We start from the raw sequence: 72,089 nt of genomic DNA, 5'->3' as shown, positions 1-72,089 counted from the left end.
ACATTCTCCTTCCCCTTCCTTCCCCACAACAAACACTCTGTGAGGTGAGTGGGGCTGAGAGACTTCAGAGAAGTGTGACTGACCCAAGGTCACCCAGCAGCTGTATGTGGAAGAGCGGGGAAGCGAACCCAGTTCACCAGAGTCCACCGCTCTTAACCACTACACCACACTGGCTCTTGGTAGGGCTGGGGAGAGAATCCAGCCTGAAACCCTGGAGAGCCTCTGCCAGTCAGTGCAGGTAATACTGAGATAGATGGACTCATTGAACAACATGTAGCAGACACAAAGCACCAATTGGATTAAGCCTGGACCCAAACTTTAATTGCCAGTGAATCCACCAGGTGCTCTGCCTCCCCCATGGCATATCTAGCTAAACTCAAAGTCCCTAAGCTCTGGAGGCCTTTTACCCCGGCATGATGTCACACCCTCCCCTCGGCTGTTATTGTAGGTCGATACAGGAAGATTGCTTACTCAGAGAGACAATGCCCCTGTGACTCTGGTCAAATGGCAACAATAGAGCATGTGCTTCTCCAGTGCCTATACTATGGAGACATTCATATTAACCTCATCTCCCCACTACTCCATAAGTACCCAGGGCGCACAGGACAACTTTATTTTCTACCTCCCTGCTGCTGTCAGATACCAATCCTGCTACAACGTACAATGCTGCCAGATTCTGCACAGCAGCATTCAAAATTTGTCAGATGATGACCTGTGCGACAAAATAGATTGAATGAACACTCACATCAGAGTGCTCTCTGCACTGATAGTTGTAGTCTTTTATATACTAACCTTTTATGCTCTTTCATATCCGTTTAATGTGACAAGAGCTGCAGGGTGACCTCGGGCTAGTCACACTTTTCTGAAGTCTCTCAGCCCCACTCACCTCACAGAGTGTTTGTTGTGGGGGAGGAAGGGAAAGGAGAATGTTAGCCGCTTTGAGACTCCTTCGGGTAGTGATAAAGCGGGATATCAAATCCAAACTCTTCTTCTTCTTTCTAACCCTTCTTTTAGATTCTTTTAGTTTCTTTTAGATTCTTCCTATAGTCTTTTAGATATAGATATAGGTAAGGTAAAGGGACCCCTGACCAGTCCAGTCGTGGCCGACCCTGGGGTTGCGGCACTCATCTCGCTTTATTGGCCGAGGGAGCCGGCGTACAGCTTCTGGGTCATGTGGCCAGCATGACTAAGCCGCTTCTGGCAAACCAGAACAGCGTGCGGAAACACCGTTTACCTTCCCGCCGGAGCGGTACCTATTTATCTACTTGCACTTTGACATGCTTTTGAACTGCTAGGTTGGCAGGAGCAGGGACCGAACAATGGGAGCTCACCTGGTCGTGGGGTTTCGAACCGCCGGCCTTCTGATTGGCAAGTCCTAGGCTCTGTGGTTTAACCCACAGCGCCACCCACATCCCCTTTTAGATATATCTTCTGTTTTAATACTTTTTTAGCTTTCCAAAACATTTTACACATGATTGTACCCCACCCTACTTATGCTGTTCTATGACCGTAATAAATATTTAATTGATTGACTTAGATGGACCAATGGCCAGACATGGTGCAAGATGGGCTCCTTGTGTTCTTACAGGTGTTTGAATGGCCCATGCCAGAATGCACCTGTCGAAGCAACCTGAAAAGGACATGTAGGAAAGGTGAAGTCACAACCTGCCTTATCAGCAGTGGCAAGAGAACAGAAAACAACAAAGAGCCTAGCGGAGTTTTCTAACTGACTTCTGATGGAAAGATACGATCCATAAAAATCTGTCGGTTGACAACCGCTAGGTTAAGAGCTGATAACGTCAAAGCCTTGGGGTTGGAAGCTGATCCAACTGGGTTGTCCTGCTCCAGGCAAGTTGCTGTGGCTCTTTCGTTCCTCCCTTGCTGTTTGCAGTCTCCTTCCTTCACTCCTTCGTCAGCAATGCTGCTTGCTGCGAGCGTCACCTTTCTGCGCGCTCTCGTCACCCGGGAGTCCAGCGTTAGCATGTATCTAAGCTGGCAAGTAGGGATGGGTGACCCAATCAGATCAGCTTCCAACCCCAAGGCTTTGACGTTATCAGCTCTAAATTACGGTTTCTCATTTTTCCAATCTTAAGTTCAGTTCTCTGCATTTCCACATCAGTTTGCAATTTACGTGTGTGTGTGTTTTCTGTTTTACAATTTAGAATATTCAATTAAGCAATCTTAAAACATCAGTGACTTCCCTTCTTCTCTTTCCATGGTTCATTTTACATATCATAAATTCCTGCATATTTTACATAAACTAAAGCATTCAGTATTCCATTATTACAACCACCAAAACTTATTTACACTGTTGAATTTATCTTAATGCTGCCAGCATTTTCAAGTGTACACGATTCCCCCCCATATATTCAGCAAACATTTTCCAGTCTTCTTTAAATGCATGTTTTTCTTGTTCTCTTATTCTATAAGATAGATCTGCAAGCTGTGCATATTCCATCAGTTTAAGTTGCCATTCTTCTTTAGTTGGGACCTCACTCGTTTTCCATTTTGGGGCTAACGAAACACCAGCCACAGTAGTGGCATATACAAATAACCTTTTTTGACACCTGGGAATTTCGATCTGAATTATCCCCAACCCAATGGACTCTGTTTTTTGGGGGGAAAGTACTTTTAAACATTTTTTTCAATTCATTATGGATTTACCCCCAATGCTCTTTTACCCTTTTACAGGTCCACCACATATGAAAGAATGTTCCCTTGTGTTGCTGTTTTTTAATGCTTTCTGAAAATTCACCAGCACTTTATTGTGAATAACACCTAACATACACATTTTTTGTAGGCCATCTTCCCTAATAAGCACAATTATGCTGGGAAGTCTGGAGAACGGGGAGTGTGATTTCTCAGACCGTTATCATTCATGAAGCTTGGTCCTCAGGCCGTGTTATGTCTCATTGAATTAGCTGAGTCTCATTAAATAAAATGCATAAGGAACCATGTACAATACCTTCAGCTCCTTGGAGGAAAAAGTAGGATATAAACACAATGAAAAGTATTCTTTCTGCAGGAAAACTCCTTGCTGAGGATGTCAGTGATGGGGCATCGTTTTGCCATGGAGAAAAATCAAAATCGTACATTTAATTTTGGGGGGTTTGCCAAAGGCTGGCAGTCGAGAATGTAATGCTACAAGCTGTAAGAGTGATATGCTCTTGAAACCTTTCTTGGCATTGCCTGAAGCGAATGGAAACCTGCAACATTTGCTCTCCCTGAACTGATGTGCCATTGTATTCAAACCACCAAACAACACCCCATTCTCCTGAAACTGAAATTGATACCAGAGTGACCTCCTTCACTTGCCTTATCAGAGGACAGAGGTGGGTGGAAATGGTCATATCTCCCTTGCACTGTTGCTACTTTTTATACTCTACTTTTTATATCATTTTTACACAGTGGGAAGAACTCTGGGTGTTGTTATCATTTATAAGCATGGTTGTTGTTTTTTTAAATAGAAATCACATTTCTAAGTTTTGTTTAAAGACCACACATTGCAAACAATATGAAGCATATCATTAATTGTTAATTGTAGTTTCCAGGTCACCTTCAAAGGTAGCCCCATGTAGAGCGCAATGCAGTAGTCCAAGCAGGAGATAACCAGAGCATGCACCACTCTGGCGAGACAGTCCATGGGCAGGTAGGATCTCAGCCTGTGTACCAGATGGAGCTGGTAGACAGGTGCAGCTCACTCCTGGGTGTGAGGTGCCCTGCCATACCCTCCAAGTGTCCAGATTTCCAGGGACAGTCCCGGAATTATGAAAGCCACCTCAGCTTCTGATTTTATCCCCCGCCAGTGCCACTGCTGCCGAGCTTGGGGGAGGATGAGCCAGCACTTGTCCCAAGTGATGGCGGTGGTGGCAGTGTTAACTGTGAACAAACATCCCGATGCCTCTCCATGGCTGCTGCCAGCCTGCTTCCTTGGGCAGCTTGTAGTGGCTGCTCGAGAGCAGCAGAGGCAGAGGAGAGGCTGTGGTTGCCAGGAGTTTGGCCTACACTTGAGTAGGACCCTGGCAGAGACACATGCCCGACTGGCATGTTCTCTCCCTCCTGGTCAATCGTTTGGGAGCTTCAAAAGCTTTCTTCAGCCCGAACAGCACAGCAAACAATGCCAACTGACACCGGCACACTTAGGGATCCGCCGAGTATGCACATCAGTAACTCAGCATTTTGGCTAATCTACTTTATTTACATATAAACACACACGGAGCACTGCAACATGGCTCTCTCTCTCTGCAGCATCAGACAGCAAAGAGAAAAGAACAAAGGACAATAGTCCCACTTCATGGAACACAGTAACATAAACATCCTGTCTCTGTCACTTCCCACTCTGTGGAGTCAAAACACATACTGTCATGTGATAGACAAAAATCCCATGACTGCAGTCATAGAGCCGGAATTCTAACAGTGGTAACTGAGACCCAGCCCCATGTAATAGACCAGCTCTGAGGGGCAGGCAGAGGGCAGGAAGAAAGGGGGAGTGGAGTGGAGCTCAAGGAGTCTTGATTTTTTGAAAAAGCGCTTTGTGCCTCCGTGTCTAACCTTTCTAAAAAAAAAAATTATTGCCCCTTTCTACAGAAAATATTTATTGGTGTATGCTTTTCTTTTTGCAAATCTACCGAAGAATAAAATATTTTTTAAAATAGGATTAATGGGTTTTCTCAGGATGGTGGAGGGCCTGTGTTCTTTGTCCCATTGGTGTTGCGGTGGTGACACTTACCCTTCTTCGGATAGGAAATGCTCTGTAAGGGGCGGGGAGGAGAGAAAAATGGGGGGAAGGTCGAGAAGTGTCAGTTGGGGAGACTGAGAAATGTCCCTATTTTCATCTGAGGAATGTTGGAGGGTATGCAATGAAACGTGTGCAACTGGGTGAGAAAAACCTTGGAAAGGAGATTATTCCACATATCAGGGGCCACCACAGAGAATATCTTTTTATGACCTGCTGCCCCACAAACTTGCTTTCAATTCGTGGAAAGGCTGACACGTGTCCATTCAAGAATAAAGGTGTGTGGGTGTGGGTGTATGGGTGTGTGTGTGAGAGAGAGAGAGAGAGAGATTATGTTTATATCCAGGGATACAACTTGATCAGTGCCAGATTTACGTATAAACTAAACATTCTATATCTTAGGGCCCCACTCTCTTGGGGCCCCCCAAAAAATTTAAAGGGGGAAAAAATGGATGCACATTTCCAAAATATAAGATAAAAAACAAATAAAACAAAACCTACATACAGCAACAGTGTTTTGTGTTGTGTAGGCTCCTCCTTGCTATGTGCAAATGGCTTTAGATAGCTATTAGGTACATAAATTACCATATAGCATATATTCAGCACAAAAAACAGTGACAATTTGTTGTTGACAAAGGACAGCTGGACATATAAAGGGCCCCATTACCTTCAGTAGCTGAGGTCATGGATCCGGGCCAATCCCCTTCTAAATCCGGCCCATGGACGTTCCGGGAATCAGTGTGTTTTTACATGAGTAGAATGTGTCCTTTTATTTAAAACGCATCTCTGGGTTATTGTGGGGCCTGCCTGGTGTTTTGACATGAGTAGAATGTGTGCTTTTATTTAAAATGCATCTCTGGGTTATTTGTGGGGCATAGGAATTTGTTCATATTCCCCCCCTCAAATATATATATATATATATATATATGCTTTCGTAGATTTTCACGGGTACAGGAATGCAGGTTTTGGTGTCCTCGGGTGTCTTCCCGTGTAAAAGTTGGGGTGTCTATGCGACGTTTCGACGAGGTCTCACTCGTCATCTTCAGGCAGGTGCTTTCGGCTTCTTGTTACTGGAACAGAGCAGGATCTCAGTGTTTGAGTTCCTATAAATACTGTTGAGGGGGTGTGGTGTATAGCCTCCAATGTTCTGGGCAGAGAGGAAGTTCCCAGGCTAGTGTGCCTTTTCTTCTTTTGTTCCTTAATTACTTGAGGGATATCTTGAGTGATTTCTTGAGTGATATCCTGAGTACCACTTAGGTGGGTCATTAGGTGTGGATTAGTTGCTAAAGTCTTTGTGTCTTGACCTCTTGAACTTTGTGAAGAGTTTTTCTGAGAAGATGGCTGTACTGCACTTAGTTGTGCTCTGGCTTGGCTTCGTGTATAGGGGCGAGCTGTGGTTTTGTGGCCTGTGTCAGCCAGATCTGTGTAGGGATTGCAGGGGGGTGCAGCATCCGGAGGTGCCACCATGGTTTGGTTACTGGATGGTGTCTGTAATTTATCTGTGGAGAGGGTCTGGGTTTGGGTCTGGTGTGGTTGATTGGTGATGGCGTTCTGTGTGCCTCTGGATCTGGTGTCAGTTTTTGTGGGGAGGGCTAATTTCCAGATGTCTGGCAAGCGGGATGTGTCGTCACGCTTGTTCATGTTGTGAGGGTGTTTCTCTATCTCGATGGCTTCCATGATTATTCTCTTGTGGTGATGTTCCATGTTAAAGAGCAATTTGGAATCTGCAAAATTAATTTCGTGTCCTGTTTCTTTCATGTGTTGGAAAAGAGAGGACACACTAGGACACACTATCTACCGGAAAAAAACACACACCAACCGCTACTTACATGCACAATCACACCACCACCCTGCACAAATAAACTCCGTAGCCAAGACTCTCATCTCCAGAACCAAACGCCTGGCTGACAAAGACCACTTGACAACTGAGTTACAGAATCTCTCAAATGTGTTAATTGCCAATGGATACCAGCAAAACAGGGTTACGAAGCTAATCCAAAAAGAAACACCCCCAAAAAACCAAGACACAGAAGAAAACAATGGCATGGCCCTCCTTCCTTATATCAAGGGCACTACAGATAAAATTAGCAAAATCCTCCATAAACACAATATCAAAACAGCCTTTTGCACCAACCAAAAAATAGCCAATATCCTCAGAAACCCCAAGGATAAAATCCAGTTGGAAAACCAAGGGGTCTATGAAATACCCTGCAAAGTCTGCCCAGCCACGTACATTGGACAAACAAACAGACGAATAAATGCACGTATCGCAGAACACAAGAATGCCGTCAAAAAAGAAGAAAAAACTTCCTCTCTTTTCCAACACATGAAAGAAACAGGACACGAAATTAATTTTGCAGATTCCAAATTGCTCTTTAACATGGAACATCACCACAAGAGAATAATCATGGAAGCCATCGAGATAGAGAAACACCCTCACAACATGAACAAGCGTGACGACACATCCCGCTTGCCAGACATCTGGAAATTAGCCCTCCCCACAAAAACTGACACCAGATCCAGAGGCACACAGAACGCCATCACCAATCAACCACACCAGACCCAAACCCAGACCCTCTCCACAGATAAATTACAGACACCATCCAGTAACCAAACCATGGTGGCACCTCCGGATGCTGCACCCCCCTGCAATCCCTACACAGATCTGGCTGACACAGGCCACAAAACCACAGCTCGCCCCTATACACGAAGCCAAGCCAGAGCACAACTAAGTGCAGTACAGCCATCTTCTCAGAAAAACTCTTCACAAAGTTCAAGAGGTCAAGACACAAAGACTTTAGCAACTAATCCACACCTAATGACCCACCTAAGTGGTACTCAGGATATCACTCAAGAAATCACTCAAGATATCCCTCAAGTAATTAAGGAACAAAAGAAGAAAAGGCACACTAGCCTGGGAACTTCCTCTCTGCCCAGAACATTGGAGGCTATACACCACACCCCCTCAACAGTATTTATAGGAACTAAAACACTGAGATCCTGCTCTGTTCCAGTAACAAGAAGCCGAAAGCACCTGCCTGAAGATGACGAGTGAGACCTCGTCGAAACGTCGCATAGACACCCCAACTTTTACACGGGAAGACACCCGAGGACACCAAAACCTGCATATATATATATATATATATATATATATATATATATATATATATATATATATAGAGTCCAGCCCCCCACAAGGTCTGGCCCCCTGCTGAAAATGTTTGCTGACCCCTGGCTTAGGGCCTCATCAAACCTAAATCCAGCCCTGAACTTGATAGTGGTTGATGACAGGGGAAAGTCCTGCACGCCAATCATCTGCAAAAGCCATGAACTGGGATGCCAAGGAAATGAAAAAGAAGCTATTCAAAATTTGAACAAAGAGAAGGGAGTGGCAAAGGCTATCCTCGCCCGGGGCACCATGTGGTCTAGAGACAGCCCTGGTTCTTTTCCTCTTCCTTACAAGTGAAGCAGTGAGCAACATGTTTTCCTTTAACCACACCTTGATTGGCATTTGCATTGTCCCATTCCTTGGTGATACAATGCTTTCAAATGAAAACAATGTCAAGATGTGTTTCAAAACACGGCGTACAGGAAAAACAAACCACTTGTCCCTTAGATCAGTGTTTTTCAACCCTTTTTGGGCAAAGGCACACTTGTTTCATGAAAAAAATCACGAGGCACACCACCATTAGAAAATGTTAAAAAAATTAACTCTGTGCCTATATTGACTATATATAAAGTAATTCTCTTGAATAGGAATCAAATAAACACAAAGAAAGTATTTTATAATTACTTTATTATGAAATAGTAAGTAAACAGAAATATGAAAAATTATAAAATACTTTATTTTAAAATTTTTCGAATTTTTCAATTTTTCCCACGGCACACCAGGCAACATCTCGCGGCACAGTGGTTGAAAAACACTGCCTTAGATGACTGTCCTTTCATGTTGCCCAGACTTCCATTCATTCTACCAGGATCTCCTTGTAACCATTTCAAATTTCAGCTGTTCTCTTTCAACCATTTCCAGCAGCATTTGTCTTTCCCTCAGACATTCCCTTAGGGATGGAGGACCCTGTGGCCTTCTGGATTTTATTGTAATCCAACTCCCGTCAACACTAGCCAACAATGGCTGACAACCGGGAAAGCCTCTTCACCTCCAAGAGGGAAAGTGTTATGAGCGGGAACCGTTCCTGCGTCGGCAGGGGGGGCGTGTTCGGCCCCCAGTGTCATTTCCTGGCTGCCGTGCCGCCCCCATCAGGCCAGCCACTAGGGTTGGCCTGGGGGCGGGGTTTAGCTGCATTCAAGCAGCTGCTGCAGCCCCCACACCACATTCTGCTTCACAGAGACATCGGAACACCCGCCTCCCTCCCTCTAGGCCATCTTTATTCTCTTGACCTTGCTATGGATTTTGGTTGGCTGCCCTGGCTGACCAGGGGGCCTGGTAGGAATTTTTATCCATTTGGCAAAGTGGCACCAGCCTCTTGGTTTTTCGCCTAAATGTAAAGGTACCCCTGCCCATACGGGCCAGGTGTCCGACTCTAGGGTTGTGCGCCCATCTCACTTAAGAGGCCGGGGGCCAGCGCTGTCTGGAGACACTTCTGGGTCACGTGGCCAACGTGACGAAGTTGCTCTGGCGAGCCAGCACCAGCGCAGCACACGGAAACGCCGTTTACCTTCCCGCTATACAGCGGTACCTATTTATCTACTTGCACTTAGGGGTGCTTTCAAACTACTAGGTGGGCAGGAGCTGGGACCGAAAGACGGGAGCTCACCCCGCCGCGGGGATTTGAACCACTGACCATGCGATTGGCAAGTCCTAGGCGCTGAGGTTTTACCCACAGCGCCACCCGGTTTTTCGCCTACCTCGTAGCAAATCGTCACAACTTTTCTGGCATTGGCGGTTAGGCATTGGAATATGTATCGTGTGTTGGTGGGCAGGGTGTGGTCATCACCTACCCCTCCCCTTGTTGGGTATTCCGTTAAAGGAATCTGGCGGTCGTGGATCCTGTCCGATGCCTTGCTGGTGGCTAGGGCCATGGCACGACCCCCGGTGACACCAGGGGAAGCTTCCAGTTGTATTTGCATCAACAAGCTCCTCCCACTGGTTGTTAACCTTCAAATGACCCCTGGGTGGGGTCATATATAGGTTGTTTGATCCAATGCCTAAGCCAATACCACTCACATGCTGTAATCAAAAAAGCTGTGGCCTTTTTTAGCCCATTAACATAAAATACATGTGTCCTTTTGTCTTATTTACCACTACGTGGGTTTTGGGTCCTCGACTCACAGAGATAGGGGTTGTAGGATGCTTCCGCAACATGCACAGCAAACATGCTTCTCCCCACCCCACAAATCAAGACTTTTTGCAATAAGGAAAGTGACAGGGAAAATGTGGGATAACACCTGCTTGACGCGGCATTATATAACTACCCTGTAAGGAAATCAGAGGGAATGCTTGATAAAATGGCTGACATTGTCTAACCACTCTGCAAGCCTGTGCAAACATATTGTGACTTCTTCTTCTTCTTCTTCTTCTTCTTCTTCTTCTTCTTCTTCTTCTTCTTCTTCTTCTTCTTCTTCTTCTTCCCCACCCATCTGGCTGGGTTTCCCCATAGGTTGTTAGGAAGAAAACAAAGCATCTGAAGATAGTGTTGCAAGTAATGGCGGTGAACCTGTGGCCCTCCAGACATTGTTGGACTCCAACTCCCATCATTACCAATGGCCTGGGATAATGGGAGTTGTAGTCTGACAAATATCTACATGGGCGTAGGTTCCCCTTCTGTGCCTTAGTTGATGACTGGAAATATTATTATTAATTAAATGTGTATACCACCCATCCTCCGAAGATCTCAGGGCAATTCACAACATAAAATTAAAAGATGATAAAAAGAACAAAACAACAGCAAACACAGACCAATAACCCTCACCCTCCACCCACTCCCATAAACACATTTAAAATAAGAGGAGCATTTTCGCCTGGCACCTAAAGGTGTATAATGAAGGCGCCAGCCAAACCTCCTTGAGGAGAGCATTCCACAAATGGGGAATCACTGCAGAAAAGCCTGTTCTCGTGTTGACACCCTCCAGACCTCTTGTGGAGGGGTCACATGTGAATGATGATTGCAGGGTCCAGGTCAGTTCACGTCAGGAGAGGCAGTTCTTGAGCTATTGCGGTCCTGAGCCATTTAAGGCTTTATAGGTCAAAACCAGCCCTTTGAATTGGACCCGGAAACTAATTGGCAGCCAGTGCAGTTGGGCCATGACTTTTAGCAGCCAACTGTGATCCTCACAGTGGGGTGGGAAATGGGAGAGAGGTTGTGTTTAGACTAGAGGAGAACCACTGGACCATGCAGGCAACTTCATGGTTTGGAAGACTGCCCACAAAGTTCTGATCCCAAAGACCGATAAGGTGAGAAATGGTGGAAAATAAGGCAAGGTGAGAGAGTCTATTACTTCAGTGGAAAAGATGTTATTTTGTTCCCATAGTGGGTGCAAACAAGGAAAGAAAGACTCTTTGCTTTCTTTCCAGTGGAAAAAAAGTATTTGCTTAACTCAATCTCTGCCACCCTACAGATGTTTTGGGTTACAATTCTGATCGGCCACAGCTGGATGGTGACCGATGCAAAACAGAGGCAGAGCAAGATCCCTGCCAGAGCTACATGAGTCCCAAATGGGATGAAAGAAGTCTGGTGCCCATAGAGACTCATGGGGTGGGGGGGGGGAGAGAGAGACAAAAACCCCAGGGTCCTGCTGGCCACATGACCCAGAAAGCTGTCTGTGAACAAACACCAGCTACCTCGGGCTGAAAGCGAGATGAGCTCCACGCCCCACAGTCGCCTTTGACTCGACTTAACCATCCAGGGGTCCTTTACATTTTTACCTTTTTTACTGCTTTTGGCAAATGCTGAGGACACATCTCTTTACTTTGACCTTTGATACCTGAGACGTGTGTGGGGGGGTTGGGGGGTGCACTTTTCCCTGTTACTGTAATTTGTTTTAACTGTTCTTAATCTTAAACTGTTGTGATTTGCCCTGGGACCTGGTGGTAAAGGGCAGATAATACATTTAAAATAAAATAAAATAAGTAACAAAAATATAAAGCAAAACAGCACTGTGCAACTTGCTACTTGAGAACGATTGCCCAGGAGTCAATTACATCTTGCCCCCAGGTGAACGGCAACTTAAAAACCTGCATTAGTAGTTCTAATGATGAGTATAAGTTAGATAACGGCTAACAATGTACACCGCAGTGCCCCAGTGGCAGTTGGGGGTTTTTTTACACCCAGTGACCAAGCCAGACGGTTTACATGCCATCCCCATAGAGACAGCTGCAGGCAATTCTGGAATGGCCTTCTGTGTTCCTTAGGAGGTTAAGAAAGAAAACGGGAGGAGGGAAGAGGTGAAAGGGAAGGGCAGCAAGGCCTGCTGTGAGTTGGAGGAAAACCAAGAGGTTAGAAGAAGATAAAATGAGCCTGCTGAATGGCCATCTCGTCCAGCATCTTGTTCTCACAGATGCTAACCAGATGCCTGTGGGAAACCAGCATGGAGGACTCAAGCACAAGGGCACCCTCGCCTCCTGGGGAAGACCAAGCATAGCCATCATGGGTCATGACCTTCATGAATCTGACTCATCCTCTTTTAAAGCCATCTAAGTTAGTGGTGGGGACGCGGGTGGCGCTGTGGGTTAAACCACAGAGCCTAGGACTTGCCGATCAGAAGGTCGGCGGTTCGAATCCCCGCGACGGGGTGAGCTCCCATCGCTCGGTCCCTGCTCCTGCCCACCTAGCAGTTCGAAAGCACGTCAAAGTGCAAGTAGATAAATAGGTACCACTCCAGCGGGAAGGTAAACGGCATTTCCGTGCACTGCTCTGGTTTGCCAGAAGCGGCTTAGTCATGCTGGCCACATGACCCGGAAGCTGTATGCTGGCTCCCTCGGCCAATACAGCGAGATGAGCGCTGCAACCCCAGGGTCGGCCACGACTGGACCTAATGGTCAGGGGTCCCTTTACCTTTAAGTTAGTGGTCATCACTGCCTCCTGTGGGGCAGAGTTCCACAGTTCAACTATGCACTGCAAGAAGAAGTACTTTCTCTGATCTGTCCTGAATCTTCGAACGTTCAGCTTCATTGCTGAGAGCAGCAAGAGGCAAGGTTTTAAAATGATGGAATAGGCACAGCTTGCGGACTTAACATATAGAATAAGAGAAGAACAACATATGTTTAGTGAAGATTGGAAAATGTTTATTGAATATGTGGGGGGGATTGTGTACACTTGAAAACGCTGGCAGCATTAAGATAAATTCAACAATGTGAATAAGTTTTTATGGACGTAATACAGTGGTACTTCGGGTTAAGTACTTGGAGGTTCGTTCCGGAGGTCCGTTCTTAACCTGAAACTGTTCTTAACCTGAAGCACCACTTTAGCTAATGGGGCCTCCTGCTGCTTCTGCACCGCCGGAGCACGATTTCTGTTCTCATCCTGAAGCAAAGTTCTTAACCCGAGGTACTATTTCTGGGTTAGCGGAGTCTGTAACCTGAAGCGTATGTAACCTGAGGTACCACTGTAATGGAATACTGAATGGTTTAGTTTATGTAAAATATGCAGGGATTTATGATATGTAAAATGAACTATGGAAAGAGAAGAAGTCATTGATATTTTGATGTTTAAATGAGTATTCTATATTGTAAAACAAAAAAAATTAATAAAAATTATATATAAAAAATAAAATAAAATGATGGCTTTTAATGGCAGGATCAAGTCCTAGGAGTTTAAAAGCTGCATTAGAAGAGAATTCCTCTGAGCATATGCAGAGTCTATTTCCCCATGCTACACTTAACGACTACAGCCAGCTTCCACCCATCTAGAATTAGAGAGTAATATATAATAAAGTGCTAGTTCTGCATTTTATATGCCACAAGAAAACTCCTGTGTAACAGCTAGAGTTTCAGACTAGGCCCGGGAGAAAGCAAAAATCCATATCTCCATACCCAGCCATAAAATAATTGGGGGATATTTGAACCAAACACTTCTCTTTAACCTAGCCTGCCTCACAGGGTCGTTGTGCTGATGACTGAGGTGGGGGAGGAGAAAAACCACGTACACCATCTTGAAAGGTCAGAGATGTAATAAGTAAATAGCTCTTAGTGTAGTGCAGGAGATGAAAGAATGAAATCAATGAAGGCCCCAAACACAGATTCACAGGGGAGGCTGCCCACTGCTTCTCTAAATGATTCCCTGCTCTGGCCTTGGTTATTTCACACCATACATTTAAAGTGGCGTCGTAGCGCTTTAAATGTATGCTGTCAATACACACGCACACAAACACACACACGTGTGCCCGAAGCAGCTCACGCTACACCGCACAAACGACAACCACAATTCAGAAACCATGTTAGGAACGATTACAAATAACCCATAATGTCAGTCTTTAAATATATCATTAAAAAATCAACCTGTGCAAGCAACTTTGTACTAATCAATAGACTGTTTTAACAGCTTGAAACTAAACAGGTGCGAGGATCAAGCTTAGCGCAGAAATAAAACAGCAGTATATAAGGCCAAAGGGGGGGGGGAATCTCCGTTTCAAAAAACCAGTCCGCATAGATTCACCACAGTTAACTTACATCCCTTGAACGTCAGCCTTCCCTCCCGACTCTCTCACCTGCTAAGTCCCTTCCCCATCGCTCACCTGGGGAGGTAAGTATTGTCACTCCTCCTACACTCACGGTCTTGATCCAACTCGCAAACTGAAACAGCGAGTCCACATGAGAACGCAGTGCAACAGGTACGGTTCCTAAGCAGAGTGCAAATGTAGATGAGATACATACAGTGGTCATCTTCTTAGCTGTGATGGCACTGCGGCTGCTTCCCCATACCAGCACAAACTCAGCCACTGTGTGTACCCCACAGATAACCCTGGCTTATCAACCTCTAGCTGCTCCCACCTTAGGGTGCTGTGATGCTAATCATGGAATCCATCCAGCCGTGATGCTGAATCTATTCATCTGTGATGCTGAGCACACAGAATGCACTCAGTTTCTTAAGGCGGCCTGACACATGTGCCTCGCCCCTTTGTTTGTGGCTGGTTATATGAGAGGGTGCCCTGATCTATTAAGCGAGCTCTGAAATGGGACCGGTTGCCAGAGTCCTTGAGTGTCTGAAGTGATGACTGACAGCCGCACGGTCACACCCACTTCTCCCCAGATGACATAAAATGAATGAACTTCCCCCAGCAGTTGGGACTGTAACTTGGCACTTCCCAGCTCACACACAGCTCCTCTTCCCCCTTCACCAAACAAGCAGGCAAATGACAAACTGATTGTGAGGACTATGATGGCAAGGAACACCGACATGCGCTGGCGCCTGCCGCTGGTTTGCCTCCTCTGGGAGCTTGCCATGATCATCCTTTTTGGCGTCTTCGTGCGCTTCAACGCAGAATCCGATATAGCTGGCTGGGAGAAGGCGAAGCAGGAGAAGAACATCACGAGCGACGCCGAGAATGACTTCTACTTCAGATACCCGTGTAAGTAATGTTGGCATTTGGCCATTAACGTTACGGGGGCCTTTCCAGATTGTCAGGATTTTTGAAGGAGGGGTTCTTACTGCATACCAGGAAATTTAGGTTTGGGTGACTGATGAGGATCAAAGCATTCTGTCACTCTGGTGCAACAAAGGCACTTTTTAAAGAAAAGAAACAGACTGTTTGCAGTTAGGAAAGTGGCGGGAGAGTTGACGGTGTTCGAAAGTGAGGGGTGCACGGATGGTTTAGCAGAAAGCTGCATAAAACCCCTGCAAGAAAATCAGGATGAATGCTCATTGTTGTATGTATAAAATTCCTGCAAACAAATCAAAATCAATGCTCAAGAAACACCAGGTATAAACTAGCCTCTGTGTAAGCTTTGCGCAAGGGAATCAGGATAGCTGCTGAGTAAACAGGTGATCCAGAGGAACCCAGTGGTTCTTTATTTCTCCCATTGGACCCCATCCATGGGGCACCATCTATATGTAGACCTTGGGACCCCAACCACTGCACACTGGGTGTTGGCAAGCACCCAAAGGAAAGGGGTTAATCAGGAATCATGATCCTGCACTGGTGAGGCAAGTTATCACAGAGGAATGCTTTCAGTCCCAGATCAGTTTAATTTCAGTGTTCTGGTCATATACAGCCAGCCCTACCATTGGACAAAGTGCCGTGGCTGTTTCAGGCAGCTGATCTTAGATCCTGTGAAAGGGCAACAATGATCAAGTATCTATTTTTTATTCTATTTTGAGGCAGGGATTTTTCTCAGGTGCCAAAATACTGTATACCGTGACTTGGGGAGAGGTTTTCTGTTTTCTGTTCTGCTTCAGGCCAAAAAGAATTCTGGGCCAGTCCTAGCTTTAGACAAGACTAGTTTCCTCCTTACTTAGGCGAAGGGGTGGGCAGTGTGCTTCGGCATTCTGATACAGAAATAAACTATTTTTAGCAGCAAAAACGTAACTTTAATGCAGTTTTGCACAAAGGAGTCTTGATATAGTGAAATGCAGAGAGCAAAGCCTTTCCTGCAGGTGTGAGGAACCTTTAGTTCTTTCCCTCAGATGTTGCTGAACTGCAACTCCCATCATCCCTTGGGCATTGGCCATGCTTGCTGGGGCTGATGGGAGATGTAGTTCAGCAACATCTGGAGAGCCAAAGGTTCACAGAATTGTAGAGCTGGAAGGGGCCACGTGGGGCATCTAGTCCAACCCCCTGCAATGTAGGACTCTTTTTGCCTAACGTGGGGCTAGAACCAACAACCTTGAAATTAAGAGCCTCATGCTTTCCAGACTGAGCTACCCTCACACCTGATTTACGGAAGCATTCTGAGCCAGTGACCATCCTTGAGCTTATTTGGTCGAACAATTGGTATGGTTAGGTTAGGTAGAACTGTGGACTTGGTGTTCTTATGGGATAGTGCTCTTTGGATGGGAGACCATGGTAAGCCCACCCAACTGACTTTTGAGGGTCCTTCTGCTCCTTCTGCTGAAGTGGGGGCTAGACTCCTGCCCTACAGGCATCACTGCAGCTAAGTGTGCATATTGGAGGGCAAGGGCAGCTTGAAAAAGGACCCTGCCTAGGGAAGAGATGTTGAACTAGGACCAGACCTGAGAGACCAGGATTCAAAGCCTAACTTTGCCAGGAAGCTCACATTGCCTCTCAGCTTAACTTACTTAACAGGGTTGTTGTGTGGATTCAGTGAGGAAGGGGGAAACCATGTACCCCACCTTGTGAGCTCCTGGGAGAAAAAAGTGGGATATCATCATCATCATAATCAGTGCTTTTTTTCTTCTTAAAAAATGTTTAGGGGTACTCTCCTTTTCCTACTCATATTGAAATACTGTCCCTCAATGAGGACAAAGTTAGATTCACAAAATGTTTAGGGGTTTGTGTACCCCTGCGTACCCCCAGAAAAAAGCACTGATGATGATGATGATGATAATAATAATAATAATAATAATAATAATTAATTTATTATTTATACCCTGCTCATGTGGTAGGGTTTCCCCAGGCACTCTGGGAGGCTCCCAACAGAGTATTAAAAACACGATAAAACATCAAACATTAAAAACTTCCCTAAACAGGGCTGCCTTCAGATGTCTTCTAAAAGTCAGATAGTTGTTTATTTCCTTGACATCTGATGGGAGGGCATTCCACAGGGCGGGCACTACTACCAAGAAGCCCCTCTGCCTGGTTCCCTGCAAACTCACTTCTCGCCAGAAGGCCCTTGGAGCTGGACCTCAGTGTCTGGGCTGAACGATGGGGGTGGAGATGCTCCCTCAGATATAAATGCAACCAACTAACTAAATAAAACCAAGTTAAGAGGATGAGATCACATCCACACTACATTTAAAGCACATTTATAGCACTTCAACAGTCATGGCTGCCCCCTGAGAATCCTGGGAACTGTGGTTTGCTTACCATTTCCCAGCCCCCTTTAAAAATTCAGTTATTATTCTTTGGGGGAAGTCATGGGCTTTCAGTGTTGAATGTGGATGGAGCCTGAGCCAAGTAAGAACCTCTATGGACAACAGTGAAGAACCTCAAGCCTGAGGACCAAATGTGGCCCTCTAGGCCTCTATCTGTGGCCATCAAAACTCTCCTCATTCAGACCCCTCACTGACTGTACCATTCACTGGCTTTACCATTATGTCTAAATGGGAATCCTATGAGGAATGTTGGGCTGAGGTGATAGTTTCTGTCCAAAGGTTATGCAATGACCTTTCATGGCCAAACACGCTTCCTTCTCAGTTCAAGTGAATACAGTGGTACCTCAGGTTACATACGCTTCAGGTTACATATGCTTCAGGTTACATACTCCGATAACCCAGAAATAGTGCTTCAGGTTAAGAACTTTGCTTCAGGTTGAGAACAGAAATCGTGCTCCAGCGACGCGGCAGCAGCAGGAGGCCCCATTAGCTAAAGTGGTGCTTCAGGTTAAGAACAGTTTCAGGTTACGTACGGACCTCCGGAACGAATTAAGTTCTTAACCCGAGGTACCACTGTACTCTGTTCAGGACACCACACTGGGCCTCCACAAGTTCTTCTGCTTAAACAATCCCAGAGGCAACTGTAATCATCATCATCATCATCATCATCATCTGGGCAGCTCCCAACGGAATATTAAAGCACGATAAAATGTCAAACATTAAAAACTTCCCTGGCAAAGGGGTTTTGGGATGCTGATTTTTCTCTCTCCCTTGTGCCGTCATCTATCAGCAATGCCCATCAGTATTCTACATAGGACAGATGTGCCAGTCTCTATGCAGAAGAATAAGCGGGCCCAAATCTCGACATTCCCCCCCATCCCCCCAGCCAAAATGTGAAAACAGCTAACAAGCTGAAACAAAGGAAAAAATGTTACATTCATGTAATGAGACTGCACTATTCATGAACCAGTGGGAGAATCTTTCAAACTCCCAGGACACTCTGTAACTGACCTCAAGGTTGCCATTCAGAAATAAAAGGATCACAAAGCAAGAATACAATAGTGGTGTTCATATTCAGTGGGTTGCAATCCCTCTGCCTGCGTACACAGACCCTGAGCTGTACACATGCGCAGTTATTCACATGTAATATTCACAAAGTATATGGTCTGAGTACCTTTGTACACAAGCTGTGCAAATCAATAAATGTACACTTTTTCTCACAAACACTTGTACATGTGTAGAACCAGCATGTACCTGTGTTCAGTGCGAATACTGTTTCAATGTGAAACAACAGAATTACAAAAATTCCTTCCAGTACACGAAAGCTCGTGCCAATAACAAACTTAGTTGGCCTCTAAGGTGCTACTGGAAGGATTTTTTTTATTTTGTTTTGACTATGGCAGACCAACATAGCTACCTACCTATAAACAGAATTACAATTCATTGAGGTAAAGGTTTTTAAAAACCACCCTACGTATACTAACTTTGCATTGTTATTTGTATTTAAAAATTGTATCCCACGGTTCATAAAAAAAAATAGCAGAGTGGTTTACAACGATTATGCATAAAATCATACGATAGAACCATATAAAAATGTTAAAATCAGAAATCAGCTAACTGTTAAAGAAAGATGTGTTCTTGATTGTCTTTGTGAGCCTAATTAGTTGACCAATGCCAGGATATCTGTTGTTATCAATGGTTATTTGTATTGGTTCCTGCCGCAATACAGGTGTCGATACAATCATCTTAGCAATGCTGAGTAAGTGATCACCAATCTACTGCACTGAAGGGTGTGCCTTTTCAACATAGATTTGTGCTCTAGTTACAACTGATTTGTTGAGGTGGGGTTGTATCTCATTGTCGTCCAGCTCCCAGTTTTCTCCTTTATACACCTGCCAACTAAGATATCACTTTGCACATCTTACAAAGTGGCCTTGAGTCCACGAAAGCTTATGCGATAATAAATTGGTTCATCCTTTAAGGTGCCACAGGTCTTTGTTGTCTATTGCTGCAAAAGACTAACAACCCACCTGGAGAGAGCTAAAACAATAGCAGCCAAAAGCAGAAATCTTCCAACACCCACTTATTAAGTAAGTTTCACGCAAATTGGAAAATGGATAAGCTAGGAGTTTGGAGTGGGATCCAGATCTCTGCTTCAACAGCAGCCAAATGTGTGAATTGGTTAAATGTGCAATCGACACATCCATGCCATACATTTAAAGCACGTGACTCTCCCCAAAGAATCCTGGGAACTGTAGTTCCCTGGAAACTGTAGACTATAACTCTGTGTTGGGTAAACTACAGTTCCCAAGATTCTTTGGGGGTGGCCTTGGGCTTTAAATTTGTCTGTATTGATTACACTCTAATGGAGAATTCAGGAACATCTGCATGACTAATTTATATTGGTTTTGTATCAGCTTAGCAGGCATGGCTCTCAAAATAAGTAAATAAACCCTGTGAACTGTAGCTTGGTGGGGATGCTGAGAATTCTCTTATAAATCTGTGTGCAACTCACACAGGGCCACAGCTCTTAGAAATCCATGTGGGGAGAGAATGATGGTTTCACCAGTTTAAGCACTAAGAGGAAAGACAAGGGTGTTTTTTCAGAAGTTGCTGAACTCCAGCTCCCATCATTACCTGGCTATTGTTCACACTGGCCAAGGATGCTGGGAGTTGAAGTCCAACAACATCTGAAAGGCCACAGGTTTCCTATTCCTGTACTACAGCCTGGGTAACTTAACATTGCCATATGTAATGGGTAAGGGGCTGGGTGGGGTGGAAATCCACAACAGTGCAATACATGTGCAAAGAAAAACTTCAATAAGTCATCAACAAATGAGTAAGCTTCTCAGTTCCACAGAACTCTGAATCTCTTACCAGAGAGTAAATCAATGGGTTTTGCTTTGACATGAATAGGATTGCACTGTCAGGCTCACTGAGTTCAAGGGGCTTCCCTTCAGGTAAAAGTACATGGAAATGAATACTGAATTTGATTAGGCTGGGGTCAGCAAAACAAGATTTCCACTTGCACCAAAGGCTATGGGGGAAAGGAAATGTCAAATCTAAATGTCTGCAAGTCTTTGCTTCTTTTGCCAGTGCCAAAAGGAATACCCTGGTCCCTTGGGAGAATAGAGAAGAAAAGCGCAGAGAAAAACTGGCCACCGTTAGCAAGCCTGAAAATAAATCTTAGGTGGTGCAGCTATTCTCCACATGGGCTGAACAACTCCATTATCAGAGAAACTGTCCATTTAAGTTTCTCAATTTTTTTTCCAAATCTTAAACTGAAGTTATCTACATTTCCATAGCAGTTTGCAATTATTAAGAAATGCTGATGAAAATTTTGTCAACGTTCTAGCACTAATTTCTCCTAATGATATGTTTTTGCAGGCTAACATACTCATTTGGGCAAGCAGAATGTGCATGGTTTTTGTTTTTTTTACTAATATATGCATTTGTATGCACACCTCCCTCTAATATATGCAGCTTGGTTGGAGAATTGCACTGCAGAATTCTGAAAAGTGGACCTTACAAAGGATAAATGTATTTTACGTTCATGTATTGGTTCGAGGAGGGACGCTGGTGGCGCTGTGGGATAAACCACTGAGCCTAGGGCTTGCTGATCAGAAGGTCGGCGGTTCGAATCCCCACAACGGGGTGAGCTCCTATTGCTTGGTCCCTGCTCCTGCCAACCTAGCAGTTCAAAAGCATGTCAAAGTGCAAGTAGATAGATAGGTACCACTCCGGCTGGAAGGTAAACGGCGTTTCCGTGCATTGCTCTGGTTCACCAGAAGTGGCATAGTCATGCTGGCCACGACCCGGAAGCTGTCTGCGGACAAACGCTGGCTCCCTCGGCCAATAAAGTGAGATGAGCGCTGCAACCCCAGAGTCGGTCATGACTGGACCTAATGGTCAGGGGTCCCTTTACCTTTACTTTTATTGGTTCGAGAGGTGTGAATTAGGTAAAGGTAAAGGGACCCCTGACCATTAGGTCCAATCACAGATGACTCTGGGGTTGTGGTTCTCATCTCGCTTTATTGGCTGAGGGAGCCAGTGTACAGCTTCTGACCAGCATGACTAAGCTGCTTCTGGTGAACCAGAGCAGCGCACGGAAACACCGTGCTACTTGCACTTCGTGCTTTCGAACTGCTAGGTTGGCAGAAGCAGGGACCAAGCAACGGGAGCTCACCCCGTCATGGGGATTCGAACCACCGACCTTCTGATCAGCAAGCCCTAGGCTCTGTGGTTTAACCCACAGCGCCACCCGCGTCCCACCGTGAATTGGGTAGTTTCACCTTAAATTGCAAAGGAAAGCAAATTCCTCTCCCATCCCTCTTTGTAATGTTTGGAGCGCTTTCCCTGTTCTGTGCCCATCGCCCCTGAGCAGCCCATCCTCTCCATTCCTTCTCATCTTACCTGTCTTGGTTCTTGTGCCTGGTTCTTCCCTGTATACAACTATGTGGGGATGGAGGTTAATGGGTGTATCAGGATGTGTGTTGTTTTGCCTGATTTGGATAGGTGCCAAACAGAGAGAAGGTGAAGCCTAACTCACTTCAAGCAGTATAGGCTGGAGGAGAAAAGCAGTCACAGGATTGGGGAGAAACTGTGTTCTGTTTCTCAAGTTTAAAGGAAAGAATTACCGGTACTACCACCCTTTCTCAGATACATGCAAACATGCTTTATATGCACTAATTCATGGCACCTCTTTTTTACAGCACTGACTGACTAATGAATCCTTTTCAGTCCCTTCATATTCTGTGGAATCCACAGAATATGAAGGGACCGAAAAGGAGTCATTAGATCTTTTGGTTGGGCCAACTAGTTGGGCCAGCTGGGATCCCTGGCTAATTTGAAACAGATTGGCAAGGACAGTGGTAGGCAATGTGGCGCCTTTGAGCTGTTGTGGACTAGAACTCCCATCATCCCTGATCATTCACCATGCTGGCTGTGGCTGATGGGAGTTATAGTCCACACAACATCTGTAGGGCAGCATGTTAGCTTTTCCTGGGCAAGGATTTCTGGCTCCCAGTTGTTTAACAGTAGCAACAACAAGCTGACTTTTTGCACCTAAAGTAGGCTGCTGAATGGAAGAAAGATAACCATGAGTGGAATTTTGTGTGAAGCTTAGTTCAATTCTGATACTGAATTCTGAAAACAAATTGCAAGTCTAAGCATCTGCTCAGAGGCGCCCTGTTTTTCGAGGTCACACGCATTCCATACCATGCACTGAAAACACATAGCTTCTCCTAAGGAACCCTGGGAACTGTGGATTACCCTTCAGAGAGCTACAGTTCCAAGTACTGTACCCTTGAAGGAAATGGCCTATATTTCCCAGAGTTCCCTGGGAAGAGGGATTGATTGTTAAACCACTCTGGAGGATTGCAACTCTTGGCACCTTTGAACAAGCTACCTTTCCCAGCATTCTCTGTGAGACGCTATGACTGCTTAAAGTGGTATGCTACTGCTTTAAATGTATGGTGCAGATGGTAACCTTCCTTCATTTCAGCTGGGTGTGATGTCACTGGATGTCTTCCTCATTCACAAACTGCCACCACTTTGGGAGTATGGCAGAGCCTGGGTGTTTTGTTTTTTCTCTATTACGCAGCCTCTCCCAAATGCTCCCACTCACCCAAGACTTTTACAACGGCATTGATCTTAACAGAGTTATAAACAAAACACCTCACTTCATTAAACACGAGTTTGAGATGAGGATCTCGGCTAGTTCCCTCAGTCCCTGGAAAGCTTAGCTGCTCAGTCTCACCCTCACATCAGTAGAAAGCCTGGATTAAGCCAGACACTGTTTAATCATTAAACTTCCTCTACTGGTGGCAGTAGTAGCGTTACAACATTTTCTCCTTCTGGGAGTCGACATGAATATATTATATTAGGGATAGAACATGTTGGTTATGATTGACTCAGCTGCCAAAGTTCTTCATTTGTGTCGGTTAAGGGATACAATCCGAACTGGACAATCCTGTTTCCTATTGACTTGCAATTTTATCTCTTTCCTCCTCCACTTTTGCATAGGATTAACATTCCTTTGTATTCTGCTGGGAGACCAGACAATGCTTACTTTATTCTTTCTGTACTTATTGTACTAACTTGAAATTTAACTGACACATTTTAACTTTGCCTCTAAATCACACGAGTTCCCAAAGCAATCCCAGGAAGTTTCCCCCGCCCACAGAAGAGAGGGTGCCATGACTGTTCATAGATTCATAGAATTGTAGAGTTGGAAGGGAATACCAGGGTCATTAATCCAACCCCCTGTGATGCAGGAATCTTTTGCCCAATGTGGGCTTGAATCCACAACCCTGAGATTAAGAGTCTCAAGCGCTATCGACGGAACTATCCCAGCTGTTGGCTTCAAATGTTACATCAAGTAACAGCCAATCCCTGCAGAAAGGACTGTACCACATTGTGGGGAGTCCAGTGCTGTTGGGTCTGGGTGTATGAGAAAGCTCCCTGTGTGGAAATCTTCCATGTACCTGAAGAAAGCTAGTTGGCGCCCACTGCCCATCATCTCATGAATGGGGGAATTCTTTTAAAAAAACCAAAACACACCATTTTATTAATTTTACAAATATAAAATACAAATAAACACACATCAATAAAGTAATACTATATGTGGAGATTCCCTGAATCTCACGTCTTTCCCTCATCCTGTCCATGGGGTCTTGTTTTAAAACATCTACAACTGCACATTAGTCTGTAGTCCAGTTTTTATATTGGACCATATTGTCCATAATATTTTTTACACCACAAGTGTGTCAAAATCCTGCTCTTGCTTCCATCAGCTTACAGTGGTCTCCTAGATAACTTGTAAATTTTCCCCATTCTTTTAGAAAGTTTTTATCCTCTTGAGCAGGGGTCAGCAAACTTTTTCAGCAGGGGGCCGGTCCAGTGTCCCTCAGACCTTGTGGGGGGGCCGGACTATATTTTGAAAGAAAAGAAAAGAACGAATTCCCATGCCCCACAAATAACCCAGAGACGCGTTTTAAATAAAAGGACACATTCTACTCATGTAAAAACATGCTGATTCCCGGACCGTTCGTGGGCTGGATTTAGAAGGCGATTGGGCTGGATCCGGCCCCTGGGCCTTAGTTTGCCTACCGATGCTCTTGGGGAATTCAATCCTGCTTGGTCCTGCTACCATCCTTTCCATCTCTGCAGGTTAACTTTGACAAGGCTTCTCTAAATACATTGGTAGATCCAGCCTGTCTGGTAGCAGAAGCAAACATTAATGAAAACAAAGCAAGGTTTTATGGGATTCATTGAACGACCCCTTGCCCTTCCTCTGACAGCCTTGAGGTACATCTTTCACATACTTTTTTGTGATGCTTCTGAATACCAGTTGCTGGAAACCACTGGAGGGGAGAGTGATCTTCTGCTCAGATCCTGCCTGAATGTTTCCCATGGACATCCAGTTGGAGTTGGTCACTGTGAGAACAGGATGCTGGGATAGATAGGGCATTGCTGCCATCACTTCCAGTCTTAGGGGTTGTTATGCCTCTGCTTCAGTGGCCGAGCTCCCTTTTTGGGGTAGAGATTCCCACCAGTCTCCCACAAAGGCCTGGCTCCCCCTTTACTGTTCTGGGCTGTTTCTGGGGGCTCCAGACCCTACTTGGCCAGATCACTGGGAGATTTTGCAGTCAGACACAACTACATGATTGCTAGTATATGAAAGGGGTTAAGGACTACAGAGTTCTAATTGCTAGAGAAGGTTCAGTTAGGTCATGTCCCCTCACCCCCAGTGGGGAAGGAAATGCTGTATATCTTATCTTCTTTTCCCCTTCTTCTTTCTTTACGATGTAGCTATGGAAGCAGCATGTGTCTCTCAATAGCTTCCAGCTCTAGACACCTGTCTGAAGCTATCTTGCTGCTTTCTTTTTACCCATATGCCTGCATTTCTTATCGTTGCTGCATAGAATAATGTAGGACTGTGACATCAAATACGTAAGTAAAGTATTTTAAACTTACTTCATTGCAGGAGGGATAGAAAGGGGGGGTCAGCTGCTTTATACAGCTAAACGGAATAAATAAGGTTTAACAGCATATTCCCATGCATCGCTATTCTGCCTAAGGATAAGAATGAAATTCTGTTAGGGGTTTTCTCCCCATCAGAGGGACTGCTAAAGCCCCACACTTTGGAATAAAGGCTTGCTGCCACTCTTCTTTGTTATTAACACACCCACACAGGTCTCTGTAGGATTAAATATGATTAATATATCCTTTTACCAATTCCCACCATTAAATCCTCCATGGAAGAGGAAGCACATATGATCTTGGGGGCACAGAGTGTGTGCTTTTTACCTTTTTCATCTGGTTTGCCAGCTGTGTACCCATTCCCTTTAAAAAAGTTTTTATTTATACTTTTCAAATTTATACATTTCATAAATTTTACAATTATTTTAACATTTCAAAGTTTGACTTCCTCCCTGCTCTTTCTGCGGTTCCTTAAATTTATTTTTTAATATCTTCTGCATATCCAAATTCATTTAATTTGCTCATTTAATTATCTACTTTAAATATAAACTCTTATGAAACTGCAGGTTATTACAATAATCCTGCCAACACTTTTATCTGTTTGCAGTTCATCTGTAAATATTCAATAAACCATTTCCATTCTTTTATTTAAAAAAGTTTGCTATCTTGATTTCTTTTTCTTCTGGTGAATTTTGTCATTTCTGCATATTCCATAAGTTTTTGTATCCATTCTTCCTTTGCTGGGATTTCTGCTTCTTTCCATTCTGAGCAGGAATATGCTAAGCCCAGTGATTCATGTTCCATTTCTTAGGGATGGGCCAGATTCGAAATGCAAGTAAGCCATAGTGCATATGCCCTTTAAATGCATGAGGGCAGAATATGGGCTGATTCATGCAAGTTTACTTGTTTGTGTATGGTGGGAATTCCCAGGCCAAATGATGGAGGAAACATAACCCTCATCTTGGTCTTATTCAGCAGCCTAAGGACCTCCTGGACCACTGATAATTGCCAAGTGTCATTTTACATCACTGGAGCTGATTTCTATCTCGAGGACATGATGGATGGCAAGTGGCTGGAAATGTATAGACTTGTTTTGCAATGCAGACAGAGTTGCAGACGCCCAAGGGGGTGGGTGGGAAATTGCAGTGCTCTGTGTACCTTGTGTAGTGCAAATGGCCAGTGTATCAGTGTGTGATACATTTTAATAATTTTGTAACACACACATGAAAAAAGAATACGTCAATGGCAACATCAAATAACAGGATGTTTCCAGTCTCTTCTAGCGGTTTCTGAATGAGAAGTCCATAGTTTGGGGTTTCATAATAATAATAATAATAATAATAATAATTTATTTATTTATGCCCTGCCCATCTGGCTGTGTTTCCCCAGCCACTCTGGGCAGCTCCCAACAGAATATTAAAAACATGATAAAACATTGAACATTAAAAGCTTCCCTAAACAGGGCTGCTTTCAGATGTCTTCTAAAAGTCAGATAGTTGTTTATTTCTTTGACATCTGGTGGGAGGGCGTTCCACATGGCGGGTGCCACCACCGAGAAGACCCTCTGCCTGGTTCCCTGTCACCTTACTTCTCGCAGGGAGGGAACCGCCAGAAGGCCCTTGGAGCTGAACGAAGTCTTGATGAGCTCAGAGTTGTTCTGTATGTCCCCAAACCTAAGCATTTAGGAATGAAACTCCAGCTGCTTCAGTTTCAAGAGAATGATATGCAAGTTCTGCTACATACAATGGAATTTCATGGGAAACACAACTTAAGTCACTCTGAAAGAAGATACTGGAGCATACCAAATCATTTGCCGCATATGTGCAAAGCAGTAGATCTAGCTGCAAAGCAATACATGGGGTCTGCATTGGTCATTGCAATGCATCGCTAGTTATTATTATTGTATAATTATAAGAATACCATAGGATTAGCTGTCCTGCCCAGCTTAACTGGGTCAAACCCCTTCACCTTGGGAGGAAAGGTTCCCAAACTCTGTTCTCTCTCTTCCACTCTGTAAATCTGACTAGTGAGGAGGTCCAAGCTTAGACTGCATGGCTTAAGCAAGCCATCTTTGTGTTTCTATACAAATAATTTAGAAACATTTACCATTCAGCAGCCTAAGTTATACCGCCTGTCTTTTCTTGCGGCTGTATGGAAAAGCATATGAATCTGACCTTTGAAAAGTTGGTAAGTAAATCATTTTTTAACTTACCAAACATGTGGTCTCTTTCTATGCTAAGGGAAATGGGGGGCTTTGGAGGCAACTTAGAAGGGGATATTTTAAAAGTCTCATAGCCTATATTTCCTTGCTTTACTTTGCTGCATGTTTGTGCTTTTAAATCTCTGCTGGTGCTCTCTCATCAAAGAGTACTTACCCCAAACCTTGATCTAGACACCCAAGGAATTCTCCTTTTTAATATATCTAAAGTATTTCCCCTCTAACCAAAACAACAAACAAAATTTAAAAACCAACACAATTAGGTGGTCCCCTGGTCTGATACTAATCAGGAAAGGCTATAATTGAGTGGTTTAGCATCTGTTTTGCTTGCAGGAGGTCCTGGGTTCAGTCCCCAACATCTACAGGTGGACTAGGAAAAGGCTCCTTCCTGAAAGTCATTGTCATTGGACAATAGTATGCTAGATTGTCCAATGTTCTGACTTTGTATGATGCAGTTTCCTAAGTATATTCCATTGATCCAGCAGAGCTCTACTTATGTTTTTGTATTCTTAAGGCATCATTCGATGCCACTTGTGTGTGAGAGTCCTCAGCAGCATTTGGAGATTTTTAGGGATTTTTAGGTTTTGGGATTTTTTTTAAAAAAAAATAGTTTTATAAGTTGTGCATCTTTGTTTCTCAACTTGATCCTTTTACATGGTTTTGTAGGTATTGTGGTATTTTATGCATCACGACTTGCAGTTATTTTTATTGATCATAGTTTAGCAATTATTTACTGTGATTGTTAAGACTGAATTTCTGTTCAATTATTATTTGCTGGCATTTTGAGAGTTGATTTTATTGTGTACTGTTATATTCTAATAGATTATTGAATATTACCGGTACTTTGTTTGATTTAAGCCGTTCCATTTTGAAGTTATGTTTTATAATGACTTTTTGTATTGGATCAGGTTATCATCTGGTGTGTGTTTTCTGTTGCATATTTTGTTGCTGTAAAGTGCCTTGTGCATAGTAATATTGAAAGGTGGTATGGGAATTAAAAGTGAAATGAAATGAAATGAAACAGGAAGCGAGCGTGGTTGTTAGATATTCAGATAAAGTGAGATGAGGGTTGGGGTGAACACACATTTTTGTTTTTATATATAATTTTTATTAATTTTTCTGTTTTACAATTTAAAGTACTCATTTTTACATCCTTAAAGGTATAGGGTAAAGGGACCCATGACCATTAGGTCCTGTTGTGGCCGACAGTGGGATTGCGACACTCATTTCATTTTATTGGCCGAGGGAGCCAGCGTACAGCTTCCGGGTCATGTGGCCAGCATGACTAAGCCGCTTCTGGCGAACCAGAGCAGCGCACGGAAACGCCGTTTACCTTCCCGCCGGAGTGGTACCTATTTATCTACTTGCAGTATGATGTGCTTTCGAACTGCTAGGTTGGCAGGAGCAGGGACCGAGCAACGGGACCTCACCCCGTCACGGGGATTCGAACCGCCGACCTTCTGATCAGCAAGTCCTAGGCTCTGTGGTTTAACCCACAGTGCCACCTGCGTCCCTTTTACATCCTTAAGATATCACTAACTTCCCTTCTTCTCATTCCATGGTTCATTTTACAATCCCTGCATATTTTACAGAAACTATACCATTCAGTATTCCCCATTATTACATCCACCATAACTTATTTACACTGTTGAATTTATCTTAACGCTGCCAGCATTTTCAGCTGTACATATATTCGATAGACGCTTTCCAATCTTCTCTAAACGTTATGTTCTTTTTGTTTTCTTATTCTATTGGACACACGTTTTTGAACCAACGTCAATTTCTTTCTTTAATGCAGCTTTCCAAGATGTTCATGTGATGATTTTCGTCGGCTTTGGATTCCTCATGACATTTCTTCAACGCTACGGTTTTGGGGCTGTTGCATTCAACTTCCTCCTTGCCGCCTTTGGGATCCAGTGGGCTCTCTTGGTTCAGGGCTGGTTTCATACCTTTGAGAATGGGAAGATACTCATTGGAGTGGAAAGGTAAGTTTGCCCATATGGAACCTGGCTGGGGTGGGTGGGTGGGGGTCCCGTATTTCTTGGCTGGACTATGAGGTTAGTGTGATACACTGATGAAAAGAACCAGTTTGTTGTACAGTGATATCGCAATGCTTCAGATTACATACTCCGCTAACACAGAAATAGTACCTCGGGTTAAGAACTTTGCCTCAGGATGAGAACAGAAATTGCGCGGCGGCGGGAGGCCCCATTTGCTAAAGTGGTACCTCAGGTTATAAACAGTTTCAGGTTAAGAACGGACCTCCAGAACGAATTAAGTTCTCAACCTGAGGTACCACTGTATTTGAATGTAAAGATACACACAAGGAAGGAGGGCTGGCGAGTGAGAAGGAGTCCTTTCGCCCTATAGGGAACCAGAAAGATATGGAAACTTCTGAGTTTCACAGAATTGTTAATAGGACAAAATGAATGCTTAGAGCATTAAAATATGGCATTAAGAGTCTGAATAGTCAGAAGAATATAAGATGAGCCAGTTGGATCAAGACAATAGCCCAGCTGTTATTTACTATACCTTTGTAGCATACCACCACAGGGTCAGTTAAGTCAGAAATACAGGTCCCTGCTGCAAGGAATCTACAGTGGTACCTTGGGTTAAGAACTTAATTCGTTCTGGAGGTCCATTCTTAACCTGAAACTGTTCTTAACCTGAAGCACCACTTTAGCTAATGGGGCCTCCTGCTGCCGCTGTGCCGCCAGGGCACGATTTCTGTTCTCATCCTGAAGCAAAGTTCTTAACCCGAGGTACTATTTCTGCGTTATTGGAGTCTGTAACCTGAAGCGTATGTAACCCAAGGTACCACTGTACACTTTAAAACAGGCATTTAGAAAACAAATACAGTGGTACCTTGGGTTACATATGGTTCAGGTTACATACTCTGCTAACCCAGAAATAGTACCTCAGGTTAAGAACTTTGCTTCAGGATGAGAACAGAAATTGTGCAGTGGCGGCGCAGCGGCAGCAAGAGCCCCATTAGCTAAAGTGGTGCTTCAAGTTAAGAACAGTTTCAGGTTGAGTACAGACCTCTGAAACGAATTAAGTACTTAATCTGAGGTACCACTGTAACAGGAAAGTATAGTAAAGGAGAGGCAAAGGGGACCAGGAAAGATGGAAGATCCACACGTGGTGTTTCTGTCCTCCCTGTGAGGGCCTCCTGATACAGATTCAGTTTATACCAGCGTTGCTTCATCCTTGGGTCCTAGATGTTGGACTACAACTCCCATCATCACCGTAGCCAGCTTAGCTAATGGACAGGATGATGGGAGTTGTGATCCAACGCAGTAGCGGGCGGCATGGGGAGGCAGTGGTGCTTGCCTGATCTCCAGTCAGTCATATGGGCAGAATTAGAGGCAGAAGGATAATGGTGTGGTGAAAATGACATGGTGATGTGCAGCAGCACAGCCCATCCAGGGCTCCCGCAGGTCTCTTTGTACCATACCTGCTTGCCACCCAACACACAATCCACTACTGCTCCAACAACGTCTGGGGACTCAAGGTGGAAGTACACTGGTTTATACAGGTTTTGATATACAGTGGAACCTTGGGTTGCGAACGTGATCCGTGCAGGAGGCATGTTCGCAACCCACAGTGCTGTGTCTGTGCATGCGCGGGTCGCGACTTGGCACTTCTGCGCATGCGCAAAGTGTGATTTAACACTTCTGCACATGCGTGAGCGCCGAAACCTGGAAGTAACCCGTTCTGGTACTTCCAGGTTCTGCGCGGTGCGCAACCTGAAAACGCGTAACTTGAAGTGTCTGTAACCCGAGGTACCACTGTATATACATAAATGTGCTTCATTTCTAATTTCCTCTTCCTCTCAGCATGATTGGTGCAGATTTCTGTGTGGGTTCTGTCTGCATCGCCTTTGGCGCCGTCCTGGGCAAAATCAGTCCTGTGCAGCTGCTGATCATGACATTGTTTCAAGTGACTCTCTTCTCTGTTAATGAATACATCCTGCTGGACCTGCTCCACGTAAGACTATTTCTTTCTCTCTCTCTCTCTCTCTCTCTCTCTCTCTCTCTCTCTCTCTCTCTCTCTCTCTCTCACACACACACACACACACACACACACAGGCTGGATCTAGACACATCCAAGAAGTGTTTCAGTTAAACGCGCCATAAACTTTGTATAAGAAATCGGGTTGGCAAAAATGGAACTCCACATCGCCACCTGGTGTCACAGTGTTTTAATGAATATACAGCGCATACGAGGCGCTTTTTCTTTGCCAATGTAGCTGAGTTCACAGACACTTACTAGTGTCCAAGTGGTTTCACAATTAATTCTCCTTCCCAGGAAACTTTGGGAAATCTAGCTCTGCACACAAGTGGATTTAGGGCAGAGCGACTGCTTCGCCCACACTGGGCGCCAAGCCTAGAGGGTGCTGCAGGGACGTTGTAACAATGACAAACAAAGGAAGATGAGAGGCCAGGGGGGAGGCACCAAATTTTGGTATTGCATAGGGCGCCACTGAAATCTGAAAGCCCAAAGTCCTCTGCTGCTCTGTAAGGAGAATAGGTGTCAGGGTCTGGGCAGAGGAGGAATGGTGGAGACTGCCTCCCCACCCTGCCCCTTCCAGGGAGGAGGAAGAGGAAGACAGTACAGATTTACAACAGGGGGTTGAGGGAGGTCTCAACTCAGAGGCAGATGAGGGGGAAAGTTGGGAAATCAGAGGAGTGGAGGAGCAGGCAGGGCCGGAGGAGCAGCTGGCTGACATGTTATCACTAGAAAGCATTCCAGACCCACCATCTCCCAGAACCAGGTGAGACTTAAAAGTAGGAGAGCAAAGAGCTCAAAGACAAAGGGCATTTATCAGCACCCATAGAAGAGAAGACGAATGAAGAAGTGGGAGAGAAGGGGAGTGGAGATTTACTCAGGACCACGCCGTTATCCAAGAGGCTGGGTTCTACGGCCTCTCTCTTAAAGTATGGAATAAAAAAGGACTGTATGAAATGTTTCTTTATACTTTCCTGGGCAACCAGCTGGGAGCTGCTGACAGCATCCTGGCAATAGGGGATTTCCTTCCAACTCTCAGCACCCTTAAGTAAAGGTAAAGGGACTCCTGACCATTAGGTCCAGTCACAGACGACTCTGGTGTTGCGGCGCTCATCTCGCTTTATTGGCCGAGGGAGCCGGTGTACAGCTTCCAGGTCATGTGGTCAGCATGACTAAGCCACTTCTGGCAAACCAGAGCAGCGCACGGAAACGCCGTTTACCTTCCCGCCGGAGCGGTACCTATTTATCTACTTGCACTTTGACATGCTTTCGAACTGCTAGGTTGGCAGGAACCTAGATAGATAGATAGATAGATAGATAGATAGATAGATAGATAGATAGATAATACTTTATTCGGCTATAAGCCCACAAGGTAAAACAAATCAATAGATAAAATAGCAATTTACAATCTAAAATATCAACTAAAATATTTCATCGCATAATCTCCTTCACATTACTTACAATCTCTAGATGTACCGTGTTATGGCCTTGAAGATAAGGATGGTGCATAGAGTTTACTGGATTTTTAATAGTCATGCAGCATTCCATGAAGTCTTTTATATGTAAGAACTGAAATCAGGAATCTAGCAACCTGTAATGTTCTATAAGAGTCAATGTCCTGGAGTAGATAAGCTAGATGTAATTCAGGTGGTTTAGCAGCAATTTCCAGAATGATTGAACTCAGGATCCTTGATCGGGGAACCTAGGTTGTCAGCACCCTTAACCAGCTACATTTCCCAGGATTCTTTGGGGGGAAGCCCTGACTGTGTATGATACTGCTTTAAATGTATAGTGCAGATGGAGCAGAGCAACTAGCAGGGGGAAGAGTGGGGGCCCAGCCAGCCAAGTAACCCTCCTGTGTGGGAAGGGGAGGGATGAAAGGAAAACTACTTGAGGGACAGAACCAAACTGAACAGAACACCACTCATGGGATTAGCAATTGCACAATAGTAGTTGTTTTAATGGGTGAGTGGGCACAGGCCTTCCCCAATTTAGATCAGGAGTCTGGCAAAACAAAGGGGGGAGGCGGTGTTGGGGAGCTTTATCTGCAGGTCTCTTATCCAAAAACCTGGAGTCAGTCCTGGCCTTGTGGAATGTGATTGCACAAGTAGGGCAATGGTGTGTAAAGGCCCCCAGAGGAAGACATTCCTCAGACCATCAGATAGAGGAACTGGACTGTGCCCTGAGGGAGGCAAGCTCAAAAATAGATTTTTTTGTCACTGTGTGGGATGTAAGGACAGCCTTGGGCTTCACTCAGGCCCACCAATGTTGCAAGTGCTAGGAAATATTACTTGTTTGCCAAATTCATGTCAGTTGCACCAAATAATATTACAATGAATTCACTCCATAAACGGAAAGCCAGATTAATTTCCTATATTTTCGCGTATAACATTCTTCTTTTATCAGCTCCAAAACACTGTTTTTATGTGCCAAGCTCAGAATCAAACTGGACAGAACACCATTCATGGGATTAGCAATTGCACAAATTGTAGTTGTTTTGAAGCAGGCGTCAGCAACCTTTTTCAGCCATGGGCCAGTCCACCTTCTCTCAGACCATGTGGTGGGCCGGACTATATTGGGGGGGGGGGGAAATGAATGAATTCCTATGCTCCACAAATAACCCAGAGATGCATTTTAAATAAAAGCACACATTCTACTCATGTCAAAACACTAGGCAGGTCCCACAAATAACCCAGAGATGCATTTCAAATAAAAGGACACATTCTACTCATGTAAAAACATGCTGATTTCCGGACCGTCCGCGGGCTGGATTTAGAAGGCGATTGGGATGGATCCGGCCCCTGGGCCTTAGGTTACCTACCCCTGTTTTAAACTGTGAGTTAGCACAGGCCTCCCTCAATCTAGATCTGGACTCTGGCACAAAAAAGAGGGGTGTTGGGGAGCTTTAAGCCTTTGACTTCTGCTGTGGTCCTGAGCTTGGGGAGGGTGCCTTGACTACATTGGAGAAAGCTTTCACTGTTGCCAAGATTCGCCACATTCACACCATATGTTTTACATACCACTCAACTGCCCCAATTAAATGGGAACATCCCATTTTGGGGCTCTGTTCTCTCACGTGAGAGCATGGCACCTGAAAACGAGTGAGATCGTGATATCTCATGAGATCACGGAGCCCCAAAATGTGAGGTGTTTTGGCTGTGTACTCTCGCACAGGTCACATGACTTGCCTGGGAGCGCAGCCTGGAAGATGCACATCCCAGTTTTCACCCTGAACATGTTGGAGGGCATGCATTTTAAACACCACACATTTAAAACACTTTTTAACAGTCATGGCTTCTCCCAAATACTCCTGGGAGTTGTAGTTTGGTAAGGGTTCTGAGAGTTGTTAGGAGGCCCTTATTCCCCTCACAGAACTATAATTCCCAGAGTTCTCTGTGAAGAGGGATTGGATTGTAAGACCGCTCTGAGAATTGTTGCTCTGTGAGGGGATTTTCTCATTGTGGTCTAGCTGCTTGTGGGACAGTCATGGAGACCCTCCTGTTCCTTCTCAAGACTGACCCCTGTTCTCTCCCATCACTGCAGGTTAAAGATGCTGGTGGATCCATGACCATTCACACATTTGGCGCTTACTTTGGACTAGTGGTGACCGCCATTTTGTATCGGCCCAACTTGGAGCAGACCAAAGATAAGCAGGGTTCTGTCTACCACTCAGATCTCTTCTCTATGATTGGTAAGATTTGCCTTTGGTTTATGATGCTTTCCGCCTTTAGCTTGTAGGGTGGCCAGCCTTAGGAAAGATTGGCCCCAGAAGAATGCCCCTTCTCTCCATCCTTAATCCTGCCAAAGGAGCTCAGAGACAGATTGAACAATGAAATGCTCTGCAGATGACAGTGTTCTTCTTTGTCAGCTCACAAGGCTCAGTGTCAGCATGTTCTACATCAGCGGTGTGTTATAGAAAAAAAATACTGCTCCTTTTCCCTTATGGGGTATCCAAGAGCCCGTATAGAGGCCTTAAGTGGGTCTGCTATCGGTAGGAGAAAATAACAGAGGCCAACCAGAGTATATTGAGAAGCAAAGCAGCTAGTAAGCCTGATCTGTATTAACTGTTGTAACAGGGTCCCCACTCCCCACATGCTGGAGGGAGAACCTTAAACAATGGTGTGCATTATGTAGACTTTTGAAATTTCCCACCCTGTAGGCCAAGACCAACCCCCAAAACATCATAAAAGGAGGTGGTCTACAGCAGAAATACATCACAAGAATCGGTCTACAGCAGAAATCCTGTGTGCCAGGATTCCTGATAATGGTTACTGGCAGGGCTTGAGCCTTATATTTTAACACTTGGGGACCATTTACTGGTGGCAAAGAAGAACTACAGCCCAAAATTCATGTTACAATGAACGAATGGGTCATGAATCCAAGTAAAATTGGATTTGTGGGTTGACATACCGAAAAGGTTGGGAACCCCTGATCTAGATGCTTCTGTTGATCTGATGTTGCAAGTTAGTTCTTCCCTCCTCCTCCTCCAGGCACCTTATTTCTATGGATGTACTGGCCCAGTTTCAACTCTGCCATTTCTGATCATGGAGATGCCCAACACCGAGCTGCCATCAACACCTATTGCTCTCTGGCGGCCTGTGTCCTCACGACTGTGGCCTTCTCAAGCTTGTTGCAGAAGAAAGGCAAGCTGAACATGGTGAGCAAAGACTGACGATCTTCACATTGCCACCACTAGCATGGGGTGCATAAGTACGCTCCCTTCTTTGCTCCTTGTGTTTTGTGGGCTCATAGGAACTGTAGGGAGATGCACATCCACACACACCTCTGGCAAGTAATTATTTTGGGAGGAGTTGCAGAGAAATTAAAGGTTTCCAAAATTCTTGGGTGTAGTGGTTTCAAACCACTTTTCCAAGGACTGCCAATGGTCATTATGGAAGAGCAAGGGGGGGGGGAATGCTAATGTTTTCTGCTAAATGTTGAAGAGGCAAGCCACTATTCAGTGTGCCTTTTAACTGAGAAAGCTTATCTCTTCAGCCGTGCAGCTGGCACCAGTGGGAAATAAAGAACGGAAGGGTAATCAATGGAACCAAGTAGACAGAATTGGGTTCTGGAGAGCAAGAGGAGGAGGGTCACTTTCCCTTGATAAGAGTATAGCCTACTGAATGCAGGAAACTCGACTGTAATGAGACCGTCTATAGTTCATTATTGTCTGCTCAGACTGTCAACAACTCTCCAAGGATTCAGAGAGAGGTCTTTCTAATCCTGAGATTATTTGAGTGCAGATGTAGGGCAAGATCACCAAGCTTTTGAAGCTGGTGGAGCAAATCCCATGGGCACCAGCCACTACCACATTTGTCCACCGAGAGAACCTCTTTGCATGTCTCCTCTTTTCAGAAAGGAAGTGAGGGTAGGTAGGTGCCTAATCCTGGTATCCAGCGAAATCTGGATATGTCTGAGGAGGTGTGTTCAGCCTAGGAGGGGCTGAGTCAGTGCAAGGAGGAACTGAGCAGGAGGAGCAAACAACCTCTCATATTTATTGAAAAATATTTATGGAGACCTTTCATGGGTGCTATTGTGGGAATGTTGTAAATACTAGGAGAGGATATATCGATTTCATAGTATCCTTCCTAAATCATGCTTGTGAGTCAGCAGCAGAGTGACATTCCCCAATATATAGCAGGGAGGTAGTTGGTAAATTTGTTTGAACCTCTTTACTTAAGCAATCCGATCTGGCTTTGTTCAGATTGGGTTCTGTTCCTGGTGAGTCCCCTTTTATCCCTCCTAAAAAGAATAAAGACACAAGAAGCTTCTTTTAAAAGTAATAAGAAGTTTACTCACATTCAGTTCACAGTTGGATCCCTGAAGGCAGGCTTTAGCTTACAGATACAGATACAATGTGGCTTACACCCTTGTAAGGATGGGACCATGTGCTGCTGGCAGAGAGCCAACAATGCAGTCCAAGAGAAGAAAAGAGAAGAAAAGGCATCAAAAGAGGAGGATGGCTGCGTGGCTGGACCTTTTGTGGGGTCTGCCAGGGTCACGTCCACCTCCCTGGTCACATGTAGGGGGAGGATGCTCCAGACTAGGTGGGACAGGAAGTTCAGCTGGCTGGTTCAACATCCCCCTGTCTGTGTCCACTCTAGGCAAACAAGGAATGTTGCATTTGACTGCTCCAATGGACTACATCCCACAACCATAAGTGGTAGGGGCAGCATACCGGTCCCTTCCAACTCTACAATTATTTGATTCTGTGACTTTGATACGAACTGAATTCTACAAAGTTGGAGAACAAACACATGCTCTACCATTGAGCTGCAGCCCTTCTCACCTTCCTTGGGTAGCCAAGGTGGTCCCTCTCCAGATATTGTTCCAACTGCAACCTCCATCATCCCTGATCCTTGACTATATACTAGCTGGGTCTGATGGGAGTTGGCTAGCCCTGATCCAAGGCTTGGAATTCTGTTACTTAAGCTGCTCAGAATCTTCTGCATGACAAGCTCATTGAGCAGTCATTCTGATTTGCTTGAAGAAAGCTCATGGGGTTAGATGATCATATCTGGTGTTGACTGAGCTTTCATTCTTATTCATTTCCTGGTAGGCTATATATGACAATGACCATTCATCCCCATTTGCTTCTTCAGTGTTTATATCCTGTGAATCATTGTTTCATCATACACTTTTCAACGCATTCCCCCAACACTTTCCTAACCACAAAAGTTGTTGTTGTTGCCGTTAAGTGATTTTCTTGAGGTCACCAAAGCACTTTAATCCACTTTAACTGCACAAAGCTCAGTTTCTCAGTGTGCACTTGAACCCACCCCCTACTGACAGTCTGGGCACACCTCAGTTTATTTATTTATTCTATTTAACAACATTTATGTGTCACTTGCTAGAACAGGGATACCTCCCAGGGATTTACAAAATGTGATCTAAAGTGGTGATTTTAAAAATATAAAAACAAACATAAGAAATCAAGTTATATAAAATAAATTAAAATATAAAATGAAGCCATTATCATAGAATTGCAAAGTTAGAAGGGACCCTGAGGATCATCTAGTCCAAACACCTGCAATGCAGGAATATGCAGCCGTCCCATAGGGGATCGAGCCTGCAACCTTGCCGTTACCCGTACCATGCTCTAATAAAGCACTTATCCTAATTAAAACCACATGTCCAGACTTCATATTACGCACCAGCATTTTAGCAGGCACTGAAAACAATTCAGCGAAGGTGGCTGTCGAAGATCCATGGACTGCGAAGGCTCCAATCTCAACTGCAATGAGTGCAAAACAAACAATATGTGCAATCATAAGTAGACATAGGGTTATAGCTAATTAAATTTTAGTCAGGGTAGACCCATTGAAATTAATGGCCTAACCTAGGCCCATTAATTCCAAGGGGGTCTGTTCTGAGTAAAAATGAGCTGAAGATAACCTGCAAATGTCCAGGAGCCAAGTGCTAGCAAACAACAAGGGCAACTGAGACAAGGGGTAGATACCATGAAAGGAGAAGGGCAGAGGCTTGGCAAATGAGCTGGGAAGGTTTGGTTGGCTTCCAACAGTTTGTAGAAGAGTGATGGAAGAAGACATCACCACAGGACTCCAGAAAGGGTGGTGACAGAAGGAGAATAAGGCAAAGTACACACACTTTAAAGCCAAACTTGGCCCTCCAGATGTTTTGGGACTACAATTCCCATCATCCCTGACCACTGGTCCTGTTAGCTAGGGGTGATGGGAGTTGTAGTCCCAAAACATCTGGAGGGCTGAGTTTGGCTATGCCTACTTTAAAGCACATTCCTTCCCTCAAAGAATTCTGGGCCTTGTAATTTTCTTTTAACAGTTGCCAGGAATTGTAGCTGCGAGGGGTAAAGTACAGGGCCCAGAATTCGCTGAGGGGTACAAGGTGCTCTGATTGTACTTCAGAAGTATAAATGTACACAGCCTAAGATTGTATGGACCAGCATGTGAAAGATAAGGGATGTGAGTTTCACTTCCATCCTTTGTAAAACAGGAATGGGGAACCCATGGTCTTACAGATGTCGCTGGACTCCAGCTCCCATCAGCCCCAGCCAGCAGTGGACAACCATCAGGAATGATGGAATTGGAGTCCAAAATGTGTGAAGGGCACCACTCCTGGCTTAACTGTACCACAGTAATCGGAAGCCTCATGCTATAAATGGTGGTCCTCGTGGTTGTTCCGTGAACACAGCTGGACGATCAGGGTACAAATAATAAAATTATTATTATTACTGAATACTGAATTTGCTGTTTTGTGCAGGTCCACATCCAGAATGCCACCCTGGCAGGGGGCGTTGCTGTGGGCACTGCGGCAGAAATGATGCTCACCGCATATGGCTCCCTCATTGTTGGGTTTATCTGTGGCATCGTGTCTACCATTGGGTTTGTCTACTTCACGGTAAGGGCACCTCTGAGTCTTTTTAGAAAATATTAGATCTAGCTTCAAGACAACATATGGAGATCTGCATTGATCATTGCAGTGAGGAAGCTCCAGCTGGCTGAGGGGGTGCAATACAATTTCTTGAATAGCTGGGGCACAGCCAAATGTCCTCTGGAAATTGAGGGGGCCTGCCCCCCTCAAAAATGCATTTGGGGGGGTGCGAAACTACCTCAGCCCCTACAAATCGGCTCCTATGTTGCAATGTACCCCTTATTATTATTGCACAATTTTCAGATTATCGTATATGTTTAGAAGCTTGTGTGGCCGGCATTTTATTGATCTCCTGCCCTCAGGCAGAAGATATAGAAACATGATTAGTCGCACCAACAGGGTAAAGAGCAGCTTCTATCCATGGGCTGTTAGGCTGCTGAATGAAAAGATAACAACAGGGCAACTGACTTTCAGGTTAGGTGGGTGTGCGTCAGTAAACAAGGGGAATTAAGTCTGAGAGAGCTGAGTGGGGGCTGCTCGTGTAATCTCACTGTATACAAGTTGTACAAGTGACAATAAAGTATTTCAAATTTCAAATATTAATTGTAGAAGGGGCGTGGCTGTGAGGTGGCACAGCTGTGACTATCATGAAAGGACCCTGCACTTCCGAATATGCCACTATATTGTGAAATGTCCCACAAGTGACACGATCTTTTGGTCCTACATGCTTTATGACAGCTTGTGGATTGGGAATCTCCAATATTCTGCACACCGTAGATTTATAATATGTGCCAGAGTCCTCGGCAATGCGTGTGAAATATACTCGGAGTCGAGAGTGGATTTTATGCTCTTTATTCAGCTCATAGTGGTGAGGAGGAATGAAAGTTCCCCCCAAATATCTGCTTTATATACATTATTTACACAATGGGCTGCACGTGATTGGCTAATTCCGGGATTCTCCTGTAGGCCAATCAGGTTGTGGATTCAGTTCCACCTAGAGCTGGATTGGGTGGCTCCTGCGGACCAGTCATACTGCTGCATTGTTCTAGGACCAATCAGACTGCTGCATTCTGAATCCTATTGTTCTAGGACCAATCAGATGGGGCCTATTTATTTCTCCACTATGTTTATATCCTGGCTAACCCTTTCTTGGAGCTCAAGGCAGAATACATGGCTCTCCTCCCCCTCCATTTGATTCTCACAACAAGCCTGTGAGGTTGGTTAGGCTGAGAGATGCAAGTCCCGCGGTGAGCTACTTCGCCAAGTGGGGATCTGAACCTGGGTTTCCTAGTGCCTAACCTCTACCCTGCACTAGGCATGGAGAACCCAGATGTCGTTGGACTACATCTCCCATCAGTCCTGGCCAGAATGACCAATGGTGAGGGATGATGGGAGCTGCAGTCCAATAACAGCTGGGGGGGGGATGACAGGTACGACTCCCTATGTAGCCAGAGCAGCACCTTCACCACAAGGTACTGGTAGGCTTGAGGGACCCTTGAGGTTTGCTGAAGCACAACATTACAGTGGTACCTCTGGTTACATACTTAATTCGTTCCGGAGGTCCGTTCTTAACCTGAAACTGTTCTTAACCTGAAGCACCACTTTAGCTAATGGGGCCTGCAGCTGCCACCGTGCTGCCGGAGCACAATTTCTGTTCTCATTCTGAAGCAAAGTTCTTAACCCGAGGTACTATTTCTGGGTTAAGGGAAAGGTAAAGGGACCCCTTTTTTTAAAAATTTTTTTAATTTTTATTCATTTTTCAAACACATAATAAAAAACAAACACAACACAAAACAAAAACATACAAAACATTAAACATATATAATTTCATAACCTTACTTTCATACACCTTCTTTCCTCCGACTTCCCCATACCTCCCTTTCGCTTCATCCTTATTCTGCAATTCTTTAGCAACCCTTTAGTCAATTTGTCTATTAGTTCCCTTTCATTAAATTTCCTTAAACTTATTAGTTACAGCTGTTTTCTCTACTTCTTACCCCTTGACATCTTAACACTCCTCAATTTTACAACAGTTTTTGAGATATATTTTGAATTTCTTCCAGTCCTCTTCCACTGTCTCTTTCCCCTGGTCTCGGATTCTGCCGGTCATCTCTGCCAGTCCCATGAAGTCTGTCACCTTTGTCTGCCATTCTTCCAGAGTAGGTAGTTCTTGCATCTTCCAATACTTTGCCAGAAGAATTCTTGCTGCTGTGGTAGCGTACATAAAAAAAGTCCTATCCTTCTTTGGCACCAATTGGCCAACCATGCCCAGAAGAAAAGCCTCAGGTTTCTTAGGAAAAGTCCACTTAAGGACCTTCTTAGTTTCATTATAGACCATTTCCCAAAAGGCTTTAATCTTTGGGCAGGTCCACCAAAGGTGGTAAAAGGTACCTTCAGTCTCATTACATTTCCAGCATTTATTATTGGGCAAATGGTAAATTTTTGCAAGCTTGACTGGGGTCATGTACCACCTGTAGATCATTTTCATTATGTTTTCTTTTAAGGCATTACATGCCGTAAATTTAACACCTGTGGTCCATAACTGTTCCCAGTCAGCAAACATAATATCATGACCGATATCTTGTGCCCATTTAATCATAGCTGATTTCACTGTTTCATCCTGTGTATTCCATTTCAACAGCAAGTTATACATTCTTGACAAATTCTTAGTATTGGGTTCTAACAGTTCTGTTTCTAATTTTGACCTCTCCTTCTGAAATCCTCTTTTCCTGTCCTGCTTAAATGTCTCATTTATCTGATGGTAATGTAACCAATCTCGAACTTTGAACTTTAATTTCTCATAACTCTGAAGTTTAAGCTTCTCACCATCTTGTTCTAGGATTTCACAGTATTTTGGCCAATTAGAATCCATATTAAGTTTTTTCACCGCCTTAGCTTCCATTGGTGACAACCACCTGGGAGTCTTACTTTCCAACAAGTCTTTATATCTAGTCCAAACATTGTATAATGCTTTCCTGACAATATGGTTTTTAAAACTTTTATACACCTTTGCCTTGTCGTACCATAAATATGCATGCCAACCAAAGTTATTATCATACCCCTCCAAATCCAAAATGTCTGTGTCTTCAAGAAGTAACCAGTGTTTCAACCAGCAAAAAGCTGCTGATTCATAATAGAGTCTTAAGTCCGGCAGGGCAAAGCCCCCTCTATCTTTTGCATCAGTTAAAATCTTAAATTTTATTCTGGGCTTTTTGCCCTGCCAGACAAATTTAGATATGTCTTTCTGCCACTTCTTGAAACAGTCCATCTTGTCCAAAATCTGTAAGGTCTGAAATAAGAATAACATTCTAGGCAATACATTCATCTTAATAACACAATTCGGCCTAACAAGAAAAGTCTCAACCTAGACCATATTTCTAGATCTTTCTTTACTTCTGTCCAACATTTTTCATAATTGTCTTTAAATAAATTCAGATTCTTAGATGTTAAATTCACCCCCAGGTATTTCACTTTTTTTGTTATTTCCAAACCTGTTTCACTCTGAAATCTCTCTTTTTCTTCCATTGTTAATTTTTTTCCCAGCACTTTCGTTTTCTGTTTGTTCAGTTTAAATCCTGCTACTTGACCAAATATCTCAATTAGTTCTAATACTCTTTTGGTACTAGTGTCTGGCTGTTGCAAAGTTAACACTAGGTCATCTGCAAATGCCCTTAACTTATAATTTTTGGCTCCGACCTGAATACCTTTAACCAACTGGTCCCTTCTAATCATATTTAACAAAACCTCCAGGACTGATATAAAAAGTAAAGGGGATATTGGGCATCCCTGTCGTGTACCTTTTTCTATTGGTATTTCCTCCGTTACCACATTGTTTACAATTAACTTTGCTTTTTGTTTAGAATATATTGCACCTATACCGTTTTCAAAACCTTGGCCTACCCCCATCCCTTGGAGATTCTTCTTCATAAAGCTCCAACAAATATTGTCAAAGGCTTTCTCCGCGTCCACAAAAATTAAAACAGCCTTCCTATTAATGTCCACCTCTAGCAACTCCAAAATGTCTATAATGTTCCTCACATTGTCTGACATATATCTCCCTGGGAGAAAGCCTGTCTGGTCCTTGTGAATCTCCCCTAACAGCACTCTCTTGAGTCTTTTTGCCAAAATGTTTGCAAAAATTTTATAATCCACATTCAATAAAGATATAGGGCGGTAGTTCCTATATTTCACTTGGTATAAGTGAAATAAAAGCCTGTTTCCACGATTCGGGAGCCTTTTTCCCCTCCAAGATTTCATTGCATACTTCCTTCAGTGGTTGTATTAACCATTACTTTGTAGTATCTAGCAGTCAAACCATCTGGTCCTGGTGATTTTCATAGTTGCATATTCTGAATGGCACCCTCTATTTCTTGTTCTGTAATTTTCTCATTCAAAATCATTTTGCTTTGTTCTGAAATTTTTGGTAGTCCATATTTTTTAATAAATTCTTCTATTTCTTGTTCATTGACTGGCCCTTGTGCATACAATTTCCTAAAAAAACTTTGAAAACAATTACTTATCTCATTCGGTTTGTGGATAATTTTTCCGTCCAATTCTAGACTTGTCACAGTGTTCAATTTTTGCCTCTTTTTCAATTGCCATGACAGAAGTTTCCCACATTTATCTGCCGATTCAAATGTCTTTTGTCTCATTTGCTTTATTTTCCATTCTATTTCCTGATTCATCAGTTCCATATATTGCATCTGATAATACTTTATTTCTCTCAAGATCTCTTGAGACTTTGGTTTGGACCTCAATTTCTTTTCTCCTTCTTTCATTTTCCCCCCAAAAAATTCTTTCTTCTCATTTTGTTTTTTCCTCTTTATAGAGTTCTGTTGAATTAGGAAACCACGCATCACGGCCTTGCTAGCGTCCCAAATTGTTCTTTTCTCCACTTCTGTTCTCAAATTTATCTCAAAGTAATCTTTCAATGTTTTTTGGGCCTTCTTATAAATCTCTTCATCTCTAAGTAGGGTGTCATTCATTCTCCATCTAAAGGATCCAGTTGTTGTTAATTTCATCTCCATCTTTACCGCGTTATGGTCGGAGCAGGTTTTTGGGCAGATTTCTATTTTTTTAATTCTTGGCGCCAGGCTACTAGTAACCCAAATTTGGTCAATTCTTGTCCATGTCATTTTTGCTTCAGAGAAAAAAGTTCCCTCTCTCTCAAGAGGGTTCCTTGTTCTCCAAATATCAATAAAGTCCATGGTTTCAGTCATTTCAAAAAAGGTCTTTGGTAATCTCCCTTCCTTAGAAATCACTTGTCTCTGTGCTTTATCCATGTTTGTGGAGACAACTCCATTCATATCTCCCATCATTACGATTTTGTAATCTAAAAAGTCCATTAAGGTCTCATGCAGCTTCTTAAAAAATTCGGCCTTCCCTTCATTTGGCGCATAAACTCCAACTATCAAAACTTTTTCTCCTTGAATTTGTATTTCAATTGCCAGGTATCTTCCTTGTTCATCTTTGAATATCATTTTTGGAGCCAATTTTTCTTTTGCAGAGATCACCATTCCTCTTTTCTTAACTTTGTCTGATGAGATAAATTCCTGTCCAAGTCTCTTATTTATCAAAAGTTTCCTGTGTATCCTGGCAATATGAGTTTCTTGCAAACATATTCAATCTAATTGTTCTTTCTTTAACATATGAAAGACTTGACGTCTTTTTCGGGGAAGGTTCAAACCATTACAGTTCCAGCTAAGAAGTTGCAGAGACATTTTGTTATTAGGTACCTTTTCCTCCGACTGCTCCAAGCTTTTGTTCTTCCTCCGATGGTATTGGGAGGAGTCCAAATGATAGGTTTGCGATGTCAGTTGGTTCTTTCTCCCCTACAGTTCCTTTCTGCAGGTCTTCTGAGTATTTCTCCAAAAACTGTTCTTTGTCTTGAATTGTTCTTATTTTAATCTTCTTTCCTTTAAAGTTGAAGGACAGTCCTTGTGGGAACTCCCACCTGAAAGGTATGGTATTTTTCTTCAGCAGGTCGACTAGGTCTTTGTAGAAGGTTCTCACCTCCAAAATGTATTTAGGGATGTCCTTGAAGATCTGTGTTTGACAATTCTAAATCACCAGTGCCTTTTGGTAATGCAAGTTCAATATTTTATCTCTTTCTTCCTTGGATCTCAGTGTAATTAGGCAATCCCTTGGTTTCTTGCCCTGTCTCCTGCCCAGCCGAAAGGCTGTAGTTATTTCAAACTCATCTTCTTCCTCCAATTCATCATGTCAAAATTCCGCAAAGTTCTCTGTAAGGAATTCCGCAAGGCTGTCCCCCTCACTTTCAGGAACAAGTCTTAATTTCAAGTTTTTCTCCTTCCTATGTAGTTCCAGTAAGGCCAAAGTTGCATCATGTTCATTCACTCTTTTTGCAATCGGCACAAACTTTTCCCTTGTCTCCTCAGAGGTACTTTTAGCACTTTCAGCAATCTTTCGTGTTTCCGAACTTTCTTGAATTAATTTGTTGATAGAATCTGTATTAGATGTCACACTTGCAGTATTCAAGTCCAATCTTGCTGTCAGTTCTGTCAATTTTTTGGAATTTTCTGTGGACAGCTTTGTCAGTGCTTCCAAAGATTGGTTTATTTTAAGCAGTGCCTGTGTCATAGAATCCATAGATGCTGTTGTTGCCTTTTCCTGTGCAGCTGGTGTTGTGCCTGATATTGAGCCCCTTTTCTTTTGTGCTAGCTTTGCTTTAGATCTGGTTGATATCTCATCCACTGGGCCGCTCATGTCCTCAAGGTCGTTCTCACAGGAAAAGTTTACAAGTGGAAAATCCCACTGTTTCTTCTTCATTGTAACTGTTTCCCTTTAAACCCTCTAGAGGGAGCATTCAATTGTATCCAAATGGAAATGAGAGACAAAGAAACAAGGAAACATAGAGCGATGAAAAAGTTCCAGAGTCAACACTGTAAATCCTCACTTTGTTTCAATATAGCCAAAAGTTCAACAAAATAATTCCACTAAAGTCCTGTAACTTTGTTTCAGACAAACCCCCACTTTGTATCCAAATTGATCTGACAGTTCACTTTCCCGGTGCCTTACTCAGGCAGCCCGACCCAGGGGATTTGGCAGTGAAAGATTTTTCCGTCCGATTATTTTCACGCAGGTCAACAATGTCCAATTTTCTTCCCCCCTTCTCCTGCCTGTTGGGGGGAGGTCTAGGTTCGATGTCAGGTTTGACAGGTTAAGAAAGAATTTTTTCTTTTAAATACAGCTTGCTCTTTCGTTGCTTTGTTTATCATGCAGTTCGGGGAGGCAGACTTCCTTAATTTATGCCTTTCCCGTTTTCAGCCAAATATCAGAATTTAGTGTCCCGTTAAGTCTCTCAATCTTACTCACGGGTGTTGCAGTCAATCTTTAGTTTCAGGAAGGAATCGGCGCTCTCCGTTCATGGCGACGCGGCTTCACTCCACGGGCTGGGTAGCGACTCTCAGCACCGCGCTCACACCCGATGCCGCTCCGGAGCCTTTAAAAAGGCTCTTTCACAGTACCGGGGGGCGCAAAAGGTGCCCACCGAGTCTCCTTGTTCACAGGCTTCTGCGCCTGTGATTTTAGGGGTCCCCCGCTCGCCGTAGCGGGTCAGACCCGAACTCGCGGAGCAGTCCTGCTTCGGAGCTCGAAGCAAGGACCACCATTAAACACTGGCGCCGACCGGAAGTCCCCAGGTAAAGGGACCCCTGACCATTAGGTACAGTCGTGGCCGACTCTGGAGTTGCGGCGCTCATCTCGCTTTATTGGCTGAGGGAGCTGGCATACAGCTTCTGGGTCATGTGGCCAGCATGACTAAGCCGCTTCTGGCAAACCAGAGCAGCGCACGGAAACACCGTTCACCTTCCCACCGGAGCGGTACCTATTTAACTACTTGCACTTTATGGCATGCTTTCGAACTGCTAGGTTGGCAGGAGCAGGGACTGAGCAACGGGAGCTCACCCCGTCGCGGGGATTTGAACCGCCGACCTTCTGATCGGCAAGTCCTAGGCTCTGTGGTTTAACCACCCACATCCCTATTTCTGGGTTAGCAGAGTCTGTAACCTGAAGCGTCTGTAACCCGAAGTAACACTGTATTAATTTTTTTTAAAAAAAGACAAGCATCCTGAGGGAGGGGGAACCTTGAAACAGCTGACTGAGCAGTGACTGGCTGACTATTTGGGAACAGAAAACCAGTGTGTGGTGGCGGCCATGAAATGGAGTATTCTTAAAGAGGGTCATGGCTGAACAGGAGCACCCCACATTGAACAGTGTTTTTCGGGTTCTGCTTCTAAATGCTTTGCTCTCCCCTCATGCCTGCCAGCCTTTCCTGGAGTCCAAGCTGCGAATTCAAGACACATGCGGTATCCACAATCTACATGGGATGCCAGGACTTATTGGGGGAATTGTGGGGGCCGTCACGGCTGCCGCTGCGACTGAAGGAGTCTACGGGAAGGAAGGGTGAGCATCTCTGAAGGGTGGTGTGTTTTGTTTGGGGTGGGGGATGAAGGGGATATAGAACTTGACTCTATGGCAGAAATTCAACTGCATTTTAATTTTTATTTTAATGCCTGTTACTTAGCAGAAGCTGGAAGACTTTTTCAACTCAAGAGCCACATTCCATTCAGGGTAATCTTCCTAGGGCCGCATACTAGTGGTGGGAGGGGCCAGAGGCAAATATGGGCGGAGCAACAAATGCAAATTTCACCCTAGTACAGCAGGCTAGTTTTCGACGCACACTCACCTCTCTTATTCCCCCTTCCTGAGATGCAAAGAGGCATTATTGTTCAGTTGTTCTGCCTGGCCTTTGGCTTGGAATCAACTTGATTCCCTCCCCCTCTTTCCTTTTTCCTTTCTCCTTCTGTGTTGGAACTCCTATTTGGGGACTTCCCTGGCTTTTTTCTGGCCCACATAGGACCAATCTGGATAGTTGGACTTGGTGAAGACTTGACATTTTCATCCTCCAAAAAGTTTTTGATTTGAGTTTCTACTGAAACGAGGCTGCATTTTAATGTTGCATTTTAATCTTGTTTTTAAGTTGTATTTTAATCAATTGTTTTTATACCTGGTGTTAGCCACCCTGAGCCTGGTCTTGGCTGAGGTAAGGTAAAGGTAAAGGGACCCCTGACCATTAGGTCCAGTTGTGGCCGACTCTGGGGTTGCGGCGCTCATCTCGCTTTATTGGCCGAGGGAGCCGGCGTACAGCTTCCGGGTCATGTGGCCAGCATGACTAAGCCACTTCTGGCGAACCAGAGCAGTGCACGGAAACGCCGTTTACCTTCCCGCCAGAGTGGTACCTATTTATCTATTTACACTTCGTGCTTTCGAACTGCTAGATTGGCAGGAGCAGGGACCGAGCAACGGGAGCTCACTCCATCACAGGGATTCGAACCGCCAACCTTCTGATCAGCAAGTCCTAGGCTCTGCAGTTTAACCCACAGCTCCACCCACGTCCCCTGGCTAGGGAGGGCGGGGTATAAAATTATTATTATTATTATTATTATTATTATTATTATTATTATTATTATTATTATTATCATCATCATCATCATCATCATCATCAGAGTTCAAGGGTGCAGTTCAGCCAAGTCAAAACATTCTGGCCACAAAACAGGGCTGGTATGGGGCGTGGCTCAAGGGCCAGGCAAAAAGGCCAAAGGGGCCACATTTGGCCCTGGGCCTGGGATTTCCGAGCCCTGACTGAAGTGTAACCGTATTGTCACGTGTTAAAGAAAAGCTCGCAATTCTGAGGAAAGTATGGGCTTTGCTTTGGCAAAATAGTGATGAATCTGAAAGGACTTTGTGTTGCTCTCTCTGAACACGTGGGAAAGCCTGACACCCCTTCCTTTCCCCTGTTGCTTTCCTTCCACGTAGGCTCATCCGTGCTTTTGACTTCACGGGAGACTTCAGCCACAGAACGCCCAGCGTCCAAGGCGGCTTCCAGGCAGCTGGCATCGCTGTATCGTTGGGCATGGCTTTGGCAGGAGGGGCCATCGTAGGTGCGTGGTAGAACCACAGCTTTGCATGCTGACGGCCCCAGGGTTCAATCCTTGACATCTGCAATGAGAAGAATCGGGAAGCGAAAGATGGGAAGGACCTCTCTGCCAAAGACTCTGGAGAATGCCAGTCATGGCTGAGTCCAAATGTGCCTTTCCATTTTGACTCGGAATTCAGGCTCTGTGTTGCATTAGTCTTTTTGTCCCTTTTTTTTTTTTTAAATAATATTTATTAAGGTTTTTCAAATTAATACAAATTAAATCCAATTTATAATCTTTTTCCAATAACCAGGACTTCCCCTCCCCACCCCCTCTTGCATTCCAAATCTTCCAAATAAACAATTAAATTCAACAAATTCTTGTCCCCAAATTACACTCATCATCAATAACCCAATTTTTTTTCCAAATTCCCATCCCCTAAGATCTATCCACTCCCTTCCACGAGGTCCCCCTTTTCAGATATAATGCAGATAAATATAGAATAAAGACAGGAAAAAAAAGATAATTTTACAACTTTTGGATTCCAAATTTCCCTCCCCCCCTTCCCTGCTGCGTTCCCCATATCCCTCCATTTCTAGTATCTTTCTGGGGTTCCCACATTTCACTACACCCATACCCCTCTGATTCTTTGCCAGTCATTTTTAATTTCGAGTGTCCGATCATAGAAGGAGCCTATCTCCAAAAGGGGCCCATTTCTTCTATCCAGATTTTTGTATCCAGGAGTAAAAACTCCAATTTTATTTCCATAAGCTTGTCAAATCTGGATATCCCAAATGTTCCCACTTCCAGTTCGTTCTTGTTTCTTTGTTTATTTCCCTGTTCTCCCGCAGAAATGTTCTTTTTCCAAAAGCTTCTAGTTTCTCTGCAGATGCTTGTTATTCAGGAACCAAACATTGCGTCATGTCCCTTTCATTTTTCCAACAGATAAATCCATTGTTTCTTATGGTGTGTAGACCTCTGTAGACAAAATAATGTTCCATTTCTGCAGTTTCCCAGGAGATTAAAAACTCTGTTCAGCTATTCAAGTTTCCTGTCGAAAACACATGCAATAACCCTCAGCTCCTCTAGATGGACCACAGCAGCTGAGCTCCCTTCCAGATCACATCCACCAGTCCAAATAGCTTGTTGATTCTTATTTGAAACAATTTATGTCCAATTTATAACAAATGTAACAAATGTAACCGGCAAAGTCCTCATAACAAAGACTCCAATTTATTCTTCCGTTTTGACAGCTCTTTGACAGCTGTCAAAACCTCCGTTGCTCTTCTCCAGGCATTTTCACAAATCGCTCCAGGGATTCCGGGGGGGGGGGGGTGTTACTTTTTAATACAAATTCCACTCTCTCCTCCAGCTCACTCTTATATTTTCCCCTCACGAAGTTGCAGATTCATCAAGATAAGGTTACTCTCGATCTTAGTTGTCAAGTCCTTTGTTTTGGCTCTTCTACAATTAAGGGGGGGCTGACTTCCTTTTTCCACCTCCCCCGTTCGCTCCAATTTTTAAAAATTTATCCCTCTTTTTAGTCCATAGTCCAATTACTCACGGGTTCTTCTTTTGGGTCCGAATTCTTAATAGAAGAAGCTAGCGCTCTCCACCGAATGGCATGCGGCTTCGCTCGGCAGGGGAAGCGGAGGACTCAAAGCACCACCCCTCCTCCTGGCGCCCGTTCTTTAGCCTTTAAAAAGGCTCTTTCGCGGGCCGGGGAGGGGCGCAAAGGTGCCAGCCGAGTCACCATGTCCATGGGCCCCGTGCCCATGGTTTTTGAGGGTCCCCGCGTCGCCGGCGCGGTAGGACCCAACCCCTGCCGAGCCGGCTCCCTCCGGAGCACGGAGGGAGCCCGCCATTCGGCGATGGCGCCAACCCGGAAGTCCGTCTTTTTGTCCCTTTTTGATCTGCCAGACAGGAATGTCACCTGTATTATTATTATTATTATTATTTACTCCCCAGCCACACTGGGTGCCTCCCAATCGAGTGTTGAAAACAATACAGCATTAAATATTAAAAACTTCCCTAAACAGGGCTGCCTTCAGATGTCTTCTAAAAGTCAAGTAGTTGTTTATTTCCTTGACATCTGATGGGAGGGCGTTCCACAGGGCGGGCACCACTACTGAGAAGGCCCTCTGCCTGGTTCCCTGTAACCTCACTTCTCGCATTGAAGGAACCGCCAGAAGGCCCTCGGAGCTGGACCTCAGTGTCCGGGCTGGACGATGGGGGTGGAGACACTGCTTAAGGGATACTGGGCTGAGGGCATTTAGGGCTTTAGAGGTCAGCACCAACACTTTAAATTGTGCTCAGAAACGTATTGGGAGCCAATGTAGGTCTTTCAGGACTGGTGTTATATGGTCTTTGTTTTATGTGACTGACCCAGGGAGCCCAGGTTGTGTTAAGTCAGATCAGGCTTTGATCTGGGCCTACAATGGCAAATGTCCTTCTGCTTCCTTGGTATTCAAAGTCCAGCCTGCGCCACCATCCTGAGTTCTTTGCTGTCTTTTCCCAGCAACTGCCTACAATTTTAGCCTCATGGTTCTTTGTGGTGTTTCACTACTGCCATCTTGTGGCATGTGTTGGGGTATGATTTTTTTTTTAAAAAAAAACCTATTTACAGTGTTTCCAATAATTCAGTTTGCCGTTACCTGTCACACATCAAACAGTCTTGGGCCCAAAATTAGTTTCTTGAGGAGTTTCTCAACTCATGATCACTTTTTTTCCCCTTTCAGTTTTGACAGATAGACACATTTTGGCAAGCAGTATATTCCCTAATAAAATACATTTTATTTCCACTCATATATTCAGTTCTATCTATTCCCCTAGTATGTTTTCTATGTTATAAACATTAATTGAAAAACTGCACCGCCAAATTCAGGTAACTGCAAATCTTGAAGGGTGGCTGCATTTCAATTCAGGTGTGTCTTTAAAATGAAACAACAATCAAACTGAATCAAATTTCTGCCGCATCCCTGATTCCTAGTTGGCCTGCCCCACCAAACTGCAGCCAGGGGCCTAATGAAAAACCATATTGCCCTGAGGTGCGTGCCATATTGCTTTAATTATTTTTAACTGCTTTAATTGCCATGCTTTTTAACTGGGGCTCTCTTTTATTTTTTAATTAAAGCTGTTTTCATAATCTGTGTGTTTTAATTACACAGTTGTTAACCGCTTAGAAGCCATTTTGGCACATAAGCGGTATATAAATTAAGTAAAAAATAGAAATAATAGAATGAACTCGGTGCTCTGTTACCTTTCCTTCAGGTGGCATTTTGAAACTGCCTTTCTTTGGAGACCCCACAGATGAAAACTGCTTTGAGGATAATGTTTACTGGGAAGTAAGTGATTTAGACCTCTAGGTTCAGACACCTGAAGGATTCTGTCTTTGCAGAGTTTGATTCAGCTGACTTGATCCACAGCTCTAAAGTGTGGAATAATCTTTTATCTTGCTGAGTATTTGGAACATGGGACATCTAGCACAGGATGGGGAAAGCTGTAACTCTCCAGATGTTGCAGGATTCAAACTCCCGTCAGTCCCAGCCAGCCTGGCCGATAACCAGGGATAATGGAATTTGTAGTCCAACAAAATCTGGAAGCCCACAGGTTCCCATCTTTGATGCAATGCAAGTCAAATCGTATCTGGAGCAATGCTAGATTATGCAACAGACAGATTTAGCATGTGTTCCTGCTAAACCTCTGCCCCTAAACTGGGCCAGCTGGTTATTATAAGAACAACTGTTTGGAAATTGGTGCCTGGGTTTTAATTTTCCTCCTCCCTCCCTGTTCCTTTTTCTTTGTGTGTTGTGGTAGGGACTGCCTTGCTTTCATTATACGTAAGCCACTCTGGGAGCCATTTGTGGTTAAACGGTGGGATAAGAACTAAATAAATTTGCTCCGATACAAAATTTTCTCTTTACCAAAAATATGACCAAACTCAGTCCATATTTCAGGTTATCTAGTAAACAAAACTGAATAAATATGTAGATTATTGTTCATATTATCCATTCTTATCCATACTAATAACAACTACAATTCTAGGCAGACTATATTGGTTTGGACCAGCCTTTTGACAAGCTTTTGCCCTCCAGATATTTTTAGGACTCCAACTCCCATCACCCTCGGTTGTGCTGACTGGGACTGATGGGAGTTGTAGTCCGAGACATCTAAGGCTTGTGTAGACTCTGTGGTGAGGAAAGTAAAGCAAGCCTCTTTAAGCCACGAGATGGTGCTGTTTCCTGTCACATGAGGACTTCATTGTATAACAGTTTTGTTTTGTTTTCCCTCTTTGTGCATCTTCCGGGCCTCTCCTTTTTCCAGGGCCATAAAAGCTACAGATAACCATGATAAATAAATAAGTTGGGACCTAACAGATGTTTTCATCTTATCAGGTACCTGGGGATGAAGAGAGCAGCTTGTATTGTATGAACGACTCAAACGCGAAGCCTGTGACAGAGCCTTAATCCACTGGAGTCTATGTCAAGGGTAAAATGGGACCCCTGTTTTTGGGACAAATGAATCTTGACAATTTCAGATTTTTCGAGACTTGAGTTCAGTTCACCTGCAGGAAATTTTATGTGTGTGTTTTCATCTGGGTTTCTCCTAGTATACATAACCTGTACACAATCTCACCTAGTCCCACCTTGCACACACAATCTCGCCTAATCTCGTCTAACAGTTTGGGACCAATTTACATGAAAGTTCACCTCACCCATATATATTCACTCAGTCCCTTCAATTTGCAGACCCGGCACCATTACAAGTGCCACATAATGCTTTCCCCTCATTTGTAGTAAACTGATAGTTTAGTGTGACAGAACCCGCACTTCGGAAGTGCCTTCAGTGTGCTCTCTTTAGTGACTGCTAAAAAACATTTTTCTTTAGGCAAGTGTGTCTAGACATGGAGAACATTGACATGTGTTCTAGTCTGACTTTTTAGCTTATCATTGGCTTTAATTGTTTTAAAAAGGTTTTAATTAGTTCTTTATAACTGTGTGAATTTCTCCTAATGCACACTTTTTTGGATGCAATTTTGCCTAATGGACTCATTTTTGCAAATCAGTTTCCCGCAGTGCTTTTTTCCTTAAAAATTTTTTTTTAGGGGTACTCTCATTTTCCTACTCATATTGAAATACTGCCCCTCAATGAGAGCAAACTTTCGATTCACAAAATGTCTAGGGGTATGCGTACACCTGTGTCTCCCCAGAAAACCCCCCCTGGTTTTCCCTAATATAATGCATTTTCATGCATACTTCACCCTAGTATATGCAAATCAAATTAAACACTTGTTGTTCAAGCCAATGGGCAGCATTTTTATACCTTTCTGTACACATTACTTTGAGATCTACCCTGAAAAATTCAGAGAATTTCAAAGGATGGCTGTGTTTCTGTTTTGGTATTTTTTTTGAAAGAGTGAATGATCAATGCAAACTTAATGGAATTTCTCCCCTGTCTTTACACATGAGCCTTTCATTTTCTTTTCTTATAGGACAATGCAGACAACCAGATCAGTATAATCAGCTTCTCCTTTTGGAATTCCTTGAGTGGTTTTTGTTTTGTTTTGTTTTGTTTTGTTTAATCTCCTACACTCTCAAGTACACAAGAAGTTTGTGGTTTTCTGGAAGTTGTAACATTTGCTACCATCATTTGTCTGGATGCAAAGATTCTTCATGGAATAGATTGTGTCCTTATTATTATTATTTCTCTTCCTGCGTCTTGCACCATTGTGAGGTTAGCCTGGAAGAAAGAGTGTTTACATCTTCCTGCTACATGCAAAAACAAGTGGAAATCTATAATATCATGTGGTTAGAAGTGGCAGCAAAGTTCCCCCAAGTTCAGGACTTGGATACGAGCTGCAGAGCTTGTGAAAGATCACCTAAAAAGAAGGAGTGAGCTTTGCAAGCCTCAAATGTATTCACCGTCTCAGTTTGAAATCTCAGCCGGAGAATTACTGGCCTCCCCTGCTTGTCCACAACAGCTCCCCTGACTAGCCCCATCTAAAGATGCCTAGAGCAGAAATGGTATGAGCAGAAGAAAGAAGAGGGGAAGAATATTGTCCTTTCCTTCTCTCCCTCCCTCATCATCCAGGCATTCTGCATCATTAGGCGGCAAAGCTTGAAAAATGATGGAATATGTAGCTATCCTAAAAGTGGCTTGTAATGCATTTTCCCGAACTATCAGATTGGTTTGGGATGTCCCTTCTGATTCCCCCTCTGCCCCCTTTTCTGGGAAATTCCCAAGCTGGAGCTGATCTGAGAAGAGCTTGCAATGCTGTGTTTCGGCCCCTTCATATTCCTCAGATTGGTCTGAGATTCTCTGCTTCCATCCCCCGCCCCCTAGGAAGCTTCTGAGCCAGAGGCAATCTGGAAGAGAGCTTTCGAATGCCCTCTCATCTCTAAGTGCGCGGTGGACCCACTCGTGGTGGCAGCGTCTGGGGTCAGGAAGACCAAAATGCTCAAGGCTCCGAAAGCCAGCATGTGATTAGCGTGCTGAAAGATCTGTGATAACGCAGCTGGAGAAGGGGAGGCTTGAAACGCATGCTGTCGAAATCCCTCCTGTTGGAATCAGTGGATATTAAAAGCACTTAATGCTAGACTGTACTCTCAAATTTGTTTTTCCTTCTTTTCCTTCTAATAACCAGCAACGGCACTACCTTTAGCTCAGTGGTACAGCATCTGCCTTGCGCACAGATGGTTGCAGGTTCGGTTCCCGGTGGCATCTCCAAATAGGGCTGCCAAGTCGCAGTCAGAGGCATAAATGCTTCTGAATGCCAGTTGCTGGAAGCCGTAGGAACAGAGAGGTTTTTCTGCGCTTGGGTCCTGCTAGGATGCTGAACTAGATGGGCCATTGGCCTGATCCAGAGGGGTTCTCCTTATGTCCTTATGGTTGGGAGAGAACCTTGCTTGAATCCCTGCAAAGAGCCGCAGGATGGAATTCACCTGCCAGAGACCTTTGGAAAAGGGGACAGTGTGTAGCTGTTTATTTACTAATTCTTGAAACCTCTGAGCCAAGATTGGGGGAAATGGAGTGCCTTACTGTAAACTAAGAACATAGATGTAGTGGACACAGAAGAATCCTGATGGTATGGAGAGAACCACTGGAATGTTTTTTCCTGGTTACAAGCTCTATAGAAAGTCACACTGGGGGAACTTTAGCACTGTATGTTAGAGAGGGCATGGAGTTCATTAAACTATATTTGTTTCTAAGCCAATGCTAGTCCTATTCAGAGTTTTCCCATTGAAATTAATGAATGCAAGTTTCTAATTTCAATGGGTCTATATTGGATATCACGCATTGCTACCCCGCTCTTTAGTTACAAAAAGAGGCCCCTAGAGCAGCTTGCAGAGATGATTCTTTTAAGACAGCTCCTTCCATCAGGTTTAAATATAACAGACATAACACAAAAGGAAAAGGGATTGGGAGGGAGGAGGAAACTCACTGATGACTACACAATGCCAGGTGTCTCAGGAACGGCTGCCGAGTTGGAAGCCAGCACCAGAGCTCTGTGCTGCTGAAGGAAGCATAGCACTCAAAAGAAGAATAAAGGCCACTTAGCCATGGTGTTGCTTGGATTTTGGGAGTTCCCTGGCCTGGGTGGGTCCCTCTGGGATGGACAGGGCCCCAGACTGGCACCCACTAGTCCAGCCCTAACGACACCTTGGTGGTAGGTGATCGCAAGCTTGAAAAGTATACATTATACCTGAGAGAAACTGTTGCTGTCCTGGCAAAATAGTGAGGATGATCTTGAGATAGAGAAATCAGGGTGGGATCTAGAGAAGAAGAGTTTTAGTAATGCGACTTCAGTTATCGCTATGTAGACTTATTTCACAGGCTGTTTCCAGTAAGGTGGATTTGGGGCAACAGACAAGGGAGTGTTTGGAGCAAGGAAACAGGCAAGGGGAGGCGATGCTTATAAGAAGTGGAGTGGGAAAGGAGACCAGATGCAAGAGAGAGAGGGGAAAGTGGCTGTTCTTCGCTGCGTCTGCATGTACTTCTCACACCTGAGGAGAGAGAGAGGGAGTTGAACGTCAGCTGTGCATGTTCCCTTAGGATACAACACCCTCATTTCTCCTGCTGGATAAAGCCACACACACACACACACACACACACACACACACACACACACCTCTTTACAACACGGTCCTGGGATTTGTCAACTGCTGCCAGCAACCGCATCTTAATTAACTGTCGGCAAAGATGGAAGCAAAGAGACCCTGTTCTAATTGGACAGTTTGCTTTGTGAGGATGGGGAGGGGAGGTGGCGGCAAAGGCGACAAGTTCCCACCGCACGGCATGGGAACTGGAGATGAAGGTGATCCGGCATGCTGTGATCAGCCAGGATGGTCTGGCTTCAGTTGACCTGAGGTAACTTTTTTTAAGGGTGCAACAGTCAGGAAACTGCCAAGATCCCTGGCTAGCAGTTAATTTTGGCTGCATGGCAGCTATAGCATGGAAGAGATGCCATAAGGCCCCGCCTGCACTACTACATTTAAAAGCCATATCATGCCACTTTAGAAAGTCATAAAGGTAAAGGGACCCCTGACCATTAGGTCCAGTCGTGACCGACTCTGGGGTTGTGGCGCTCATCTTGCTTTATTGGCTGAGGGAACCAGTGTACAGCTTCCGGGTCATGTGGCCAGCATGACTAAGCTGCTTCTGGCGAACCACAGCAGTGCACGGAAATGCCGTTTACCTTCCCTCCGGAGTGGTACCTATTTATTTACTTGCACTTTGATGTGCTTTCGAACTGCTAGGTTGGCAGGAGCAGGGACTGAGCAACGGGAGCTCACCCCGTCATGGGGATTCGAACCGCCGGCCTTCTGATCGGCAAGCCCTAGGCTCTGTGGTTTAACCCACAGCGCCACCCGTGTTCCCTTAGAAAGTCACAGGTTCCCCCAAATACTCCTGGGAAGTGTAATTATAAGGGAATAGAATCAAGGGATGGTTTGCTTGCTGAATGGCTTGCCCTCAGGTATCAAAGTTGGTTGCTTGGCTGTGCAATAAAAAAGCAACATCACATCTTTCCCAGAGGCGTTCTGGGAAGTGTGGACAGTGGGAAGCAGAGTGAGACTATTTACACAGGCTGGACTTCCTCATAAGTATCAACCACCTCCTCCACACAGATCAAAATGAATGCCTCCACTTCCCCAAGAATGAAAGTTGGTCCCTGTTTCTTTTGCAGGTGGGGACCATACTTTGGGTAACTGGGGAGGGAATATTGGCCTTACACAACCTTACACAAAAGGGTATCTTTCCTCCACTCTTTCCAGGCATGGTCGGTGCTTTAAAGTTCTGTGTCCAGGTGCCGTTTTGTTTCCTCCAGAGCTTTCTCCATGAAAAACCTGCTCTTTAAAGCTCAGTTGGAGCAAACAGCAAAAACCCGAATCGACATTTGCTCCGATTGAGCGCTAAAGAGCAGGTTTTCATGGAGAAAGCTCTGGGGCTTGGACAGGACACTGAGCTTTTAAGTGCAGATCTGTGCCTGGAAAGGGATGCATGGATAAGCTCTCAGCTTTGCTTACTGAATTGAGGAGCAAATCAATGCCTAGTGATTTTTTTCAGTTAGGAAATGTGCCTCCGGCTAATTGGGGGCTTTACCTCTGTCATCTTTGGAGGATGAATGCCAGGCAATTCAACAACACATTCTTAATCAGCTTTGGGTTGCCCTCACAATTCTCAGTTAATAAGACCTCAGAAAGTGGATGCATGTATGTGGCCTTGGATCTGGACTCTGCTCAGGCAAGAAAAGGCCAGCCAATTTATTCTAAAATATTACTAGCCAAGGAACTAGTCCCCCTCCACACCAGGGAGCTCATGAACCCCTGAGCGTGCCCACTACAGTGGTACCTCAGGTTAAGTATTTAATTCGTTCCGGAAGTCCGTTCTTAACCTGAAACTGTTCTTAACCTGAGGTACCACTTTAGCTAATGGGGCCTCCTGCTGCTGCCGCGCTGCCAAAGCACAATTTCAGTTCTCATCCTGAAGCAAAGTTCTTAACCTGGGTTAGTGGAGTCTGTAACCTGAAGCGTATGTAACCTGAAGCATATGTAACCCGAGGTACCACTGTATCAGCGAGGAAACTAACACAGAGAAAATAGAGTTTTAAGCCATATATCCACATATTTAAAGCCCTATTATACCACTTTTAGCAGTCAGGCCCCCCCCCAATATCTCAGGAACGGCAGTTTGTTAATGGTGCTGAGATTTGTTAAGAGACCCCTGTTCCCCTCAGAGAGCTACATTTATCAGAGAGGTTTAACAACCAATCCCTTTTCCCAGGGAAGAGGGACTTCTTAACAAATTTCAGCACTCTTTACAAACTACAGTTCCCAAGATTCTTTGGGGGAAGCCATGACTGTTTAAAGTGGGATGTTTAAAGTTAAATGCTGCTTGGGATATATTGTGCTACTGGGGCCTTTAATTTCAATGGGTCTACTCTGAGTAGGACTGGTGTTTAATAGCACTTAGTGCATACCCCTCAACTGTCCCAGGATAACTGGGACATCCCATTTTTCCCCCACATGTCGCCGTTTCTTTGACAGTGGCTCCAATAAAGCAAGGATGGGAGACTTGCGCTCCAGAATATTGTTGAACTCCAACTCCCATCAGCCCTGGCTAGCATGGCCAAAGGTCAGAGATGATGGGAGTGGTAGTCCAGCAACATCCTGAAGGCCACAGGTTCCCAACATCTTCCTGATATAGCAGTGCTGTTTTCACAATGAACCCTATTTCCCCTTCCACTCTTTCTGCCTCATTTCCATCTGTAATTTGACCGCCACCCTTTACAGGGTTTAGAATGTTAATTTGGTTCAAACCTGCCTCTCCTCTGCTTCCTGTCCCCACACAAACATTATGCCCTGTTTGCTTTTAAAGGATTTTATCAGCTGGCCTACTGAAAGGCCAGGAGAGGTCAGTGGTCAAAAGGTTGGACAAGCCACGTTGGTTTAATGATGTTGCTGAGTTGTTTCTCACCAAAGGGGAGACATTAGAGCAGAGGTTTATTATGAACCCATCATGCCCTCTGCACATGCTCTCTCTCTCTCTCTCTCTCTCTCTCTCTCTCTGTGTGTGTGTGTGTGTGTAAGAGAGAGAGAGAAAGACAAAAAAGCACTACTGTTTTCTGTTCTGATCCTCAATCTGGGCAGCTGCATGTCAGACCTGGGCAAAGTGAGACACAGGCAAGGCGCCAATGAAGAGTCTCTTATCTAGCTTGCAAGTGCCGTCAAAAGAGGCTGCAGAATCCTGAGGGAACAGAGGGGACTGTGTGCTAATTCAGAAGGCAGATGCAAAATGCCATTTTTGATGTGTAAAATTCCCTGGAAGTAAAAAAAAAGGGGGGTAGGGAGAAGGTTCTGCTGTGCTAATTTTCTGCTTGCATGGAAGTCTTATTATTATTTTTGAAAGAAGAAAGCATTCAGAAATATAATTCCCAGCTAGGAATGGGGGAGCAATTTGCTTCAGCTTGCATTTTAATGCAAAACACCCTAACTCACACATCCTGAAACAATGCATGAGCCGAGGTGACCCTATCCTTTGAAGTTCTCACTTTTCACAATGCAGTTCTTCAACCAAATGATGTGTACAAAAATGTGTATGTGAGGGGAAAGTGTGCTTTTAATTGTACATAGTTGTGATAACAGCATAGAAGAATGTATATTAGAAACAAAGGAGGGCACAGATTTATAATTTGCACATGCTAATTTATATGCACCCATATAGAAGTAATAACTATAATTCAAATAAAACTGTAGCACATCACACCTTAGTCGGGAAGATTGCAACCAATGGACCTTTATACCTGCTCGGTCTGCAATCCCATCTGCTCCCTGCTAAAGGGCAACTTCAAGTCCTGTTCCCAGCCAGTCACCCTCCCTTCTTCAGGTTTTTATCTTGAAACTTGACTTGAACTGGACAGCCCTTCCAATACAAGACATGCATCGTTCTTGCTGTTGTTCAACAAGGGGGATTCGCAAATCCTTGCTGATCAGCTTCAAATCACTCTGAAATATGCTTGATCTACCTTCTGCCCATCCCTGAAATAGGTGGCTTTGCCAGTAAGGTAGAAATATGTTTCAGTTTTGCGTTTGAAGGCAAATCACCTAATTTGCACTTTACAAAACAATACGCAAACCAAAACACAGCCACCCTTACAATTTTGTATTTCTACAAATTCTGCAATGCAGGTCTCTGGCAAAGTACAGTCAAACCTTTCTTGCCGAATGGCTTAGTTGCCAAACAAATCAGCTCCCAAACGCCGCAAACCCGGAAGTAAATGTTACGGTTGGGGAATGTTTTTCGGAAGCTGAACATCCAACACAGCTTCCGCTTGAGTGCAGGGAGCTCCTGCAGCCAATCGGAAGTCGCGTCTTGGTTTTTGAATGGTTTCGGGAGTCAAATGGACTCCCAGAATGGATTAAGTTCAAGAACCAGGGTACCACTGTAATGTGCACAAAAATAGGTATGTTGGGGGTAAAGTGTGCATAGAAATGCATAGATTAGTGAAAATAACATACAAAAATGTGTATGTCGGGAGAAATTCGCACTAAAAGGTTGATCCATTTTCACAAGGACTTGTTTTTAAATACAGTTATACCTTGGTTGCCAAATGCCTTGGTACTCATACATTTTGCCTCCTGAACGATCAAAAACCGGAAGTGAGTGTTCCGGCTTTTGAACAATTTTTGAACGTCCAGCACTGCTGGATGTTCCTGCAGCCAATCAGAAGCCACGCCTTGGTTTTTGAATGGTTCCAGGAGTCGAACGGACTTCCGGAACGCATTCTGTTTGATAACGAAGGTACAACTGTGATTCACAAGCTGATGTGCAAATGTGGAGAGCTAAACTTAAGGTTGTAAAGCGTGACAGATGCACCCATCCCAAGTTGCCAGAGGACTGTCCCCTGCAAAGCTGGACACACGGCTGCTTTGTCAGCAGCTCCTCGCATAACTGACCAGTGTGATGACCCAGCAAAGAATTTGGGAGCCGCTGGGTCTAAGAGAAGCCATTTTAATATTTCGTCGAGGGTGGGAAATGCCCAGGCTCTCAAGTCACAGGAAACATTTGATGAATGTGCGTAATTATGAAGTCAGCCTCCACTAGTTCTTGCCTTGAAGGATTCCCTTGACCCTAGCGAAGGAAGGAATTTATCCTCAATAGTCAAGGTGTTTTCGGGCCGAGCTGACCGTGGAGTTCCATTTGTTGAAGCTTCAGTCTCCTTTTGGTGCTCCCCCATCAACCTTCCCCCTCTTCCCTAGCAAATGCCAGTCATGAGCCTAAGTGGAAAAGCAAGTATCCTCCCCGTCGAGGGTTGTACAGAGCAAAAGTCTATCCTGTTTTGGAGGGCAAAGTGCATGCAGGGAGGGGACGGGGGGGGACCAAAGGCATGTGGGAAAAGGAGCCATTGAAACCTTGGGGCCTAAGTCTTTGTGGGGGATTAGGAGGTACAAATTGAATGCAAAGGGATGAAGCCATTGACCGAAGCTGTCCTGAGACAGGTTCCCATGGGGGGGTGTGGAGGGTGGCTGAAGCAAGCCACGTTCAAGGAGGCTCTCGGGCCCAGCCTAGCAGCTAATCCCCTGAGAGCGGCAGGCCAAGAAGCAGAAATGAGGTTAAAAAAATTATCATGTAAAGATGGTAGCTTACCCCAGGGGATGATGTTAGTTAGCAGAGGAACGGGGAAAGAGGCGGGCCAGAGAACAGCAGCCCTTAATCCTATGGTTAGTAGGCAGGCGGGTGGGCTTAGATCATGATCCAATCCCTGCAGAGCTACTTAGACAGAGGAGGCCCTCATTCAGATCAGTAGCCTCCCTTTAAGAACAAGGACTGAGCTATGGGGGAAGTGTCGCTGCATTCATCCCTGTAGGCATGAGAGTAACGGGTTAGATATTCACACACGTTTGCAAGTGGAGGCTGGCGCCCATTGGGACTGGTTGGGTGCAAGGCAGGGAGCCCAACAGTAGGGGGAGCCAGAGCCGACGGCAGGCAAAATCACCAAGTCTTTGTTTTGCCCCCATCCTCCTCCCTGCTAAGTTCTGATAAGGGCAAGACGGAGACTAAGGAGGAGGAGGAAGCTCATACCTAGTGTCACCCTTAGAGACGGGGGAGAGGTTCAGTTCAGTTCACATCTAAAGCTGAACCTGCTTAATTAGCAACCTCCAAAACAAAACGCAAATCGAAACGTGGGCATCTTTCAGAATGTGTGCTTCTTAGAATTTTGCAGTGCCATTCTCTAATCAAGTAACGTCTGCAAAAATGCATAAAGCGTGCAGATAATTGCCTGCTTTAGTGAAAAAAACATGCAAAAATGCATTGTATTTTGCATTGCAAAAATGTTAGGCAAAATTGCATCTAAAAATGTGTATTAGGAGAAATTCGAACTGAAATGTTGATGAATTTTCATGAGGACGTTTGTCTAAAAAAAATGTGCAAACCGATGTGAAAAATCAAATTTAAGATTGGGAAAAATGAGAAACAGAGAGAAATTGAAATGGGTATATTTTCACATCCCTTGCCATCCACTGGATTGGATGCAAATAAGGCTAGCAGGTGTGTCCTAATGAACCACCCTCCACTAAGGTATGCATGGTGCTTGGGTCTACTTCAGGGCTCACAGCTGAATGTGCAAATGACCCCCACTGCATTTGAGGAGGTGATCTGAGCTGGTAGCTATTGGTACTTGATCTGTGATGACTCTTTCACGCATGGAAGTAAAAGTTGTGTCCTGCACAGTCCTCAAGTAGCTGAACACACCTATGTCCAAGATAATCAAATATTTGAGGGGGGAAACCGCCCACAAAGGTGATGGGCATTCCAATTCAAATGGTGTGTGTGCACTGCGTCATGTGATCGATTGTGTGGGGCGGGGCTTACCTGGGCCCCCACAATATTCTATTCAGGTTGGCACCCTAGGCCCAGATGGTCCTTAAAGTATCCTGGACTCAAGTTGTTCAGGTCTTTGTGAACCTGGCTCAGTAGGATATGGACAGCCAGTTTAGATATTTTAGCAGATGTGTTACATGCTGTTGTCCATTTGCCCCTAACATTCTGCATTAAAACTCAGGGCTTGCATGGCGTGGGAGAATAATTTCAAAGACTTTTGACTACAGCCTTAGGAGGCAATCCTATATCCACTTACCTGGTAGTAAACCCCATCAAATTTATTGTAACGCCCCTCTGACTAGACATATATAGGATCCTGCAGCTAGTATGTGAATTTTTCATTGTGGAATGCCTTTTATTATTTCCCTTCATGACAAAATGTCATTATACGTCAATAAGTTTTCATGCACCTTCAGTTGTTCTATGTGAGGTCAAATATATGGCATGTATGGGGTATCGATGTGGTGAGTACACAGGTACGTGGTGAGGGACGCGGGTGGTGTTGTGGTCTAAACCACTGAGCCTCTTGGGCTTGCCGATCAGAGGGTTGGCGGTTCGAATTCGCATGACGGGGTGAGCTCCCGTTGCTCTGCCCCAGCTTCTGCCAACCTACCAGTTCAAAAGCATGCCAGTGCAAGTAGATAAATAGGTACCACTGCGGCGGGAAGGTAAAAGGCGTTTCCGTGCTCTATGGCTTCTGTCACGGTGTTCCATTGCGCCAGAAGTGGTTTGGCCACATGACCCGGAAAGCTGCCTGTGCGCAAACATCAGCTCCCTTGGTCTGAAAGTGAGATGAGCGCCGCAACCCCATAGTCGCCTTTGGCTGGACTTAACCGTCCAGGGGTCCTTTACCTTTTACCTTTTTTACATGTCTGTGTGAGTTTCTTGGGAACATAAGGCACTGCCTTATACTGCATCAGACCATTGATCCATCAAGCTAAGTGTTGTCCACACTGACTGGCAGCACCTTTCCAGGGTTTCAGGTAGGCATTTATCCCAGCTATACCTGGCAATGCCAGGGATTGAACCAGGGAGCTTTTGAATGCAAAGCAAATGCACTACCACTAAGTTATAGGCCCAGTGAGAATGTGCATATATGTCAATATATCTATGCTGCACCTCTCCTTCAATTTATGTGCATAATGAAGGGGGCATGTCTAGATTTTGCATGTGCTTCTGAGTGCACATTAGGTGTGTGGTCCACAATATCATCCTTGTGTAACGTTTATGTAGATTTTGCTATAGAACTTTGAATGTTAATCTCTTTTTGCCTCCATCTCTTTGTACCAGGTGTTGATTTACATATACGGCGAGCTCCCTCTGTCTCTTGTGTCTGGGTGGGCACACAACTGCATGTATGCACATGCTTAATTTATGTGTAGGTGTTCACATGACAGTTGCCTTGGGCTTGCGTTCCTACCTCTTTTTGTGTGCACAACTGCAGGTGTGTATATGCATAAATGTACATGTGGGTCTAGGGACGCGGGTGGCGCTGTGGGTTAAACCACAGAGCCTAGGACTTGCTGATCAGAAGGTCGGCAGTTCGAATTCCCGCAACGGGGTGAGCTCCCCTTGCTCAGTCCCTGCTCCTGCCAACCTAGCAGTTCGAAAGCACCTCAAAGTGCAAGTAGATAAATAGGTACCGCTCCGGCAGGAAGGTAAACAGCGTTTCCATGCGCTGCTCAGGATCGCCAGAAGCGGCTTAGTCATGCTGGCCACATGACTCGGAAGCTGTATGCCGGCTCCCTCGGCCAATAAAGCGAGATGAGCGCCACAACCCCAGAGTTGGCCACGACTGGACCTAATGGTCAGGGGTCCCTTTACCTTACTTACATGTGGGTCTGAATACATGGATGGACATGCACATGCTCGGTTGGTAGAGCATGAGACTCTTAAACTCAGGGTTGCTGGTTTGAGCCCCACTTTGGGCGAAAGATTCCTGCTTTGCAGGGGGGGGGACTAGATGACCCTCGTGGTCCCTTCCAACTCTTCTATGATTCTATGTCAATTGCCATGATCCTGTGTGTGTGCGCTCGGCTTTGCGTCTCTGCATGGGCCCTTGCCCGTGTGTCCACCTCTTGCTGAGCCTCCCCCAGCAGTGTGTCTGCAAGACTCTCCAGGCATTTTAAGAAGAAGCTCTGTTAAAAAAAAGTGTAATCAGATTAAGGCAGCCAATCACTTAGAGCCCTTGAAAAGGACATATGCTTTCTAATCAGTACCTAGCACCATGGCTCACAAAGGGTCTAAGTAACTCAGTAGGGGTCAGGCCCTCTAGAGCACAGAAGAAGGGGGTCCTTTCCCCCTTCTCTCTCGCTCCCCCCTTGTAATTATGTCAATTTACTAGCCAAATTGTTTGCTTGAGTGGACAGTGGGGGCTTGTCCCTTCTGCTCCCACCCAACCACCCCCCTTCCCTCCTTATTCATGTGCTAATGGAGTGAGAAGCACGGCCTCCTCACTTCAGGAGATGCTGCCGGCCCTTGGAGCCATTGTGCAGATCTGCTGCTGGCAAATCCCACCTCCCACCCAACCACAATGCGCACACGTACAAAACCGGGCACGAGAAATCCGGGCGGGAGCAGGGGAGCTTCAGGGCCACAGAGGCAGCCATGCACCGTCTCAGGCAGTGGGTGATGGGTAACCCTAAAAGCAGCACAGTTTGACAGCTAGATTGATCCGGCCCTACAGAGAACCGGGCAGGTCTTCCGCATAAGCTAAAGGTAAAGGGACCCCTGACCATTAGGTCCAGTCATGCCCAACTCTGGGGTTGTGGCGCTCATCTCGCTTTATTGGCCGAGGGAGCCAGCGTACAGCTTCCAGGTCATGTGGCCAGCATGACTAAGCCGCTTCTGGCGAACCAGAGCAGTGCACGGAAATGTCGTTTACCTTCCTGCCAGACTGGTACCTATTTATCTACTTGCACTTTGATGTGCTTTCATACTGCTAGGTTGGTAGGAGCAGGGACCGAGCAACGGGAGCTCACCCCGTCATGGGGATTCAAACCGCCAACCTTCTGATCAGCAAGTCCTAGGGGCTGTGGTTTAACCCACAACGCCACCCGCTTCCCTACTAAAATAAACAGGATCTGTGCAAGAGAGTGGGAGGGGATTGCACTGTGGATTCCAACTGCGGGGGCTATTTAAGAGTAGGAAACCTGAATGTGGCCCTCTAAACCCCTCTTTCCAGCCCTCAGGATTCCAGGAGGGCTCCCCACTTCCCTAGCCACTGTCCCTGCTTTGCACCCTCCTTGAGTATAACTTCCAATCTCGGTTGTGTCCTTGAACTTTTGCATCCCAGGAGGGGACCGGTTGAGGTGAGTGAGTGGGTGCAGAAAGTAGCCTACTGTACAAACGTAAAATTTGCCTCTGTTGCTCCACCCATGTTTGCCTCTGGCCTCACCCCCCACTGGTTATGTGGCCCTCAGAAGGTTTCTCAGAAAGGAATGTGGCCCTCAGGCTGGAAAAGTTCCCCTGTTGCTGCCTCAGGCTGGTGTGTCCTTGAACTCTGATAAGACCTCTTGCTTCCCTGAATGGAGGAGAGCGGCAGATGTGTGAGCAAGTTCAGAAACGAACCTCTTGTCCTCTGCCCACTTTGGCCTCTGACCTCTGGAAGTTTGGCCAAAAAGGAATGCAGCTATGAGATGGGAAAAGGTTCCCTATCCCAGATTTAGATTTTCTGCCTCTGGAGTCTCTTAATCTGAAGGTCATGGGTTCTAGCCCCACATGGGGCGAAAGATTCCTGCATTGCAGGGGGTTGGACTAGATTATCCTTGTGGTCCCTTCCAACTCTTCTATGATTCATCAAAATGCCTGGGTGTAATGGTCCAGCAATCAGACTCCTCCTTAGCCAGAGTGGTGCATGCTCTAGTTATCTCCCACTTGGACTACTGCAATGCGCTCTGTGGGGCTACCTTTGAAGGTGACCCGGAAACTGCAATTAATCCAGAATGCGGCAGCTAGACTGGTGACTGGGAGTGGCTGCTGGGACCACATAACACCAGTCCTGAGAGATCTTCATTGGCTCCCAGTACGTTTCCGAGCACAATTCAAAGTGTTGGTGCTGACCTTTAAAGCCCTAAACGGCCTCGGACCTGTATACCTGAAGGAGCGTCTCCACCCCCATCGTTCAGCCCGGATACTGGGGTCCAACTCCAAGGGCCTTCTGGTGGTTCCCTCATTGCGAGAAGTGAGGTTACAGGGAACCAGACAGAGGGCCTTCTCGGTAGTGGTGCCCGCCCTGTGGAATGCCCTCCCATCATATGTCAAGGAAATAAGCAGCTATCTTATTTTTAAAGGACATCTGAAGGCAGCCCTGTTTAGGGAAGTTTTTCATATTTAATTCTGTATTGTTTTTAACACTCGATTGGGAGACACCTAGAGTGGCTGGGGAAACACAGCCAGATGGACAAGGTATAAATAATAAATTATTATTATTATTATTATTATTGAGGATTTTTCAAGGAGGGCTTTAGGATACAGGGGAAGACTGGGCTTCTTTTCCTGCAACATACAAATAAGGTTTCTGTTATGGAAAGTCAACAAAGTCCTTTCTAACTTTCATGTACTGTACCCATGCAGGTATTTGTTTATCTGCTTGAATTTACATTTCAACCTTCATCACTTTCGCAATCTCAGGATTGATAGCAACGATTTTAAAAGCCATAACAAAAAAAACTGTAACCAAAAATAAAATAAAATAATCAATCAAACACAATGCAAAGCAGCAGGCGACAGTAATTATCGACACTTCTGCCAAGAAAATGACAGCAGCAATTACCAAAACTATCTATAGGCAAGCTTATTGCAAATTCTTAGTGGAACTGTGCTGCCTGGGTAGTGAGGAACCCATCAGAAAATCCTGCAGCTGACCTTTGACTTCTGGGGAGTTTTGCTTATAGAACTATTTACATATCTGCTCTTCGAAGCTGTTATAAAACAAGACTTGCATTGTTGCTGTTGTTGCCCCCCAAAGATTCCTGTAAGATAGTAAACTGGCATCTTTGTAATTGCTTTTGCCAGAAGTTTGTCATCTGGGATCACTGAGGGTCTTGGGAGTGGTCCAGGGTAACAGAAGGTGGAAGTGAATGTCCAGCATTAATATTGCAGAGCAGAAGAAGACTATAGAATTCCTACTGAGTGAGAGAAGAGGTTCTGATTTATGGTATAATAGCCCATTAATTGCCACCTACTCTCTTTCCTTGGTCTGGTCCAGTTCCACCATCTTGAATGTTAATGCATTGTGTATACACACACACACACACACACACACACACACACAGACAGAAGGAACAAAGTATATTAATATGGACAAAAGGGAGGAGAAGTTTGATTCAGTTTGCATTTAAAGGCAGATCTACCAAATTCACACCGTGAGAAACATGTGAAGAAAAATCACAGCCATCCTTCAAAAAGTTGCCCTTATCTGAATTTTGCAATACAGTTTTTCAGTCAAGTGATGTGTAAAAAAAAATATATATATGCACATGCCAGGGGCTAAAGGGTGTGTAAAGACTCATGAAAAGAACACACAAAAGTGCATTATAATCTGTTCTGAGTTTGTCACAACTGGTGCTGTTTCTGTTTTGCTACAGTTTTGCTTCTGCAAGAAACAGCAATATTCATATTGCTATCTGTTATAACCAAATCTTTGGTAACTAATTATGCAATTCACTCAATTTCAGTGAAAAGGAGGTGTCAAAAACAATGCTGTAAATTACATAATTATTTACGAAACCCGACCTCTGATGAGTAAGTGAATTGTGGGGATTTTCACTCCTGTTTCTGGCTCCAATGGAATTCTCTGAATCCCTGTTGTTGTTGTTGTTTAGTCCTTTAGTCGTGTCCGACTCTTTGTGACCCCATGGGCCAGAGCACGCCAGGCCCTCCTGTCTTCCACTGCCTCCCGCAGTTTGGTCAAACTCATGCTGGTAGCTCCAAGAACACTGTCCAACCATCTCGTCCTCTGTCGTCCCCTTCTCCTTGTGCCCTCCATCTTTCCCAGCATCAGGGTCTTTCCCAGGGAGTCTTCTCATGAGGTGGCCAAAATATTGGAGCCTCAGCTTCAGGTTCTGTCCTTCCAGTGAGCACTCTCTGAATCCCTAGTGGTGACTTATCCTTTGCTCCCGACTACTGCCTTCATCTCCTGACTCCGAGCACTCACTCACCGCAGTCTGTTGCCTCTAGCCTAGTCCTGAACCTAACTGGTTTTATTCTCTGGTACCAGATTCTCTGGTATATTAGGTTGTTCATAGGGTGGGGGATGGAGAGAAAGAACAAACACTTCCCCATCATGTTGGGCTTTCAAGGCAGCTGAGTCTGTGTCGGCATACCTTCCCTAAAGTCAACTTCCTACATGATTTCTATGTTCAAATTGCTGGGGGGTTTTGAACCAAGAGAATGATGTCTCAAGCCCCATCAATGAGCTCAAGACTTGTAAATAGCTGCTTGTATGTTTGCCTGGGGTGAATAGAAACATGCTGTAGGCAACCAGCTTTGGGAAGTGTTTGTAAATGGGAAGGGAGTTTGTTCTTCCATACGCCCAAGCTCTTAATAGTCAAAGATAACTTCAGCTGGTGTGTTAACAGCTTGAAAGTACGAAACAAACATCTTTCCCATTGTACAGGAAGATGAGCTAGAATGTTCAGACTAATCACTTATAAAACCAGCCATTGTATAAGCAGCTGAGGCTGCCCTGGGACTGAAGTAAAACCTCAGTGAACTCAAATGGACTCACTTTTGAGTCGAGATGTATGGGATTGCACCATTGCACTCAGTGGGGCTTACTCTCAGGCAAGCATATATATGATTGCTGCCTTAGCTGCCATTTTTAATACAATTTTTGCAATGCGATTTTTGGAGCAATTTTTGTAATGGCAGCACACACAGAGAGATAGAGTATTTCACATGTGAGAGCGACATAGGTTTTTGATTGCTTTCATTTTTGTTCTCAAGACTAAGACTGCCTTTATTTTAACATCGCACTGAGCTCCCTGAAGGAATTTGACGCTTTCATGGAGTGGGAAAGTCTACCT

At 44.6% G+C, this 72,089-nt stretch overlaps 1 protein-coding gene across 1 annotated transcript; it reads left to right on the top strand.

The window, feature by feature from the left end:
- The first annotated feature begins 14,970 nt into the window (after positions 1-14,970).
- On the top strand, positions 14,971-56,783 carry RHCG (Rh family C glycoprotein). Its single transcript, XM_081888652.1, has 11 exons — positions 14,971-15,259; positions 29,682-29,868; positions 31,723-31,873; positions 35,438-35,585; positions 36,385-36,551; positions 40,133-40,270; positions 48,531-48,667; positions 50,081-50,205; positions 53,452-53,525; positions 54,576-54,669; positions 55,673-56,783. The coding sequence occupies exons 1-10, from the start codon at positions 15,067-15,069 to the stop codon at positions 54,645-54,647; spliced, it is 1,392 nt and encodes a 463-aa protein (XP_081744778.1). The 5' UTR covers positions 14,971-15,066; the 3' UTR covers positions 54,648-54,669; positions 55,673-56,783.
- Positions 56,784-72,089: the final 15,306 nt, after the last annotated feature.

Source organism: Podarcis melisellensis, assembly GCF_964234715.1.
Source record: "Podarcis melisellensis genome assembly, chromosome: 14".
In the NCBI taxonomy this organism is placed as follows: domain Eukaryota; kingdom Metazoa; phylum Chordata; class Lepidosauria; order Squamata; family Lacertidae; genus Podarcis; species Podarcis melisellensis.
The sequence above is the reverse complement of the archived record's forward strand: the minus strand, read 5'-3'. Positions and strand labels throughout refer to the sequence as shown.

Excerpts from the sequence above, each read along its gene's own strand:
- RHCG (XM_081888652.1), top strand. The coding sequence starts at position 15,067 with ATGATGGCAAGGAACACCGACATGCGCTGGCGCCTGCCGCTGGTTTGC. Across the intron at positions 40,271-48,530 it reads TTGGGTTTGTCTACTTCACG|CCTTTCCTGGAGTCCAAGCT; the intron begins GTAAGGGCACCT and ends CATGCCTGCCAG. Across the intron at positions 50,206-53,451 it reads GGCAGGAGGGGCCATCGTAG|GTGGCATTTTGAAACTGCCT; the intron begins GTGCGTGGTAGA and ends CCTTTCCTTCAG.